Source organism: Salmo salar, chromosome ssa15 (assembly GCF_905237065.1).
Source record: "Salmo salar chromosome ssa15, Ssal_v3.1, whole genome shotgun sequence".
In the NCBI taxonomy this organism is placed as follows: Eukaryota; Metazoa; Chordata; class Actinopteri; order Salmoniformes; family Salmonidae; genus Salmo; species Salmo salar.
The window spans coordinates 75,515,950-75,588,038 of record NC_059456.1 but is presented as its reverse complement, the minus strand read 5'-3'; the positions used below and the strand labels follow the sequence as shown (position 1 = coordinate 75,588,038).

The 72,089-nt window shown below is 44.2% G+C and overlaps 1 long non-coding RNA gene across 1 annotated transcript; it reads right to left on the bottom strand.

Moving 5' to 3' along the window:
* Window positions 1-29,969: 29,969 nt before the first annotated feature.
* LOC106572124 (uncharacterized) lies at window positions 29,970-53,678 on the bottom strand. The gene is made up of 2 exons (XR_001321061.2): window positions 53,069-53,678; window positions 29,970-30,581 (listed from the first exon to the last, which is right to left on the bottom strand). It is a non-coding gene; the product is annotated as an uncharacterized lncRNA (long non-coding RNA).
* Window positions 53,679-72,089: the final 18,411 nt, after the last annotated feature.

Here is a 72,089-nt window from a genome sequence, read left to right as displayed (position 1 = left end):
TTGAGGACCTTTTTACTGAAAACCATGCTTGTTTTCTATGATTGTTTTGCTTTTAGTGCATTGATGTGTATTGATGTGAATATTGATGTGTATTGATGTGTATGCAGGGCTCATCTGAGAAAGAGACCTTGATCTCAGCATGAGAATAAAAAGAAAATAAAAAAATACCTTAAGATTACCCTAATCAAAAAGTGCAACTTGTCTTTCCTCCCAAGGCCAAGTTGTAATAGCAGCTCAGTAATACCATGAATAATAAGGTCAACTTTGAAGTCATACAAATTCTTTAGCTATAAATATTAATGGGCAGCTTGACATAAAGCAATAATCCATTGCAGACAGTGGTTAAACTGCACCAACTACAGTATGTAAGCATAGACTCCGGTCACGTGAATCTAGGCTACTGTACAAAGCCACCTGCCTCGTCGAATCTCTCAGCCATCGCTCAGCCTCATCTGAACAGTGACATCACAATTAAGTTTGATTCCACTTTGGTTATATTTGATACATTTTCCCTCACTAGTTAGCTTAGGTCTTGCATGGTGGTAAGGCTCATGGTTTATAATAGTGAACCAGGATAGCGTCCTCGTTAATCAAAGCAGGAGTCCCTGTCCATTTATCATTCATCATCGTTGCATTATGATATTCAGGTGATTCGATATGAATGAACTCACTGGGCTGAGACGGCGTGCCAAAAAGAAAGAGCTGGCTGAAAGTGAAAAGAAATCAATGTACACAGGAAAGGCTGTTCTCAGCAGTACTAGAGAGTTGGCTTTTCCTGCTATAGGCCTCAGTTCTGTTCTCCATATCACAAAGATCTAAAGACTTGGAGGACAGTAGGCGTAGCTTCGTTCATGAGGTAGGTACGCAGACACCCACATAATGCACACCTTTCCATAACAGCTGTTACAGCCTAAGCAGGGCTTTCTCAGTTTGGATTTATGCGAGCGATGATGACCACTTTGGTTATTGTTTCAGTGATGTCGAAATTAGATGGAGGGACAAGGTAAAGATTACAATGCATTTTTTTTATGAGGGCCAGGGTTTCCTATTCATACTGTACCTAGCGTGGAAAATGTCCTGCATTAAGTGAGGGATTGCTTACAGTGATGATCTAATGCTTCACAAATAAAACTCACTCTTGCATAATAATAACCAAGACCTCTGGCATACCTTTGAAGATCCGCTATGGCCTACTTGTTTGTTTAGCATGAACTCTTGTGATATGTGGTGAATGAATGAGGATTCTGAGAATTGTTATATCCTCTTTTGACCAGCAGGGGGAGTCCGGAACACATTACAGCAGGATTTACAAGACCAAGTTATTGACGAAGATTATTTAAGATTTCTCATCAATACATTTATTTTACTATGAGGTATCAAATATATTGTATTAGTTACAGAGGGGAAAACGAGTCAGAACCATCATAAATAGCCTACAACCAAAAGGGGCAACTGTAATGAAGGCCCTGCTACTGGGTGCTCCTGCTCTGACAAGCCAGCCAGCCAAACTCTGCTTTCGTATACTGGCCAATCACCTCCTTAGCACCCTGCCCTTGGGCATCAGGTGAGTTACACCCTTAGCATAGTTGCGAACAACCAGATGTATCCGGTTTTTAGGGATACAGTCTTCAACCTAGCTTCTTTTTCCGCTGAAAACTGGATGTGGGAACTCTGCTTAGGTTTTTCTTTTACTTTTACACCTGCTATGTTATGTTAGGTGAGTTAAGTTCCAAAAGAGCGCGAGAAATGGGCAGTCAAGTTGAAAGTTGGACATATTGTACAGTATTGTAGAGGTTAAACAGTATGAGAACCTGCACTAAAACCCGGTTTAGTTCAAGATTTCAGGAACTTTGTCTCTGTGCAATGAAATTAAGTCAACAGAGTAGATGGGTTCCCTGCAGACCTCTTCTTCTACTTCTTGATGCAGGTAAATGGCCTGAGGTGTCTGAAGTGGCGGTGAACAAAAATAAATAAATAAAGTGCAGCAATTCCCACCTTTACGCCATTGCATTGTGCCCATTGGACTAGAGGCATCCTCCCTCTCTGGCAGTGTTCCACTCTACGGAGAGATTGTCCCCTGCAAAGAATTAATGATTTTTGTCCTACTTTGCAATTAAAACGCCATTCTCAGAAGAGACAGCGGATGATGCAGTGTGTATTTAGGCCTACAAAGCTATTTGTTCAATTCCAAATTAAAACATGCCTCTTTAGCGTTAAACTGGGGGAAAATAAGGCTTCGACATTGATCTTGGTGGACGATAATGTCTGTTCTGCAATAATAATGAGATGAAAAAACAGTAAATTAGCTGAGGTCATTGTGCAGTTCAAATGGATACCTCCAGTAGTCCTGTCATGAAGATGAATTTACATGAACACGCTGTTTAAACTTCAGCTTCGTCATACAGTGTGGTGGTGATCAATATGCATATCAAATAATGTTGACATACAACTAGCAGCAATCTCAACACTTCACCTTGAGTTTTGATTTCTCTTTATTTCCTTTGTCCCACCCCTTTCTCTGTGCCTCTCCCTGTCCTCACTCTTTCTATCGCTCTCCTTCTCCCTCTCTCTCTCTGAGAGATGGCTGGGCTAGGCATATGGGCTCCCCCTCTGACCTTTCCCAGGCCAGACACAGAGGTCGACAGGACTGAGAGAGAAGCCATTGATCTGGAACACAACGGCAAGCAGCCTTGTATAGAGACCACCATTGGCCTCAGCTTCAGTGAGAGAGGGAGAGGGAGAGGGAGAGGGAGAGGGAGAGAGAGAGGGAGAGAGTTACTGTACAAAGTGCAGTATTCTCATGTGTGCATTTGTCCTGACATTGTAATGTACACAGTATCTTTATCTGCATCCTCTCTATTCCTGCTGTGCAGGCAGGTTGACATTTATTGGGATGAGTCTTGTCCTGGAGGCAGAGATGAGTGATTTCCTCTAGATGGGCCAGCTGCAAAGTGAAAATGGTTTATATTGTAAAAACTAAAATTTTCTTAATTAAAGGTTAGGGTTAAGCATTATGGTTAGCGGTGTGGTTATGGTTAGGATGTTATGACTTTGTGGCTGTGCCAACTAGTGCAGTGGGAAGGAAGTAAGTTATTATTAGAGCCGGTGCAGTGCATTGTAAATCCATTCAGTGTTGCTGTCACAGCGATTCTGTTCAATTGAATTAAGTGGGGTCAATCCGACAAATCAAAAGATTACACTGAGGAGTGAGCGAGGACCAATTGCACTCACACACACAAACTTGCAGCTTGCACACGCAGACACACACGCACAATCTACCTTGCGTGACAGTCCGATCGCAAGGACCTAGAGCTGGCAATGAGATGTAGTAGTGATTGTACTGAGTGGGATGCTATTGAGTCTGGGGACCTTAGCATTCGACACACATACCTTGCTGCAACCCAGGCTTCCTTTAATTATTACACGGGCCTGGCTAATCGATTGCATATGGCTAATCCTAGTTTTCCTTTGAGCCAGTGTCATATTTAAAGCAAGCACAGTGATTTCTGTGTGTGTGTGTGTGTGTGTGTGTGTGTGTGTGTGTGTGTGTGTGTGTGTGTGTGTGTGTGTGTGTGTGTGTGTGTGTGTGTGTGTGTGTGTGTGTGTCTGTGTGCGGCTTATACTCCGCAGTATGACCATGCTCTTGAGGAACAGCACACTTTTGTTTCAGAGTCCTAGAAGTTTCCTCAAGGTTTCCTTCGGTTGGTTCTCTCTGCTAGTTCAGATGGACAACATTCTTCAAAAGTTCCCCTGAGCTGTGATGTTCCATCTGCTTTCTCAGGGGACTGCAGTGCACATTGCTGCTGTTCATTCACTCACACATTTCAATTACAAGTTGAGAACTTGTTTAGACTGTGTGATCTATCATTTTAGTGCTTTTAACTTCAAACCCCATTTAGACTTTATCCAGAGCGTTCATTTCTGGGAGTTTTAATGTCGAGTTTAAATGGAGAGTAATACAGTATTGAATGTGTTTCCCTCAGCTTCCGCGTCTTGTCTCACCGTATTGTGGTTGGTGTAATGTGCTGTGTGTGTTAATAATGACCTTGTGTTTGCTCTGTTTGACTGTGTAACAGGGAGGACTCGGCAGCGGGGCATTAAGTGAGTGGTGGGGGAATAATTAGGAGACTGTGTGAGATGTAACTGAACAGTCTGCCTGGCAGAAACACTTTGGCCCACAGCCAAATGACTTCAGTACTAAGTGTTTCCAAAATTAGACTCAAGCAACTCTTACCCTCCAACTCACTCTCTTCTTGTTTTTCATCTACATCACTCGCTCTTCCTCCATACCCCCTCTATCTTTATTGCTATCTATCCACTCTGTTCTACCTGGTCTCAGAGCATTTTGTATTATTCTGTACGTAAATCCGGGGCAATCATTTTAGTATGATACGTTTCGTTTCATATGGTATGTATTAATTTGTGTATATCCATCACAAATTTCATATAATAGGTTACGAATTACAATTCGTATTGTATGTTATGAATTTGTAAAATGAACAATGTAACAAATTTGCAAACGTACGATATGTTACAAATTCTAGCTAGGTGGCTAATGTTAGATAGGTGGCTGACATTAGCTAGCTGGCTAACGTTGGCTTGGGGTTAGGGTTAAGGTTAGGGTTAAGTTTAGGAGTTAAATTCAAGGGTTAAGGTTAGGGTTAGGGGAAGGGTTTGCTAACATGCTAAGTAGTTGCAAAGTAGCAAAATAATTGTAGGTTTTGAAAAGTTGCTAAAAGGGTAAAGTTGTCTGCAAAGAGATTCGAACTTGCAACCTTTGGGTTGCTAGATGTTTGCGTTATACGCCCATCCATCCACCCCGATCAACCACCCTACTTTCGTTTTTTGCTTTAGGTAACCATCTGTCTTGTGTAACCATACCAAACATAACATATCATACTCATTTCAGTGTCCCGGATTTATGTTTACTATGTTACGTCTAGTCTATGAGACCAGGCTGCTCTGTTATTTAGAACTCAAAATTGATTATATACAAGAATGACAAAACATACTGCTCATTATGCTTAAAGATATATCAATGATTATTGTCTTCTGCATTGGTGTGGAAATCATTTGACATATTGCAAACAAATGCCTGCTGCTATGCAGTGAGTTATTGGTCTGAATAATGTAGCACGATTTATAACCACTAATACAGCCTTGGGAAAGAGTCAATTTGCCTCGATATTTTACGACACAGTACACGTAATGCCAAAACTCAGTTGTAAAACATTTGTTAGCAAAACAGAAGCCAAAGACATGGGGTTTGTGTTTATGTGTAAATGTATGTTTGTCCCTCTCACTATTGATAGTGTTGTGTTCTGTCTTTTCTATCTTGGGGTCGGTCGATAGAAGGCGTCTCACCCCGAGAGAGAAAGAGATAACGGACATGGCTGAGGGGGTGGATAGACCATGGACCTCCAATCACACACCACTCCAGAGACAGCCAGTAACCACAGCCTCGACAGAAGCAGCTCTGGTGAGTCTGCGTCATCGTGTGTGTCTCCAGAGTAACACAGAGCCTTAAGAGGCAGATAGCACTGTGACTGGCGGCGGCGATAACATCCCACCCTTTAGCCCAAGATGGAGCTTTCCCGATCAGAGCGCATCTTCTGTTACACGACATGAACCTATGACCGTACACTCAACCCCACAGTGACCGCTGACCACAGAATAGGATTCAGGAATATGTAATAAATCCTTCCGTTGGACCATAAGATGACCCATGGTTCAGCTGATGATGAGATAGCAGTTATCACATTCTTTATCTGCTGCACTGTAGCGGAGTTCTCAGAAAACACATTCGAATAATGCAATGGGTGAACGCTCCACAGCATGAAAAAGGTGATGAAGTTATAGAACGGCCTGGATTATGGATCACCACTCTTACAAGATGGGCTGAGCTTTTACTGTGAAGCTGTGGTGTACAGCGATTCATGCTGTGGCTGCAGTCTTGACGTCCCAGCCCAGGGACGAACGATGCACGTTGACTTTGAGAATAATGTGTTGGCATCATTAGCTCAGTGTTAATGCAGGGCTGAAGTCCTGGGCTATTGAGCGCTGCATAATTTATTAGATTTCATGCTGGTGATTATTTCAGATTGAAATGGATGTGATCCCGTATTGTTCCGCACTGTTAAGCTGTGCAGAGTGAGTAATGAGGCTGCAGTGGAGAGTTGAGAGGAGTGGGGTGGACAGGCCAGAGCCAGAGAGCCAGAGCCAGAGAGCCAGAGCCAGCTCACAGCCAGGCAGCCAGCATATACTATAATGCAGCCAGGAAATAGCTACTGTAGCTAGCTAACATCTCTGGCTACTGTAGGGGAATCCACAGGTGAGCACTGTGGGGCACAACGGTTCTCCTTTTACTATACAGGATAGCTGAGAGTATTGTAATTGCCAGAGCGTAGAGTATTGTGATTGTGGACCTCCTCAAAGGTTCAGAGAATGTGCTATAAACCCCTTATATTACAGTAGTTGTGAGTAATATTTCTCTATTTGCTTTGCTGTGTGGTTAGAGTGTTTATTTTTGTAGGTGGGAAAGTGTTTGAATTATTTAATGATTTGTTTTGTTTGTGTGAGTAAACAAGATAGAGGGTGTGAATGTGTGTGTGTTCGCATGTTTGCATGTTCCATCTGTCAGTGGGTGAGTGTGAATAGGACAGGCGGAGGTCTCGGTGCAGAGAAGCGATGTCACAGAAACACAGTGCAGGAATGGGAAACAGGGGAAATAATGGGCACAGATTCTTCAATTTAACTCAGTATTGATTTCTGTTCCTTCCCTTCGGGTTGTGTCTTCCCTGGTCTTCTTCTGGAACTGCCTGCCATGAGAAGTAGCTGTGTCTCTGAAACAGGGACTTAGTCCTGGGAGAGAGGGAGAGTTCCTTCACTCTGCAGCCCTGCAGCCTACACAGGTAGCTAACTAACATATATGGAGACAGTATACCAGTCTTTTCTCCTCTGTTGGGGCTGATTGAAACTACTAACCCTCATTAGATCCTACATCAGCCACTTTCAGATACATGGAGTTGCTGTCCTCTCCTCTCCCCGACTATTTCTCCTGGCTGGCGGTCTGGGGAGATATCTAAAATGTTAGTTGTCCGTGAGTTGCCTGCCAGATGCCACAGGTAGCTGGAACGCTGCCTGCTCCTGGCTTATCTTTCCCCAGTACAGTAACCCTGAGGGCTGGCAGTGGCCTGGTACAGTGAGTGCCATCAGCAGCCACACAGCCAGAACCTCTGGGGTTCCTCTCCCTCTGTCTGCTGATGGCACTGCGAGACAACACTGTTTAATTGCAAACGGCCGTGCACAACAACTTTATTTACCGGTTTAATTGTTGTGCAGAGGGGCCCATGACCGCCGCTCAAAACCTCGTTGGAGATAACTCATTTAAACACAACATATCTGCTGGGAAACACAAAGAGAGGGAGAGGCGAGGCAAAGTCAGCCAGCATCCGCCACTAAAGGGTAATATATGAATCTTCCCCTGTAGCGGATTGGCATAGAGTGTAGTTCTGTGTGTAATAGTACCCAGGGCCCCTCTGGCCCCACATAATGGAGGGAAAAGGCCTGCATTGACTCCAGTCTCATTTCAAGGTGCTTTCTCTTTCTGATGCTCATTATTCTGAGGCTCTGCCACAGTGCTGTTGGTCTTGTTCTGCTGTGCTCTGATCTGCTGTGGCCGTGTTGTTGTAAAGCTGAGACAGAGGTCTGGTCCCCAGGTCACATCGCAGGCCTCGTCATGTTTAAGTGGAATCGTAAACAGAGGTACTGTCAGGTCTGGCTGGCAGGCCTGCTACACCTGGGAGGAACACTGAGGAACACACAACACACACACACACACACACACACACACACACACACACACACACACACACACACACACACACACACACGCACTGCTGTATTCTAACTTGCTGGACTGATGCTGACAAGTGCTACTGGAAATTATGTTGCATAATAAAACAAGATGTGAAAAAACACACACACTCACTCACTCACTCACTCACTCACTCACTCACTCACTCACTCACTCACTCACTCACTCACTCACTCACTCACTCACTCACTCACTCACTCACTCACTCACTCACTCACTCACTCACTCACTCACTCACTCACTCTGCATCATAAATGTACCCTGGAGTTCCCCCTACTTTTTTCAATTTCTGTCACACATTTCTTCTCCCTCTGTGTGTCTGTCACTCTGCTATAATAAGAGGGGTGAGAGACAGAACCCCTGTTTCTCTACTAACTGATTCTCCCGTAGCTCAGCGGTGCCTCAGCCTTGCAGGTGTGGTGCAGACGGACTGATTGTGGCTAGTTACGGCCCTGCTCCCTGCCAGCTCGGTGTCTAAGTGATGGGCTGCGGTGGCATGACGTGCCCAGCGCTCTGCCCTCCTCTGTTCCTGAGTGTCCATCTCATCATCGACATGAGGGCAACACAGCTTCTCTTTCATTTCTTTTATTTCTCCTTCTTATTGTGTCCTTGCTCAATGCACTTGTCAGTGTTGTTGTTGTATTTTTTCGAGATGTTTTCCTTGGCTGTTTGACAGATATGGTGAAACCCACCTCCCCTCCCCACCTCCTCTCCTCTCCCACTCCCCCCCCTCCTCTGAACCTATCACTGAGCTGTCTGTTCCCTCCTGTCGCCTCGTTTGTTTCTGCATGAACCTCCTCAGAGAGAGATGCCATCCAGTGCCCTTGTCAGGAAAAACCAGTCCACAAAAGGTCATCTCTCTCTCTCTCTCTCGCTCTCTTCTCGTTCTCTTTTCTTCTCTCTCTCACTGTCTCTCTATTCTCTTTCTTTTTCAATCTCTATCCCCTCTATCTCTGGGGTACTCAACTCTCTCCTTGTCTCTCTCTTTGTCTCTCTTTCTCTCTGTGAGATTCAGGCAAGTACTACCCCGTTGAGGTCTATAGTCAATTCATACATGTTTAGACCATCCAGACGACAAATATAATGGCTAATTTAACGGCTAAAGGAAAATGTGCATCTACTTTGTTTTGTGTGTGCCTCGGGAGGTACACTGTAGTTTGTGTCTATGAGAGAGTGTACGTGTGTGTGTGTGTGTGTGTGTGTGTGTGTGTGTGTGTGTGTGTGTGTGTGTGTGTGTGTGTGTGTGTGTGTGTGTGTGTGTGTGTGTGTGTGTGTGTCTGTAGGTTCTCTCCCCTGAACAGAGAAGTTCATGTGTGAAGGTAGGTCGAGCCAGAGGACAGGAGAATGGGAGGGAGGCTGGCAGAGTGGAGAAGAAAGGATTTAGCGCTTCATTAACCCCACCCCCAACCCCACTCACCCCCACTTCAGTCCGCCACCCCTCCTTATTCCATCCCCCCTGCCAAATGCCCCCGCTCCCGTCCCCTGTGTTAGCCTGCCACAGCTCCATTCCACCACCCCTCTCCCCCTGTCTCCCTCAGACCCGTGGGCCTCTCATGTTCTGTCCCCATCATAACCCATAATATGGTCTCTGTAGGCTGTAAATGGGGATACATTTCTACAGGTACACTAGTCATATTTTCCCATTCCCTGCTCCCCTATATCCAGCCATGGTTGTCTGAAGGACACAGTCTTCCTCTCCCTCTCTCTCTCCCTCTCCCTCTCTCCGGCAGCAGTGTCTAGATGTATGGATCCTGAATGCGGTGCAGGAGCCAGTCAGAGGGTTCATTCATGGTGTGATATGTATGCTGAATACACATTGGAATGAGGAGGGAGGGAGGAAGGGAGGGAGGGACGGATAACTATTCCTGTGGGATGCTCTGTGGCAGGTGTCACATGGTGTTCAAAGGAGAAGTACAAGATGATCTCAGTATTTTTTTACTCGTATGGAGCAGGTGATAAGAGGGACAGAGCAGAGGAAGAGCAGAGTAGGGAGGGAGAGGGACTACTGAGTGGAATCTGAACACAATACTACGGTTACATCAGTCTCTCTGACCTATCTGTCTGTCTACCATTATTTCTCCCTGTAGAACCTGCTGAGCAGACAGCATATGTCAGTCTGGACTGTGTGTATTGTATGTGTGCTGATCGTTGGTGTGTTTAGGGGACAGATATAGACATTTGCTTTTAACTGTGAATAGTTGGGCATGTGCTTATGGGTATGTGTCTGTGTGTGCGTGCGAGGCGGCCCGTGTGTGAGAATCAGAGGGAGAGGAGAGCGGTAGAGAGAGAAAAAGGATCTATGAATAGCTGGTCTCACACTCCTCTCTGGGATAGAGGGCATTCGTTATTTCCTGGTCCGCTGGGAGTTCCCACCTCTTTAAAATGCGGCCAGTTGAGATGCCCCTGAAAGGGGGCCGGGCTTACGTTTAACCTGCGTTGCGGCAGGCCGTAACCATAGCGATTTATTTTACAATGTGATGACACAATTTAGGGATTTCCTTTGTCGCACCCTTATTGTTCACGGTCGCATTGCAGAGGTGTGCTACAGTAAATTGCTTTAGACTCTAGAAGAGTGGATCATCATTCCTGGACCGGCATCATGTTTCGTCTGTGGAGACTTGATATTTATAATTGACTCCTTATCCTTTTGTCTTTTACCCGTCATTGTGTCTTTTGTCGATTGTTTTGTAATCATCCGAATACACCACTTTGCACAAATACAAATTTGCTTTCTCAAATACAAATCAGAGCTCAAGAACACTGGTCCATTTGGATAATTTGCTAGTTTAGATGAACAGAATCCATTGATTTTCTCCCAGGGAGTATTATAGTATTATATGAAATGTGTTGTTTTTCTGACTGGTGAAGTAATGAATTATCTTAATTAGAGAGCTCAATAAAAAAAGTGAAGAGAATGTTCCACTGGAGGATACTAACACAGATGCTCTCTCTCTCGTTCTCTCTCTCGTTCTCTCTTTCTCGTTCTCTCTCTCTCGTTCTCCCTCTCTCTGCTGAATGAGACATCACAGCCATCACTCCCCCAGCACCACACCAGTCTCACTCATATTGATGTTATCTGCACATTTTATTTTTAGTTTACGCTAATGACTGATTAATTATTCCCAGCTCCAATGACCATTCAATTACCACCAACATATACAAATGTCCATGTTTGGCTAAATAACGCTTTGCAATCATGCCGTGCCACATTACTGAGCTAATTGGGGTTAATTAAGTAACTGGTAAGTAAAAACACATTAATGAGCGTAATTAAGGATATCATTGGTGTGGGTATAAGGAAGTAACGCAGTAGTTACTGGAGTCAACTCCCCATCACTCCCCCCTTTCAGAAGACAATCAGACAATCACAGACTTTCATGGGTAACGATTGAGAATTGCTGCTTTTAAGGCAAGGCAACTGTTTTGTTTAGATATGATTGTAGTACTGGGTATATGAGCATGTCTCTGCCTGTATGTATGTACTTTATGTCTTTGAGTGTGAGCGTATATCTCCTTAACTCAGACCTATCCTCTGACCAATCCTGTGTGTAGTTCTATGCGATGTGGTGGTATGACAGCCAGTGCTGTATGATGACAGATGAAGCAAGGCTTCCCTGGATCTGAATCACTGCTGAAGTGCCTGGGCCATGAGAAATGGCTCTCGGCACTCACACAGGCAGGCAAGGCAGACAGACAGGCAACAGGCAGACACACAGGCTGACAGGGAGAAACAGGCAGATAGGCAGGCTGGCAGGTAGGCAGAGACAGACAGACAGACAGACAGACAGACAGACAGACAGACAGACAGACAGACAGACAGACAGACAGACAGACAGACAGACAGACAGACAGACAGACAGACAGACAGACAGACAGACAGACAGACAGACAGACAGACAGACAGACAGACAGACAGACAGACAGACAGACAGACAGACAGACAGACAGACAGACAGACAGACAGACAGAGAGTCGAGCAGGCAAGACAAGCAGGCAAGCAAAGAGACAGACTGCAGACAGAGAGAGATAGAGGCCTAACATCACACGCCACAGATAAGACTATGCCTGTGAAGATAGGACCTTTCAGATCAGCAGGACATAGACAAGTGACAGTAGAGCAGAGGAGAGCAGAGGAGAGGAGAGGAAGAGACAATGAGAGCGAAGAGAATGAAGAGGGACAGTAATTCCTCATTCTGATCCTTCACTACCAACGAAGAAGGGACCACCCTGTAATGATCTTGTTACAGATTATGAAACTTTAATTTCAGTCTATTCCCAGGGAAAGCTCCTTTAATATAAAGGTTGCCAACATCTTAGTTCAACAGTCTGGTCTGGGAAATACTGGGATGGTCAGTAATCAGTCTCTGGTCATAAGGTTCAAATCTATGTGCTGTCTTATGATGTGAACTTGAAAAGAGACGCATCGTCCATCGCCATGGACGATGCGTCTGGTCTGAAAGCCCCAGGAGTTTTTAAGATGCTTCTTGCTCCTAAGCAACTTTGAATTATAATTTTTTTGTGTTTGTTTTTTCTTACATTATTAGCACAGACATTTGTTTGTTATTACATACAGCTGGAAATAACTTTTGGATATCAGAGCGACGGTAACTCACCAGCATTACGACCAGGAATACGACTTTCCCGAATTGGATCCTTTGTTCGTACCCCCCAGGGCAATTTAACTTATTCCAGAGGCTGCTCCAAAACACCGCCGGCGGAGAACAGGTATTCGGAGTGGAGTTCTAGTTCGACTCAGGAGGCGTGCACACCATTCACCACTTCCAAGTATATTACTCGCTAATGTTCAGTCTATGGATAATAAAGTAGACGAGCTCAGAGCGAGGATCTCCTTCCAGAGAGATATCAGGGATTGTAACATACTCTGTTTCACGGAAACATGGCTCTCTCAGGATATACTGTCCCCGTCTTGACAGCAATCAGGAATAAAGAACTCTCCGGGAAGAAGAAAGGCGGTGGTGTATGTTTTATGATTAACTACTCACTACGAATACATTTGCACGAAACTGAAAGCGCAAAACACCGCATTTAACTAATGCAAGGGGACTGGGAATATGGCTGAATACAAACAGTGTAGTTATTCCCTCCGTAAGGCAATCAAACAGGCAAAACATCAGTATAGAGACAAAGTGGAGTCGCATTTCAATGGCTCAGACACGAGACGTATGTGGCAGGGTCTACAGACAATCACGGACTACAAAGGGAAAACTAGCCTCGTCGCAGACACTGATGTCTTGCTTCCTGACAAGCTAAACACCTTTTTCACCCATTTTTAGGAAAACACAGTGCCACCAACGCGGCCCGCTACCAAGGACTGTGGGCTCTCTTTCTCCATGGTCGCCATGAGTAAGACATATAAGTGTGTTAACCCTCGCAAGGCTGCCGGCCCAGACGGCATCCCTAGCCGCGTCCTCAGAGCATGCGCAGACCAGCTGGCTGGAGTGTTTACAGACATAGTCAATCTCTCCCTATCCCAGTCTGCTGTCCCCACTTGCTTCAAGATATCCACCATTGTTCCTGTACCCAAGAAAGAAAAGGTAACTGAACAAAATGACTATCGCCTCGTAGCACACACTTCTTTCGTCATGAAGTGCTTTGAGAGGCTAGTTAAGGATCATGACACCTCTACCTTACCTGACACCCTTGACCCACTTCAATTTGCTTACCATCCCAATAGATCCACAGACAATGCAATCGCCATCGCACTCCACACTGCCCTATCCCATCTGGACAAGAGGAATACCTATGTAAGAATGCTGTTCATTGACTATAGCACAGCATTCAACACCATAGTACCTTCCAAGCTCATCATTAACTTCTCTAGAGCCAGTGGGACGAAATCGTCCCACCTACGTAACAGCCAGTGGAATCCTGTGGCGCGTTATTCAAATACCTTAGAAATGCTATTACGTCAATTTCTCAAACATATGACTATTTTACACCATTTTAAAGACAAGACTCTCGTTAATCTAACCACACTGTCCGATTTCAAAAAGGCTTTACAACGAAAGCAAAACATTAGATTATGTCAGCAGAGTTCCCAGCCAGAAATAATCAGACACCCATTTTTCAAGCTAGCATATAATGTCACAAAAACCCAGAAGACAGCTAAATGCAGCACTAACCTTTGATGATCTTCATCAGATGACACACCTAGGACATTATGTTATACAATACATGCATGTTTTGTTCAATCAAGTTCATATTTATATCAAAAACCAGCTTTTTACATTAGCATGTGACGTTCAGAACTAGAATACCCCCCGCAAACTTCCGGTGAATTTACAAAAAATTTATTAAATTACTCACGATAAACGTTCACAAAAAGCATAACAATTATTTTAAGAATTATAGATACAGAACTCCTCTATGCACTCGATATGTCCGATTTTAAAATAGCTTTTCGGTGAAAGCACATTTTGCAATATTCTCAGTAGATAGCCTGGCATCACAGGGCTAGCTATTTAGACACCCAGCAAGTTTAGCACTCACCAAAGTCAGATTTACTATAAGAAAAATGTTATTACCTTTGGTGTTCTTTGTCAGAATGCACTCCCAGGACTTCTACTTCAATAACAAATGTTGGTTTGGTCCCAAATAATCCATAGTTATATCCAAACAGCGGTGTTTTGTTCGTGCGTTCAAGACACTATCCGAAAGGGTAAAGAAGGGTGACGAGCACGGCGCATTTCGTGACAAAAAAATTCTATATATTCCATTACTGTACTTCGAAGCATGTCAACCGCTGTTTAAAATCCATTTTTATGCCATTTTTCTCGTAAAAAGCGATAATATTCTTACCGGGAATCTGCGTTTAGGTAAAAAGAGGAAAGAAAATAAAGCACGGGGTCGACTCGTGCATGCGCCTAAGCCCATTGTCCTCTGAACGGCCACTTGCCAAAAGCGTAAATGTGTTTCAGCCTGGGGCTGCCTCGATATCATTCAGCTTTTTCCCAGGCTCTGAGAGTCTATGGGAGCCGTAGGAAGTGTCACGTTACAGCAAAGATCCTCAGTCTTCAATAAACAGAGACAAGAAGAACAAGATCTTGTCAGAGAGGGCACTTCCTGTAAGGAATCTTCTCAGGTTTTTGCCTGCCATATGAGTTCTGTTATACTCACAGACACCATTCAAACAGTTTTAGAAACTTTAGGGTGTTTACTATCCAAAGCCAATAATTATATGCATATTCTAGTTACTGGGCAGGAGTAGTAACCAGATTAAATCGGGTACGTTTTTTATCCAGCCGTGTCAATACTGCCCCCTACCCCCAACAGGTTAAGCTCGAGGGCCCTGGGTCTGAACCCCGCCCTGTGCAACTGGATCCTGGACTTCCTGATGGGGCGCCTCCAGGTGGTGAAGGTAGGCAATAACACCTCCACTTCGCTGATCCTCTACACAGGGGCCCCCTCCTGTACTCCCTGTTCACCCATGGCTGCATGGCCACGCACGCCTCCAACTCAATCATCAAGTTTTCAGACAACACAACAGTAGTAGGCCTGATTACAAACAATGACGAAACAGCCTACAGGGAGGAGCTGAGGGCCCTGGGAGAATGGTGCCAGGAAAATAACCTCTCATTCAACACCAACAAAACAAAGAAGCTTATCGTGGACTTCAGGAAACAGCAGAGGGGGCACGCCCCTGTCCACCTCGACGGGACAGCAGTGGAGAAAGTGGTAAGCTTCAAGTTCCTCTGAGTACATATCACTGACGATCTGAAATGGTCCACCCAAACAGACAGTGTGGTGAAGAAGGCGCAACAGCGCCTCTTTAACCTCAGGAGGCTGAATACATTTGGCTTGGCCCCTAAAATCCTCACAAACTTTTACAGGTGCACACTGCCTGGTACGACAACTGCACCCCCCGCAACCGCAGAGCTCTCCAGAGGATGGTGCGGTCTCCCCAACGCATCACCGGGGGCAAACTACTTGCCCTCCAGGACCCCTACAGCAGCCGATGTCACAGGAAGGCCAAAAAGATCATCAATGACATCAACCACCCGAGCCACTGCCTGTTCACCCCGCTATCATAAAGAAGGCAAGGTCGGTATATTTGCGTCAAAGCTGGGACCGAGAGACTGAAAAACAGCTTCTATCTCAAGGCCATCAGAATGTTAAATAGCCATCACTAGCCGGCTTCCACCCGGTTACACAACCCTGCACCTTAGAGGCTGCTGCCCTATATACATAGACTTGGAATCACTGGACACTTTAATAATGGAACACTTGTCACTTTAATAATGTTTAAATAATTTTTACATACTGCCTTACTCATCTCATAAGTATATACTGTATTCTATTCTACTGTATTTTAGTCAATGCCACTCCGACATTGCTCGATCAAATATTTATATATTTCTTAATTCCATTATTTTACTTTTAGATTTGTGTGTATTGTTGTGAATAGTTTTTAGATACTACTGCACTGTTAGATAATACTGCACTGTTGGAGCTAGGAATACAAGCATTTCACTACACCCACAATAACATCTGCTAAGTATGTGTATGTGACCAATAAGATTTGATTTGTTTTGGATGTTGGGCCAGTGGAGCTGATCAGATACATTGACCACAATGTTCCTCTGCTTTAGGCCCCGGTATCTTTCCCTGGCTAGGCTGACCTGAGCTTACTGAGCCGAATCGTATGAGCGTGTTTAGCAATTCGATCATTTTGATTTGTTTCCTGTTTGTGGCTGCAGGAGGGAAAGACGTTCACTTATTGATTCATATATAACTACCAGAGACCTTTGTGTCCCAGTAATGATGTGGTTTTCCGGGTGTTTTCACTGCTTACTATACTGTACTGCCCAAAATTACGAAGAAGTAGACAATTGATTGATATCAAATCAAATCAAATTGGATTAGTCACATGCGCTGAATACAACAGGTGTAGACCTTACAGTGAAATGCTTACTTACGAGCCCCTAACCAACAATGCAGTTTCAAAAAATATGGAAAAGATTAGAAACTGTTTACAAAAAGAGTAGAAAAAGAGTAGAAGCTGTTTAGAAGCTTCTTGGACGTAGACTTGGCGCTCCGGTACCGCTTGCCGTGTGGTAGCAGAGAGAACAGTCTATGACTAGGGTGGCTGCAGTCTTTGACAATTTTTAGGGCCTTCCTCTGACACCGCCTGGTATAGAGGTCCTAGATGACAGGTAGCTTGGCCCCAGTGATGTACTGGGCCGTGAAATAGCCTATCATCCACGTTTTCCAACCCCTAGATTAGTTTATAGCGTTCCTTTCCACTTTCCCCTTTTCCCAAATAAGGTGAACAATATGTACTACATTACATCTGCAGAAAAATACAAGATCTATTTTTTTATCCTGAACAGAGTGAGAGTCAGAGACAGCCAACACAGACTGTCTGAGGGACATCCTAGTTTTGTCTGCTGTTTTAAACCTGTCAATCCCACAGCATTTCCCTTTCCTCAGTCCTCACTGTATCAGATGTATCTGCTGTCCCCCAGGTCCTGCTGGTCCCACTGGGTCTGGGCTGCTTTCGACTTAGGAATGCAACAGCCTCTATCCACTCTGCCTTGCTCTCAGTCCCAGGTGGTCTCACACTCACAAATATAGAACCATGCTGGAAGCATAATAGTGTGTGCGTGTGTCTAGATGGGTTTCAGGTGTGTGTGTGTGTGTGTGTTTGCCTGTGTGTGTGTATCTCGATGTGTTTCATGTGTGTGTGTTGTGGAGACTATGTTTGTGTGTGTATTGCTGTGACTGTGTATGTACTTGTGATGTGTGTGAGCCAGATATAGAGACCTCCCGGCTGCTCTCCCATTGACTTTCACTCTGCCTGATACAGGATGTCAGTTTAGCAGTCCATTGAATATCTACCAGGCCTTTATTTATGACACTCAGGATGAAGTGTTGCTCTCTCTCTTTTTTTCTCCTTTGAAGAAGAAGTATTGAGAGAAAGAGGGAGGGGGCAGGGAGGGTGGGGTGGGGGGGGAGAGAGAGAGAGATAAATCAATAACATTTTTACAGAAAGCCCTTGTGTAGAAGTAGTGGAATGGAAAAGGGGGGATGGAGGGGTGGGTGAGGCAGGGTTCCCCTCAGCCCAGCCTGTCTCTCAGTCGTCTCACGCAGGCCTCCCACTTTGTCATTCCCCTAGCCACACTAGATTCTGACCTTCCCTCGTTAAGTACACCTTTCCCTGTAAGGTTGGACAGGGCTTCTGTTTTGATTAAGACACGGTGGAGCCGGTGCGAGAAAACATACCTGAATCCAGGAATAGTCCATGGCACTGTACTCCAGATGTTCCCATTATCCAAAAAGCTACATCGAGAAGATTGAAATACTGCTCGTTTTCTAAAATTAAACTGCCTTTTTCATCCTCACACTAGGTAGCATAAGCCACAGCAGCCATTTTGGAATGCACGTCACATTGAACAACAAGGTGCCTGATTGGCTGACTATCCTTTGTTGTTCAATGCAATGTGCATTCCAAAATGGATGCTGTGGCTTCTGCTACCTAGCATGAAGACGCAAAAGGCAGTAAAATATTTTTTAAGTACAGTATTTCAATCTTCACGTGTTGCTTTATGGATAATGAGAAATGTACAGTGCCATGGACTGTTCCTGGATTGAGGTACGTTTTCCGAGACATATTTTATGCCAGCTCCGACATATTCGAACAAAAACAATAGCCCGGACCGACCTAACTGGGTAAGGTGTAGGCCTATTTACAAGCGTTTACAAGCGGTCAAAATCTAGTCTGGCTATTATTCCCCATGCACCCGCCACCATCAGTAATGTCTCTAAAACCGTGTGTGTAATTCCCTATGTGCCCGCCACCATCAGTAATGCCTCTAATATCATCAGCGGGGTTCAGGGATGAAGACGGCTAGCTGGGTGTGGACCTGCTGCTGCTGCTGCTCCACTATCTCGCTGTCTGTCATCTCTCCTTTTATAAGCAGAGTAATGCAATATATTGAATTCCTTTCTGTTGAATTGGATAATACTTTATTGCTGTCATTTTTCATTTACTTGTGGATACAATGTGAAAGCACAGGTTTGTGTCCCATCCATTGTTCTAATAAAATTCACAGCTCAATGTTCCCTTGAGAATGTTCATGTAGAGGCACACTCCCCCCCCCACACGATGCAAGCTAGACATACTCAGCTTCACATTCCAGCTCAGGCTTCATCTGTACTACAACAGTGGATTTTGCTCGTCCGCCTGCTGCTAACTAACTGCTCGTATATGTCGCATGTGGCTAGTCGAACGACAAACTCTTCATTGAGACAATGCTGAAACATCAGTGTGTGCCTAAATCAAAAGGAAAGAAAAGTTATTTTGCAAATTCAGCAGGCTATGGTGTAAAATAGGCTTTTTGATGTTATTACTTATGCTGTCTTTGGTGTGCTTTGGTTTGCTTATCAATGCACAAGCAGCTTTTTTTCCCACTCTTATCTATAAAATGATTGTATTAAAGGCTATTTTTATATCAATACTAAATCATTTCTGGGTAACAATTAAGTACTTTACTGTAAGCCTCATGAATTTACTGTGTTAAATGAGGCCTCTCCTCCTGGTTACACTATTGACCATAACCCCCTACGAATCCTGCAAAGGCGGAGTTGTTGCTAACATTTATGAGTCAATTAAAATTTATGACAAAAAAAAACCTGTGTTTTCGTCTTTTGAGGTTTTAGTCATGAAATGTATGCAGCCTACTCAATCACTTTTTATAGCTACTGTTTACAGCCCTCCTGGGCTGTATACAGCATTCCTAACTGAGTTCCTTCAATTCCTATTGGACCTTGAAGAAATAGCAAATAACATTCACATTTTTGGTGACTTCAATATCCACATGGAGAAGTCCACAAACTGTCTCCAAAAGGCTTTTGGACCCATCATCTACTCAGTGGGTTTTGTCCACTGCTGCTCTATCGGCCTACTTTTCCAACCCGATTGAGGACAATAAAAACTATCCAGAATATATTTTTCATATTGTCGCAACGCTATCTAAAAAGCAGCATTCCCCAAGTAAGGATGGCCTTCAATTCAACAGGGATGAATTCATGAACTTCTTCAACAAAACTGCACAGAACTACCAGGACCTTGGAACAATGGAGACACTCATTTTTGTTATTCTTTATCTCTTGAAACATTAAAGAAAATAGTAATGGCCTTTAAACCTTCCAGCTGTCTTCTGGACCTTATTCCAACTAAACTACTGAAAGAGCTACTTCCTGTGCTTACCCCTCCTATTTTGAACATAATAAACAGCTCCCTATCCTCTGGATGTGTACCAAACTCACTAAAAGTGGCAGTAATAATTCCTGAAAAAGCCAAACCTTGACCCCCAAAAATATATATAAAATATCGGCCTATATTGAAACTCCCATTCCTCCCAACCATTTTAGAAAAAGCTGTTGCTCAGCAAATAATAGACAAATAATATAAATGAAACTCTCTAGTCTGGTTTTAGTCCCAAACATAGTACTGAGACCGCCCTCGTGAAGCTGTCAAATTACCTTTTAATGGCGTCAGACCAAGGCTACAGTATGTGTCTATCCTTGTGCTCCTAGACCTTGGTTCCGCTTTCGACACCATCGTTCACCACATTCTTTTGGAGAGATTGGAAACCCGAATTGGTCTACGCGGACAAATTCTTGCCTGGGGATCTTATCTGTCAGAAAGATATCAGTTATTCTTTGTGGATGGTTTGTCCTTAGACAAATAAATGGTAAGTTTTGGTTTTCCTCAAAAGTTCCGTTCTAGGACCACTATTGTTTTCATTATATATGCTACCTCTTGATTATGTCATTCGGAAACACAATGTCAACTTTCACTGCTATGCAGACAACACACAGTTGTACATTTTGATGAAACATGGCGAAGCCCTAAAATTGCCTACCCTGGAAGCCTGTGTTTAAATGTTTAACTTTTAAACTCGGACAAAACAGAGAAGATATTTCTAGGTCCCAAGAAACAAAGAGATCTGCTGTCGGATCTGACAATTACTCTCGATGGTTGTACAGTCGTCTCAAATAAAACTGTGAAGGACCTTGGCGTTACTCTGGACACTGATCTCTCTTTTGACGAACATATCAAAAATATTTCAAGAGCAGCCTTTTTACATCTTTGTAGCATTGTAACAATCTGAAACTTTTTGCCCCAAAATTATGCAGAAAAGATAATCTGTGCTTTTGTCACTTCAAGACTAGACTACTGCAATGCTCTACATGGCTGCTAAAACCTTGACTAGAACAAAAGAAGTTAGTCATATTACTCCAGTGCTAGCCTCTTTACACTGGCTTCTTATTAAGGCTAGGGCTGATTTCAAGATTTTACTGCTAATCTACAAAGCATTACATGGACTTGCTCCTACCTATCTGCCGTACATACCCACACGTGCGCTACGGTCACAAGATGCAGGCCTCCTTGTTGTTCCTATAATTTCTAAGAAAACAGTTTGAGGCAGGGCTTTGTCCTATAGAGCTACATTTTTATTGAATGGTCTGCTAATCCATGTCTCAACTTGTAAGTCGTGACGAAACACCCTTACTGTCTCTGCCAGGTTGCCCCCCCCCCCGCGTCTCAGTCTCCAGTATATATGCTGCAAAATAGTCTATGTGCCGGGGGGCTAGGGTCAGTCTGTCATAGCTGGTGAAATTCTCCTGTCTTGTCTGGTGTCCTGTGTGATCTTAGGTATGCTCCCTCTAATTCTTCCATCTCTTTCTCTCTCTCCTTTACTGCAGGACCTGAGCCCTAGGACTAGCTGGAGGACTACCTGGCCTGACTTCTGGCTTACCCCGTACCAAGTCCAGCTAGTAGTGCTGCTGTTCCAGTTTCTGCTGTTCTGCCTGCGGCTATGCAACCATGACCTGTTAACTATTTCGTTTCTTTCACTCACTCACTCACTCACTCACTCACTCACTCACTCACTCACTCACTCACTCACTCACTCACTCACTCACTCACTCACTCACTCACTCACTCACTCACTCACTCACTCACTCACTCACTCACTCACTCACTCACTCACTCACTCACTCACTCACTCACTCACTGGGTCTACAGTCAATCACGGACCAGGATGTCTTGCTCCCAGACAGACTAAACAACTTCTTTGCTCGCTTTGAAGACAATACAGTGCCACTGACACGGCCCGCTACCAAAACCTTCACTGCAGCCGACGTGAGCAAAACATTTAAACGTGTCAACCCTCGCAAGGCTGCAGGCCCAGACGGCATCCCCAGCCGTGTCCTCAGAGCATGCACAGACCAGCTGGCTGGTGTGTTTACGGACATATTCAATCAATCCTTATCCCAGTCTGCTTCAAGAGGGCCACCACTGTTCCTGTTCCCAAGAAAGCTAAGGTAACTGAGCTAAATGACTACCGCCCCATAGCACTCACTTCCGTCATCATGAAATGCTTTGAGAGACTAGTCAAGGACCATATCACCTCCACTCTACCTGACACCCTAGACCCACTCCAATTTGCTTACCGCCCCAATAGGTCCACAGACGATGCAATCGCAATCACACTGCACACTGCCCTAACCCATCTGGACAAGAGGAATACCTATGTGAGAATGCTGTTCATCGACTACAGCTCAGCATTTAACACCATAGTACCCTCCAAACTCGTCATCAAGCTCGAGACCCTGGGTCTCGACCCCGCCCTGTGCAACTGGGTCCTGGACTTCCTGACGGGCCGCCCCCAGGTGGTGAGGGTAGGTAACAACATCTCCACCCCGCTAATCCTCAACACTGGGGCCCCACAAGGGTGCATTCTCAGCCCTCTCCTGTATTCCCTGTTCACCCACGACTGCGTGGCCATGCACGCCTCCAACTCAATCATCAAGTTTGCAGACGACACTACAGTGGTAGGCTTGATTACCAACAATGACGAGACGGCCTACAGGGAGTAGGTGAGGGCCCTCGGAGTGTGGTGTCAGGAAAATAACCTCACACTCAATGTCAACAAAACAAAGGAGAAGATCGTGGACTTCAGGAAACAGCAGAGGGAGCACCCCCCTATCCACATCGACGGTACAATAGTGGAGAGGGTAGAAAGTTTTAAGTTCCTCGGCGTACACATCACGGACAAACTGAAATGGTCCAACCACACAGACAGCGGGGTGAAGAAGGCGCAGCAGCACCTCTTCAACCTCAGGAGGCTGAAGAAATTTGGCTTGTCACCAAAAACACTCACAAACTTTTACAGATTTACAATCGAGAGCATCCTGTCGGGCTGTATCACCGCCTGGTACGGCAATTGCTCCGCCCATAACCGTAAAGCTCTCCAGAGGGTAGTGAGGTCTGCACAACGCATCACCGGGGGCAAACTACCTGCCCTCCAGGACACCTACACCACCCGATGTCACAGGAGGGCCAAAAAGATCATCAAGGACAACAACCATCCGAGCCACTGCCTGTTCACCCCGCTATCATCCAGAAGGCGAGGTCAGTACAGGTGCATCAAAGCGGGGACCGAGAGACTGAAAAACAGCTTCTATCTCAAGGCCATCAGACTGTTAAATAGCCATCACTAACATTGAGTGGCTGCTGCCAACATACTGACTCAACTCCAGCCACTTTAATAATGGAAAAATGTATGTAATAAATGTATCACTAGCCACTTTAAACAATGCCACTTCATATAATGTTTACATACCCTACATTACTCATCTCATATGTATATACTGTACTCTACAGGATCTACTGCATCTTGCCATCTTGATGTAATGTATCACTAGCCACTATAAACAATGCCACTTTTATATGTTTCATACCCTACATTACTCATCTCATATGTATATACTGTACTCTTTACCATCTACTGCATCTTGCCATCTTGATGTAGTGTATCACTAGCCACTTTAAACAATGCCACTTTTATATGTTTACATATCCTACATTACTCATCTCATATGTATATACTGTACTTTATACCATCTACTGCATCTTGCCATCTTGATGTAATGTATCACTAGCCACTTTAAACAATGCCACTTGTATATGTTTACATATCCTACATTACTCATCTCATATGTATATACTGTACTCTATACCATCCACTGCATATTGCCTATGCCGTTCTATACCATCACTCATTCATATATTTTTTTATGTACATATTCTCATTCATTCCTTTACACTTGTGTGTATAAGGTAATTGTTGTGAAATTGTTAGGTTAGGTTACTCGTTGGAAATTACTGCATTGTCGGAACTAGAAGCACAAGCATTTCGCTACACTCGCATTAACGTCTGCTAACCATGTGTATGTGACAAATAAATTTGATTTGATTTGACTCACTCACTCACACACACACACACACACACACACACACACACACACACACACACACACACACACACACACACACACACACACACTCACACAGTATGTGTATGTATATATTGACGGTCTACCAGAAGGAAAAAGTCCTCCTGCGGGGACGGGGGCTGGGATTTAAAATAAAAAATAAAATAAAAATATACGCAGGGAAAAACACACCAGCTAACAGAAGTCTTGAACACTAAACAAAGAACAAACACGCACAAAACCATGTGGGAACCAGAGGGTTAAATAGGGAATAAATTATAATGTAATGGGAACCAGGTGTGTACAATCAAGACAAAACAAATGGAAAAAGAAACGTAGATCGGTGGCAGCCCGAAAACCGGTGACGTCGACCGCCGAACGCCGCCCGAACAAGGAGAGGCATCAACTTCGGCGGAAGACATGACAATTTGGCTTTTTAACACCGACAGTGTCATCCATTTTAGTCAATTATTTTCGGGACATTGCGACATTTACCGTTAACCCAGTTTAAAATAAAAACTTTGGCTAGAACTGAACGAGAATAGAACATGCCAGACTAAAAAATGTGTTGATTGTACACATTTTGAAAAGTCATCAGAATTACCTCACGATAATCAGGTAAGCTATAAGCTTGGCTTCAATTAAACTCTTGTTTGATGTGACTGTTCATTGTTTTATGCTCTGTTTACACACTAGCACCGTACACACACACTTTTCACCTATGTTCTATAATCACTTTATTAATCCCATATAATTACTCATCTCTCCTCCATCAGCTCTCTCATTTGTCCACACACACACACACACACACACACACACACACACACACAAAGCCATGCTATCACTGTCAACACTGATGCTGATGGATGAGCTGTAAGGAGAATATTGTGTATTGTTGGGTGCTCAGTACCCCCACACACAAGCTGAAGGAAGGAAGTCATGCTTTTGTGTATTTCTGTGAATTCCTCTGGTCTTTCCTGGTAATGTTGGAGCTCAAATAGCCTCCTATTGACATTGAAATGGATTGAGGAGTGTATTCTGGCTTCCCTGTGGCTCAGTTGGTAGAGCATGGTGTTTGCAACGCCAGCCTGGTGTGTGCAACGCCAGGGTTGTGGGTTCGATTCCCATGGGGGGCCAGTACAAAATATATATTTTTTAAATGTATGCATTCACTACTGTAAGTCGCTCTGGATAAGAGCGTCTGCTAAATGACTAAAATGTAAATGTAAAATGTATATATACAGTGCCTTCGGAAAGTATTCAGACCCCTTCACTTTTTCCACATTTTGTTACTTTACAGCCTTATTCTAAAATGTATTAAATAGTTTTTGTCCCTCATCAATCTACACACAATACCCCATAATGACAAAGAAAAATCAGGATTTTAGAAATATTTGCAAATGTATAAAAAATTTAAACTGATATATCACATTTACATATATATTCAGACCCTTTGCTATGAGACTCGAAATTGAGCTCAGGTTCATCCTGTTTCCATTGATGATCCTTGAGATGTTTCTACAACTTGGAGTCCACCTGTGGTAAATTCAATTGATTGGACATGATTTGGAAAGGCACACACCTGTCTATATAAGGTCGCACAGTTGACAGTGCATGTCAGAGAAAAAACGAAGACATCAGGTAGAAGGAATTCTCCGTAGAGCTCCGAGACAGGATTCTGTCGAAGCACAGATCTGGGGAAGGGCACGAAAACATTTCTGCAGCATTGAAGGTCCCCAAGAACACAGTGGGCTCCATCATTCTTAAATGGAAGAAGTTTGGAACCACTAAGCCTCTTCCTAGAGCTGGCTGCCCGGCCAAACTGAGCAATCTGGGGAGAATGGTCACTCTGACAGAGCTCCAAATCAAATCAAATTGTATTTGTCACATGCGCCGAATACAACAGGTGTAGACCTTACCATGAAATGCTTACTTACAAGCCTTAACCATCAACGCAGGTCGAGAAATAGAGCTAAGAAAAGATTTACTAAATAAACTAAAGTAAAAAAATTTAATAAGATCAAGAAGTAACACAAGAAAATTGCATAACAATAACGTGGCTATCTTTCAGGGTGTAACGGTACGGAGTCAATGTGCGAGGGTACAGGTTAGTCAAGGTAATTTGTAAAGTGACTATGCATAGATAATAAACAGTGAGTAAAAGCACTTCATGGCTACTGACGTGAGTGCTACGGGGTGGTAATAATTTAGGTAGGTTACCTTGGCGTTCTTGGGCACAGGGACTATGGTGGTCTGTTTGAAACATGTAGGTATTACAGACTCGGTCAGGGAGAGGTTCAAATTGTCGGTGAAGACACTTGTCAGTTGGTCCATGCATGCTTTGCTTACACGTCCTGGAAATCCCTCTTGCCCAGCGGCTTTGTGAATGTTGACCTGTTTAAAGGTCTTGCTCACATCAGCTACTGAGAACGTGATCACTCAGCACAGTTGGTTAGGAGCCTGTAAAACGGCAGCCATCCTTTTCGGCGCCATTATCCTATCGTCCTCTGTAGAGATGGGAGAACCTTCCAGAAGGACAACCATCTCTGCAGCACTCCACCAATCAGGCCTTTGTGGTAAAGTTGCCAGACTGAAGCCACTCCTCAGTAAAAGGCACATGACAGCCTGCTTGGAGTTTGCCGAAAGGCAACTAAAAGACTTAGACCATGAGAAACAAGATTCTCTGGTCTGATGAAACCAATGTTGAACTCCATGTAGACTTATTCCATGCAAACATGCTAATTAAAAGGTCCTGTGTAGATTATATTTTCAACCAGCAACTATCAGGAAATAACACTGATACATTTTTTGGGCCACTTTAACAGTGTTAGTTTCATCAGCTGTTCTACAGTATGATACAAAACCATTTTGACTGCACTGGGCCTGTAAGTAATACAACATGTTACTGTGCATGACGTTTAAAATGCATTCTGTCATTATTAAACGTGTAGTGTGATCTATTTAACATGATTATTTTCTAACAGACAAAACATTTTTGATTAATAAAATATTTAATCAGTCTTCTTCCTCAAATGGGCATGATGATGCAATCTTTGCGAGAGGGAGGGAATAGGATTTAATTGGTCCTTAACTCGCGGCTCAGACACTTAAAGCTGCAATATGTCACTTTCTGGGAGACACGACCAAATTCAAATACAAATATGAGTTATAGATCTGTAATCTTCATTGAATGCAAGTCTAAGAAGCGATAGATATGTGTGCATGTGCACTATTTCTATGCTTCCCTTGCTTCATTTTCCTTCTTTTACTTTTGGATTTGTACATCCACTTCAAACAGCTGAAAATCCAATCTTTTTGGTTATTGAAAATATATTGCATAGTGGTTTACAAGGTACAATGATTCTCTACACCAGGGGTATTCAACTCTTACCCTACGAGGTCCGAGGCCTGCTTGTTTTCTGTTCTACCTGATAATTAATTGCACCCACCTGGTGTCCCAGGTCTAAATCAGTCCCTGATTAGAGGACAACAACGAAAAGTGGAACTGGCTTCAAGGTCCAGAGTTGAGTTAATAATCAGTGATATCCTGTAATTCCCCAGACAAGCAGGCAGCACCATGTCACTGTAGTGTTTGAGTCTGTCCACTAGGGGGCATCCCCTCAGGGACCATGAAGTAGCAGCTCAGTTATAGTCATGAGTTCCATCCCTCCCTCCACCTGTCCTTTCAATATATGACCCGTTTACACTTGACTAAAATACTGGTTTGTTGTGGACAGAGATTGAGCAAGGAGAAGTAAGGGAGGAGGACAAAAAGGGGAAAAGAAAGAAAGAGAGGGAGGGAGCAAGGAGAGAAAGTGTCCTCATTGCTCACAGAGCCGTGTCACATGGTGGGTGATGAATGTGGTCAAACATCAATACAGTGTGAATAATGGGGCTTGGTGCTCCATGTTGTTGTTTTTGCACCCATTTAAACACACACACACGCGCGCGCACATATATACACACACACACACATCTAACACTCTGCAATACTCAATTATCCTCACCCTCATTTCAATATTAAAATGTGCTCCATTGTTTTATGTGACTTGGCACATTGCACCCTGCTCTCCAATGTCACCCGGCCACTAAATCGATGAACAGTAAAGGGCAGCTAGCGTCATCATATTATATGATGGTGTGTTGCATTGCAGGGTCTTCGGGAGTTGCAGGATCGTACAGGACAGAAGTGGTTCAACGTTGGCGCTTCTGGTCTGTGTTTGGTGGTTGCCTATTCACTTAGTGCTAGTCTACTGCAGGTGTATTATGAAGTAGGTGTACAGTAAAAATTCATTGGCATTCTTACTTCATTCGATGTATGTTTTTATAAACTGTTTACATCACCCGATAGAACCGTATCAATGCCCTCTGTGACATTGGTTTTGAGTTATCCCATTAATTTAGATGGATTAGGTTCTGAAACCAGAACATGTACTTGTTCTGTGTGTGTTCTGTTTGATGCCTTTGTAGTTGCTTCAATAACAGCTGTTAAATCTCTTATAATTGCCTACATTTTCCTTCAACTACCTTACCACACCCAAAACATGAAAAAATAAATGATCACATCTACCATTTACCCAGGCTGTGTCAACTTTGTTCCTCTTCCCCTGAAAAGGCTTCTTTGGTTAACATACTGCTCTGTTCAAGGCATTCAACACCATCTATCACGGGGACGACGGCAATTTGAGCTTTCAGCTGGAGGGTGATAAGGAATCGCAGGCACATTAAAACATCTGTCACACCTCCACAGATCCAGAGATATGGAGAGAGACACAGAGGAGAGGACACATCCACAGGTCCAGAGATATAGAGACACAGAGGAGAGGACACATCCACAGGTCCAGAGATATAGAGACACAGAGGAGAGGACACCTCCACAGGTCCAGAGATATAGAGAGACAGAGAGAGGATGCATCCACAGGTCCAGAGATATAGAGAGACAGAGAGAGGACGCATCCACAGGTCCAGAGATATAGAGACAGAGGAGAAGACGCATCCACAGGTCCAGAGATATAGAGAGACAGAGAGAGGACGCATCCACAGGTCCAGAGATATAGAGACAGAGGAGAGAACACATCCACAGGTCCAGAGATATAGAGAGACAGAGAGAGGACGCATCCACAGGTCCAGAGATATAGAGACACAGAGGAGAGGACACATCCACAGGTCCAGAGAAATATAGAGACACAGAGGAGAGGACAGCTCCACATGCCCAGAGATATAGAGACCCGGAGAGAGGATATCTCCACAGGCCCAGAGATATGGAGACACAGAGGACACCTCCAGGCCCAGAGATATAGAGGAGAGGAGCGGGGAGAAGAGGAGATGAAGTGGGTGGGTGGGTGTGGTTTTAACCAGGGGCAACAGGTTAACATACCACGGTAACAGACAGCGACACAGAGAGACATACTGATGGACTCTATGGAGGCAGATTATGTGAATAATTATAGAGGAATGTTTGTAGCGAGTCTGATAGGTACTGTAGATGTGGACATGTGGTAACCACGTTCCTTTCCCTTTCCAAGGTCAAGTCTTGTGGTCGTGCTCCTGTGTTTAATTGGGGAAGCAACATTTAACCTCTCAGCATGTTTCTATGGTGTGTTTGACTCCTATTTCTATTAGTGTAATCAACCATCTAGTTCATTCTTCTAATCCTCTCCCCTCTTTTCTTTCATACCCATCCTTCCCCACCACCAGTGTATCCTTTCCCCCACTATCTCCCTCCTCTTTCTCCTCCCCCCACACTCCTCAGTAAGATCACACTTAAAAGTAAAGACCACTTCAGCAGTTTATGGACTTCAGGATGGGTTTTTATTGATCAGACGTCTGCATTAAGAGTCAAAGAGAGAGAGACAACCGTTTGCTTCACTTATTTACCAACCCCACATCCCCCTTCTCCTTTCCCTTCCAGTACAGTCAGTTACAAAGGATAGCAACAATATCGACTGTAAAACATTACAATACATAGTTATGGCAAAAACGCTGACTCACTAAATAAGTAATTACCTGGACTATTTTTTATTGCAAAAAAATCTATATCCCTTCTGGTGTACAAAATATTCATTCCTACTTGCAGCCTACCCAGTTGTGGTCTGAAGGTTCAGTTGGGCTTTTCTGCTCCTGGATCAGTGTGTCCATTCCTGACACAGTGTCTCTGCCAGATTCCCTCTGGTGAGCCCTGTTCTCAGGTCAGTGAGTCAGATGGAGTCTTGGTGTGTCTGTCAACCATTCTTGGTCCCACTCTTCAGTGATCCGGAGTGATCAATGCACAGCTACAGCTGGTTGAAGGGGACCAAATCCATTGAACAGTTGATTTGGTTCCATTTTACCAGCTTTAGCAAAGCATTTTTGGTGTGAAGTCCTACAGTATGGTCTGAGGAGGTGGGACAGCTTCAGAGTCCTGGATGAGAGGTAACAGAAAGGAGGAAAGGATGAGCTCATTGACAGACACATGTTGTTGTGGAATTGTTACGATCAAATGCACATCCACATAGAAAGCACTCAGACAAAGAACTGATATTGGAGAAAACGATGCCATTGTATGAATTCCTAGGCCTGCATGGAGTAACAAGAGGGTAGGAGGGAACAGAGAAAATAATTATGGCAGTTACAGAGCAGAGAAAAGGAGAGGAGGAGGAGGTGAAGAGGAGAAAGAGAACAAAGGAGATTGGAGTGGGGCCCTACACACAAAAAACAAATGGTACTATAAAGTGCCAAATAAGGGTTGTGTGGCTTGTAATCATAGCAGAACCCTTTTCGGTGCTATATGGAAACTTTTTTTGAAGGTTCTATAAGAACCATGCTAATAAGGTTCTAAATGGAACCTCTATGGTGCTATAAAGATCCCCTTCCAAAGGATCTATAAAGAACCATTAAAAAAGTTGGTCCTGGGGCCCCCCTTGGTGCACATTTTGGTTTTTGCTCTAGCACTACTCAGCTGATGAAAATAATCAAAGCTTGATGATGAGTTGGTTATTTGAATCAGCTGTGTAGTGCTAGGGCAAAAACCAAAACATGTGCCCAGGGGTATAGCATCAAAAAGGGTTGCGCTACGGTTAAATCCCATTTTTAATGTTTTTTATGATTTTTTAAATCCCATTTTTTTATTTCTAGAACCTTTATGGAGAATGGTTCCATAAAGAACCTTTCTCAATCTCAAAGGTTCTTTGTAGAACCATACTGTTTTTTTCTGGTTTAATAGCTATATTATATTGTTACAATTCTATAGGTTTTATTATAGTTGAATCAGGTGTGCTAGCTCTGGAACAGCTTGGGGACCCTGAGGAGAGAATTGAAAACTACTGACTTAGTCAACCTTTCTCAATTGACACAAGACCATACGTGAGTCTTCACAAGACAACGTCACCGGCCATGGTCATTTGTACTATTATAACATTACAGATTAGATCAACTGGAATGACACACTCACGGTTGCACAAAAAGAGCTGTGCGCAAACCACGCACCAAAATATTCTAATAATTATCACCAAAAGAGGAAAGAACCCTTTTTTAAACTGCAAAGAACAATTGAAGGGCTCAAATAGTTATTTTGGTCAGTATGGTTCCACATAGAACCTTTGAGGAACCCTCACTTTTTTTGCATGTAAGAGAAAACAGGAGGTGAGTGCATATAAACTGCAGACAAACTTGAGAGAACAATTAATTTATCACAGGCTTGTCAATACTGCTAATGAACCTCCAGGATTCGACACCTCAGGAATTAACTCCCATTGACCTCTACAGAGCATCTCTCTCAATCCCCCTCCCTCTTTCTTTCTCTCTGTTTCCCTCTCCCCTCTTTCTCTCCACAACTTTCTCCCCTTCTCTTCCTCACTCTCTCCTCCCTCTCTCTCCCCATATCCCCGCTCTCTCTCTCTCCCTCTTCTATCTCTCTCTTGCTCTCTCACATTTACTCCTTCTCCCTCCATCTCCATCCTTTCTTGTGTCTACTTTCTTGATCTCTATGTCTACCTCTCCCTCCCTAACTACCACATCTTTTGTACCTTCATTTCTTTATTGTGTCTATCATTTCTCTATCATTTCTCCTTCAGGGCGATGTTGTCCCTCAGTGTATAACCTGCCCCAGTGTACTCAGCCACCCGCTAACTGTGTGCTGCTTGCCTTTGGTGCAACTCACTCATATTCTTGTTCAATTAGCTTTAGCTGATCATTTAGCTATTAGGAAGTAAACCACTTCACACCCGCAACAGACTCCTGCCTCCACAAAATGAGCCATTGATAGTAAAAGTGTTTTTAATGCCAAGTTTCGGAGGATAACATTATCATGATATTTAGTCCCGTACTATCATTCCTCTTGACATCTTTCCTCCTTATACCTTGACAACTTCACCAATCCCTAGTCTATCTCTCATCCCATCAGAAAGCCAATGTAGCTACAAATGCAGCATACTGCTCAGCATACTGCTCAGTCTCTCCAATGTGTGTTTCTAAGGCTACATCTAGACAGGCAGCCCAGTTCTGATCTTGTTTTCACTAATTGGTCTTTTGACCAATCAGATCAGCTCTGAAAAAGATCTGCTGTGAAAAGATCTGATGTGATTGGTCAAAAGACCAAGTAGTGGAACAAATATCAGAACTGGGCTCCCTGTCTAAATGCAGCCTTTATATCTTCCCACTCCTTCTCTTCTCTTTCTCTCGGATGCTTGTCCACAGGGAGATATGTAGGTACAGTATCTTGCGGACATAGTATGGGATGCACACTCATATCTAAGTATTAACATACATGCATGCATGAATACACAAAGTCACACTCAGACTCACACATACACACAGCTGGGTTCCTATCCCAGTATCACCAACATCAGTAGTTACTCTACATTCTCAGATATGACCTCTAACATTCAAAACCAGGTCACGTTCAAAACCAGGTCACGTTCAAAACCAGAAAGTAACATCTAAATCATTTCAGGATAAACGCTGAACAAAGTGGTACACCTTGTCGCACTGTAACTCACTGACACCTCAAAGTGCTAACCTGAATGTGAATGTGACTACAACGTGTACTGCACCTATTGCTACCAGGGCTTGGTTAGGCTTCTACAGAACAGGACTTTAACAGGTCGATTAAGATGTCAACGCTGTTCCCCAGCTGTCCCCACGTGAAGATAACAACAGCGACACGAACTGCAACACAAATCAAATGTAAAAAAAATGAATGATTAAAGAACAGGCGGACGAGCTAAAGAGCAACACAAACTTGTCACCTGAGAGCCCGGTGAATTGATGAGGGAGACACTTCCTTGGCTGGGAGAGGAGATGAGAAGAGAGGAGGAGAGAGGATAAGAGGAGAGGAGCAGAAGTTCCCACTACATAGCACAAACACAAAGTCAAAAGTGTCTATATGGTAAAAATGAATTAAAACAAAAATGTGATTTTTGGTCTGAATTTAAGGTTAGGGTTAGACATAAGGTTTGCAGTGTGGTTAAGGTTAGGGTTAGGGTTCGGTTTAAAATCACATTTTAAGAAGATAAATTGTTTAAATAGGCATGTTTATGACTTTGTGGCTGTAGTAACTAGTGACAACCGAGGAGAGGAGAGTAGCACACTTAGAAGGACACTGAGGTATGGCCTGAATTCTACCTGTCCCCGAGCTGCTTTTGTTATATCTCTACTGCACCGTACAGCACTGCAGAATGTGGCCACATAAAAAAAATACTATAGTATACTATGGTATAAATACTATAGTATTCACTGTACTGTTTTTGCTGACTTTACTATAGTATTCACTGTACTGTTTTTGCGGACCAAATTAGTTTTTACTGTAGTATAATGTAGTTTACTGTTGTATTTACAGTTCAATACTGTAGTAAAATAACTATGGTTAAATACTATAGTATTCACTGTAGTGGTTTTGCTGACTTTACTATACTAATTAACGTAGTGTTTTTAGGGGACTGTACTATACTGTGGTATTTACTGTAGTGTTTTTGAAGACATTACTGTAATATTTACTATAGTGTTTTTGTTTGATTATCTTTGACATAGAAATGGAGGCTTTCTCCTTCAGGAAACCTACTGGAGAAATACTAAAATAGCATATTTTCCATAATCTGTAGTTAGGTAGCACTTCTGCTCTTTAGGGAACACAATATGGTCTACACTTGGCATGTAGATTTGTCACTTATGTGTGGCACAAATTGAGATAGGGGGTGGGGAAATGTTAAAAAAAGTGTAATATTATTGGCAACTGGAGTGTTTTTCCAGATATTACTGTAGTATTTACTACAGTGTTTTTTTTCTTCAGGTAATACTGTAGTATTTACTGTAGTATTCTACAGTATTCAACATTCTATAGTAAGTACTAAACATGATCGAGGGAAACTAGCAGTGCTTAATTTGAGCGGTATCCCAGCAACTCTGTTTTGGAGTGCTTCTTTACGGAATCCATGTTCCAGGATCCGGTACCTCTCGTGGCATGAAAAATAATTGTCACTGTTTGTGATGTAAAAATTATAATAAAAGCAATCAGAGTTAGGCTAATTCAAGTTGACTCCTCTGTAATTCTCCTGGCTGCCCTCTAAACAACGTAAAGTGGAAACGTGCCTGATAATTGACTGGTGTTGGGCAGGCCCGGGTTTATGATTTGCGCGACATTGTAGCCTATATAGACTAATGCGTGGCCATTGCTGTGGTGAGAGGGAGAAGCGCGCCAGTATATCGCACAGAACTAGAATGAGATTCACTTTCTGTGATATCTCTCTCTCTCTCTACTCTGATCGACATGAGCTTGCAGCTCTCAACTCTCCAGCGTTGCACTTCATCATTTATTTCCTTATAGAATCATACCCGCGCGAAGGAGTCTGGAGGTGCCGCCCCAGCTAGCAATGAGGAATCGGCCCAGAAGCGGCCCTCTTCCGGGGGGCCGGAACTGATTCAATCGGATCTGAATCGGGTGTCGGACTCGGACCGGAATCGAAATGAATGACTGCCCTGAATCGCAGCACCCCTGATAAATTGAAATACATTTGCCAGAGTTATAGAATTACTGCTGTCTTTTTTGTTGTTGTTGAAATAAATGAAATAATTCCGAATACTACACTAGGAGTAGGCCTATAATTTAGCCACAGATGATCAATATTATTATATTATTTATTTTTTTGCTGTGTGTAGCCTAATCACGAGGCATGCCTAGGTGCGGAAAATCTGTCAATGAACAGCAAGCAGCCAAAACAGGCCTTTCGCAATATTTCAAATACAATCGCGGGAAAAAAATACAGGTTGGCAATCAAATGGATCCTGCTGAAAATAGAAGACTAATCTGTCTGTAGGCTAACAAGTTATCAACTTCCAAATAGGCCTAATGAGCGAACAGTGTTGTTTTACCAAATAAAACAAGAGAGAGAAAAGCTTCGCGGGTGAGTGAGCTGAGCATCATGGGGTGGTGAGTCAGTGAAACTGGAATGCTTTTTAGGACTATATTTTCCGACTCATATTGTATAATTTGTGTCTCCACACACCTAGGTCTAGGCTATTGATGGACTGAAGACAAGGTCGTTTTTATTGATCTCAGATACTCAGTTTGTCAGTGTCAAAGTAGCCTGTCATTTGTGAGGTATGTGGAGGTATGTGTGTGTGTGTGTGTGTGTGTGTGTGTGTGTGTGTGTGTGTGTGTGTGTGTGTGTGTGTGTGTGTGTGCGTGCGTGCGTGCGTGCGTGCGTGCGTGCGTGCGTGCGTGCGTGTGATTTAGACCAAGGGAGTGTATTCTGGGTGTACTTGAGTTAAGAGGAGAAAATTGCTTTGCATGAAATCCTTTTCACACAAGGGCTTTCTATAGATTAGAGACAGAATCCCTCTGGTACACTTTCCTGCTTCTCATTAAAATCTTTCCCTCCATATGTTTTCCCCCTTAAAAACACACATCCGTTTAGCTCATATAGACAGGTATTTATAAAGTCATCTGTACTTCTCCAGGTAAAGGTGATGAGATTGATTAATTGTGTGGCAGCCGGGTGATGTCCTTTGGCTGTTCCTTAGAAAGTACACAGTAAAGTGATGATATTCGAGGTGTCATATTCTCCAGGCATAAATTGTAATTAGTAGTCGAGCCAAATGCTCACCTCTCAACACCTCCTCTACTCAAATGCAAATTGTAACACGCAAATAGACAGGCTTAGAAGGCGCGCTTGTCTTGAGACGTATGGGTGTGTGTGTAGGCAACTGTACTGTACGTGTGTGTATGCAGCGCCTATATGCATACTTTTGTGAGGAATCAGGAGGAGAGTGTGTGTTTGTGTGTGTGTGTGTGTGTGTGTGTGTGTGTGTGTGTGTGTGTGTGTGTGTGTGTGTGTGTGTGTGTGTGTGTGCGCGCGCGTGTGTGCGGTGTGCCCTCTATCAGTCTGGCTGCTTTTAGTCGGACTGGATGCTTGTGTCTATTCTGGGAACCTGCTCGGCCCTGCATTCCTGCCCTTATATTGGAGATGGGAAGGAGGGATCAGGGTTTGGGACAGCTGGACCCTGGAGGGAGGGGTAGGGAGGGGTAGGGAGGGGTTGGAGGGAACTGTGTACAGGTGGTGTAAGGGGCAACTGCTGATGAGACTATGTATAGCCCTAAAGAGGGTCTGACACTGAACCCTGTCCCACTGCACAGCCTGTCACTTTGCTTCAATATTATCTTTATTTTTATTTTAGATGCACAGAATGGTCTGTCCGTCACTCTCTCTTGCTCTCTTGCTCTCTTGCTCTCTCTTTATCACTCCCCTCTCTGTCACAATTCTCTCTCTCTCTCTTGCTCTCTCTCTCGCTCTCTCTTGCTCTTTCTCTCTCTCTCTCTTGCTCCCTCTCTCTCTCTCTTGCTCTCTCTCTCTCTCTCTCTCTCTCTCTCTCTCTCTCTCTCTCTCTGCCCCTCTGTTCCTGTCAACCATTTCACTCGGCTCTCTCTCTCTCTCCTTATCTGGACAAGTGAGCTCTGAGTGGTTCTCAGGCAGCTGGCCTGTTGAATGACACTACACCTCTCCCTTCCCTCCCCTCTGGTCTGGAGAGCTGGTGGGCCAAAGGGCTGGGGTCCATCAAAATGCATCACTTCCTGTCACATCCACATTGTGCAAGGCCGCGTGCTGCTCTTACTCTCTGCCCTCTAGTGCCACCACAGATTCAGTGACCAATTGTCATTTTTTGTAAACATTTTTTTTTTTAAATGTATCCTTTATTTAACTAGGCAAGTCAGTTAAGAACAAATTCTTATTTACAATGACGGCTTACTTGAGTAATAGAAAATGAAGTGAAAGTCACCCATTAAAATATTACTTGAGTAAATGTCTAAAAGTATTTGGTTTTAAATATACTTAAGTATCAGATCAGAGGAAGTAGGCATGACCACGGATGTTCTCTTGATAAGTGTGTGAATTGGACCATTTTCCTGTCCTGCTATGAGGTCAAACTGTAATTAGTACTTTTGGGTGTCAGGGAAAATATATTGTGGAAAAAGTACATATTTTCTTTATGAATGTAGTGGAATAAAAGGGTTAGGGTTAGGGTTAGGGTTGTCAACAATATATATAGTAAAGTATAGATACCCCCAAAAACTACTTAAGTAGTAGTTTAAAGTATTTTTTACTTTAGTACTTTACACCACTGCCATTGAACATAGCGGAGCCCTGGGAATGCCGGTCTGGACCAGCCAAACACAAGTAACTCAAACTGACAGAGATGTACAGCAGTATAAAATACTACCTTGTGACAGAAAAAAAATCACTCATGTAAAATCATGGCAATCATCCATTCATGACTCCAAAAAAAGGTGTGAGTTCACTACCCTAGAGGTAGAGACTGTGGGAGACAGCTCAGCAGAAACGCGGGATTTGAGTGTGACCGTGTTTTTTCCCGCTGATCTATGTCAGTGTTGTACACTGTGGTACACTGTGCTGTGCCCCAGTCATTGTTAATGGAAGGCCCGTGACAGCAGGTTCTGGGGAAGATGTCAATCAGTCCTCTGGTTAATGAGGCTAATTCACTCCCAGTAATGAAACCACTTGACCTCTGCTCAGACCGTAAACTTTATCTACACAGCCTTTATTTACTTCTACTAATTATCTACTTAAACGGAAGAATTGGGGATGTGTTGTGTTGTGTGTGAGCAACAATTGTGCTTTCTAGAACCAAAAAGGGTTCTTCGGCTGTCCCCATAGGGGAACCCTTGTAATAACCTATTTTGGTTCCAGGTAGAACCCTTTTGGGTTCCATGTAGAACCCTTTACACAGAGGGTTCTACATTGAACCCAAAAGAGTTCTACCTGGAACCAAAAACGGTTCTACATGGAACCAAAAAGGGTTCTCCTATGGGGACAGTTGCAGAACCCTTTTGGAACCCTTTTTTTCTAAGAGTGTACACTGGAGGATAGGGACAATTGGAAGGACCAGATGTGGTCACAGTTCCCTGTTCTTAGAGCAAGGGTCGAGCCCAAGGCCTTCCCAGCCATTGAAGCCTGGCGTTGGTAGTTTGGTGGTCTCCCCAGCTGAGGCCCCCTGGTGTCAGGGGAGAGAGAGGTGGGAGTGCTGCTGCAGTGCAGTGCGGTGGTGTGCTGGCTCCTCTCCCCTGCATTCGGACGTGAGCAGAGCAACACCCAGGCCCTGACTCAGCACTATTCCCTTTCCTGATTGGTTGATCAGGGAAGGAATCGGTATTGTAACAGGATCCTTTATCCTCTCAGGTCGGCCGGCTTCTCTTCCCTCACAAAGATAAAAAATGACAGAAAACCTGACTGACCTTGCGTCTGTACTGTATAGTTTACACTCCATAGGCCTAGTTTACACAACAGACATGTTCTATATTGTTCCATAGTTTGTTGATACGCAGTATCCTTTCCTGACTGTGTCTAACGACTTTATATGACATAATTAAAGCTCTACTCGGTGAGAGGGATACTCTGTGATTATTGCCTTGTTTAATTCCTCAGTCTTGATTTTACTTCGGAATGATTTAATCCTCAAAGCGGTTTTATTTCTTAACCTTTTAATCTAACGGCAACACCCTTTAAAGAATCAATAGCAATTTAGATTATATATTTAATTATTTCCTTGCCCTCCCGCCCTCTTTATCTCTATCTGTGTGTCTTTGCATAGAGCCACCAGATGTAAATTGGGTTTGATTATTTCTCTTCTCCTGCGCATCCTGTGTGTGACTGGGTTGGGACTTAAAAAGCCTCTCAGTTCTGGGTCAATGTTAGCCTCTGCCGAGTCCCCAACAACCGAAATGGAAAGAAAGCCTTCGAGGTGACTACTGCTTTTGGACGTTAACAAGATGACACTCCATCTTAACTCCTCCTCCACATTTACTGGATTGGTTGAAGAGTGCAGAAGAGAACCTCCCCCTCCAGTTGTTTTCTTTCTCGTCAAAACCAGTGTGTAGGGGATCTAGTTTCAGGCATTTATTTTAAGCCTGCTACGTTGTGTTAGGGTTAATGTAATGTTGCTTAAAAAAGAAATAAAAAAATATTTATTTTACTTAGAGCTTTTCATCATACGGTGAATCTCAAAGACGCTTAAAAACAACAAAAATAAAGTACATGTAGTTATTGGGCTATATATTTGCTTTAAAGCAGTTTACTCTTGGACACGCCATTTGTCTTGTTGGCCTTGACAGTCTGAGATGAGAGCGCTGAGCCTCTCTTTTGCGGCGCGGCTGATTTTAACCTGCACCTTCCTGCAGTAAAATTATTTACGGCTCAGGGAGAGGGACAGACGGTGCCGTTAAAGGCAAATCTCGGGCTGCGTCGTCACCGCTGTTCTGAGGCCGGGACGATAGCCGGGTCTGGGACTCGCCCTGGTTAACCTCAGCGGAAGGCTGCCTTTCCCCTTGCCACTCAGACACAGCAGAGCAGAGGAAGTAATGGATCCACTCAACTCCTAATAACCATGATAACAGTACCCGGGTCAGGCTCTTAACTCACCAGCACAAAGAGCGAAAGCCAGAGAGAGGCAGACAGGGCAGTGACATAAAAAAAAATGAATGTGGAGGTGAAGGACTACTGGAATTCCATAAAAGCATCAGACATCTGTACTCTACATTTAACAGAAAACCACCTTTGATTTGATGACGTTCCCGCACTTTGTCAGAGAATGATGTCATACATACGCATTACAACTGGCTGCCAAACTGCAGCAGAGCAGACCCATCTTCACATCTCTCTCTCTCTCTCCCTCTCCCTCTCTCCCTATGCTTACCTTATGCAGACTGATTCTTACCACATGCACGATCCTACTGCCCCCTCCAGCCCCCCCCTCACCTCTCCCACCATCGCTCCCACCCCTCCCTTAACGAAGTACGACCACTTAGATATTTTAGCCATGCTTTCATCACCATCACCGGCAGGCTCACAAAGCATCGCTTGATATACACTCAGCCGCCAAACAAAATTCCAATGCAGTTAAACTCAGAAAGGAGCTCAGGCGGAAGAATATGCTGGCTGACACGCTCTCTGTTGTGAGTGTCGGACAGCCCTTTGTCAGCCCAACAGTCCCCTGCACGTCTCTCTAAAGAGAAAGAGGTTGTATTAAATGTGCTGTGTTTAACTGGTGTCACCCAGAAACAAAAGGCAATAGAGGATGAACCCAGTAAGGCCATCGAATAGATTTGAATCCATTGCATTTAATCTCCCCTTGTCTTCTAAAGCTGTACATGAGAGGGAGGAGAGGCAAGGTGATTCAAATCAGCAATTCTGGATTGCCTTGAGACAGAGTACTGTATGATAAGGCGAAGAAAGAAGTCAGCCACTTGAGACTAGTTCTTATCAAGGTAAGGTATACGTATAAATGAGACTAGTTCTTATCAAGGTAAGGTATACGTATAAATGAGACTAGTTCTTATCAAGGTAAGGTATACGTATAAATGAGACTAGTTCTTATCAAGGTAAGGTATACGTATAAATGAGACTAGTTCTTATCAAGGTAAGGTATACGTATAAATGAGACTAGTTCTTATCAAGGTAAGGTATACGTATAAATGAGACTAGTTCTTATCAAGGTAAGGTATACGTATAAATGAGACTAGTTCTTATCAAGGTAAGGTATACGTATAAATGAGACTAGTTCTTATCAAGGTAAGGTATACGTATAAATGAGGGGAGAAGATCAAGTCCGATGTTGCGTTAGCTACCTATTGACAGAGCAATTCCAACAGCTTTCAATCTGTTTGAGTGTAACTGAAAAATATTTGATTGAATTATAGGTTTGGTTCTGGTTCTTTGGTTCTTTATAAACCTTCTCCCACAATATACATAATTGAAGCAAACACAAATACACATTATCCCAAGAATTCTATTGGCACATGCACCACTGCAGTACTCTCGAGTGGTCTCTAATTTAACCCATCCTGTGTGAGTTCATGTTTTCCCCTCTATTCCTCCTAGCTCTGCTCTCTGGTTTCTCTCCTACCCTACAGTCCTTCCCCTTACCTTCAAGTGTCCTTCAGGGACCTTGGGCACTTGGCTTGCTGCTCGGCTCTGCTCCAGACCGGTGTTTCCTATTGCTCCCATTACATAGCCACACAATCTCTGTATTTCCCCACTAATGAGCCCCTCAGCCTGGCTGTCTGTCTATCTGGCTGGCCAGCAGGCCACAGGCAGATCAGTAGGGTCCGGACAGTAATCATGCAAATAACTCAAACTGCTCTCCTTCCCACTCAAGTTAATACTACTCCCACTGTTACTACTGCTGCTGCTGCTAATAACACTGAGCCCATGCACATTCTACCACTTTACATTCCTACCATTACAGATAATAATCTGACCATGACATTGTAATAGTTTTCCCGCGAAAAGAGGAGCAATTATTTCAAACCACCCAGCGGCTGCTGAAACAGCTCAGAAGACATAACTCTTTATGTGTTTTAGGGACTCATTTTTAGTCCGCTGGCTCTCTCTCTCTCACACACACACTCCCCTGGCTTCTTTCCAACTCCCTCTCCTCTCTCGTTCGCTCGTTTCCTCCTTCTCTCTCATCCCCATCTTTTCCATTTTCACCCGTCCCTCTCCAATTTCCTCTCTTCCTCTCCTCTCCCTGCTCTCTTTCTACCTTCTTTCTCCTGTTTCTCTCTTTCATTGTTTCTCCCCAGCAGTCCCAGTTCTTAGCTGTTCCAGCTTGCTGTGTCAGTGTATTGCTAACTCTCCCTGGTGTCGCACTCCTCTCACCCTGAGATGTATGTTCACTTAAAGCATTGTTTAATCAGGGATAGTTTCTTCTCCGGTCCTCCTCTGTGCCTGCCGTGTCTCCTCCTCTCACCTGCCACTCCTCCTCTCCTCTCCTCCTCTTCTCTTGCTCCACAGCTGGCCTGACACCCTGTCTGCAGCGCTACACACACTGCTGCTGCTCCCAATTACACCCCGCTTATAGGGGACCAGCAGGACGATACGCTAGGCCACACACACACAGAGAAAACCCACACACATCATGCATGCACAAGCATGGGCGCGTACACACGCGTGCACACACACATCCTGAAACAGACAATCACAAGAACAAGCAAACACTAAGTTAAAGTGTACATACACTCAGACACAACTGTGCTAGGCTCCACTTGAAGTAGGTTAGGTTGCCCTTGTCCTGCTTTTGCCATTCATTTATATTCTTACGTTTTATTCTGGCAATGTTTTGGCTATATTCTGGCTATGTTCTGGCTATGTCCTGGCTATGTTCTGGCTATATTCTGGCTATATTCTGGCTATGTTCTGGCTATGTTCTGGCTATATTCTGGCTATATTCTGGCTATGTCCTGGCTATGTCCTGGCTATGTCCTGGCTATATTCTGGCTATATTCTGGCTATGTTCTGGCTATGTTCTGGCTATATTCTGGCTATGTTCTGGCTATGTTCTGGCTATGTTGTGGCTATATTCTGGCTATATTCTGGCTATGTCCTGGCTATGTTCTGGCTATATTCTGGCTATATTCTGGCTATGTTCTAGCTGTATTCTCGCTCTATTCTGGCTCTATTTTGTTACAACCATAGACAGTATAACAAAGGTGTCCAGGCACATTGCTGAATCTCATATTGCCTCTGAGAAATACTATTCCCCCTTTGGCAGTGTTATTTTACATAGTCCTATGTTGCAGAGGATGGTGAGGTTTATGAATGAGAAAAAGATCTAGCATATGACCGTGTCATAATTTTTTTGACAGTTCTTAATAACAAAACATTGTTTGAAGTTAAAATGTCAAGTAAAGTCAGTTCTGGAACATAATCACTTTTGGGAAACATTTAATTTGCAATTGTATAATCCTAGTTACCTTGGTTAATATGATAAAATATAGTCATTCTTTTCCATCAATAATTACCATATTATTACAGCATAAGCTATAAATGTTATGACCTTATAAACAGAGGATCTGTGTAACGATAATATTACGACAACTATAAACCTCTGCAATGTAGTAATTGTTCTGGCGCACAAATGTGTGTGCGTGCGTGTGTGCGCACGCATGTGTGTGTGTGCTTGCGTGCATACACTTGTGTGCGCATATGTGGGTGTGTGTGTTTGCGCGCTTGTGTGTGTGTGTGTGTGTGTGTGTGTGTGTGTGTGTGTGTGTGTGTGTGTGTGTGTGTGTGTGTGTGTGTGTGTGGCGAGGAAACAGTAGAGCAGTAGACATTTCCCGGCCGACATTGACAAGAGGATGCTTCCATCAGAGTGCCCTTGTTCCTTTAATTACTTCCTCCTGCTTTACAGCTCCGCTGAATTTTAATTAGCCCACGTGTTAATTTCCAGTAAGCATGGCCAGTTCATATTGTGAACTAATGGCCAGGGTCTGGACTGAACTTCAGTACAAGCAGCTGGCAGTTCTGGGGACTTGGACTATACGCTACTATGATAATGCTGTGTAGGCCCTCTTCACATAAACATGCAAAACTATAGACTATGGCAATTATAATCAGTTAAACTGTTTTCTATCCACATTGTTCCATTTGATTTGTTCCATGTTGCATTAATTATTACAAAAACACAACAACAAAAAAATGTATGATCTAAAATAATTTCCGGGGGGGAGTCCAGCTGTGATTTTAGCGATGCAGTTATTCATTATATATCTATGTAAAATGGAGAGCGCCTTGACTATTCTACAGTTCCTGTGTTTCTGCAGACAGAGAGAGTTGTCAGGGTTCGGATTGGGCTATTGGAAATTAATGCAGGCACTTGTCTGTTTAATTGATTGAAACAAACCTCCTCAGCATTGATCCCTGTTCTAGTGTTCAGGCCGATGGGCACGGCCCGGGGAATAGGGAGGGGAAACGAGGGGCTAGTCTGGAGCAACAGAGAGGCCTGAGCCCCTGACCCTGCCAGGATACAACTGGATGGTATGGATGTCCCACATAAGAGGATACACGTTGGGTGTTTTAATAGAGCTTCGTTTGAGTAATATTGTAATTGCACCTGTATGAAAAATCTTCATATTCATTTTCTTAGATGCAGCCTGTGTCTTCTTCTCTGCTGATCAATACTTTGATTGTGCTTAGATCAGATCAGACGTCCCACAGTCTCTCGTCAACAGACGTTTAATGGCCGATTGACTAATTGACTTTTCAACGTTGTAAATAAATTATGGAGAGGTCACAAGGTTCAGCACTATGGTAATTGAGTAATTCATGAAGCATCTTTTTTTTCAGGACTGTTTGAAGTACTGTATGTCTTTCGCCATTACTCTTTTGATACTTTGTTGTCAGAAGGTAGCCACATTTCGGGTTGTTCGTATATTCAGAGACAATGTGTAGTCTTTCTCCGAGGCATGCTGGAATACTCTGTTTTAGTTTTATCGCCCAGGATATCTTATCAGTTACCATTTTATTGACTGATTGAGGGTCGTTAGTGGCAATGCGTTTTGGGATAGGTCGTGGCCTCTCCCTCTTAAATCTGCCACATAGACAAGACTGCACTAGTGCTAGGAGCAATAGAATATCAATGTCCATGATCTCACTATAGAAAGTCCAGCCCCAGATAATGTGTACATTACGGAAAAATATACACTGAGAACGATATAACAAATAACAACCGAATCGATAGGGTGTTTGTTTGTGATGTCAATAGTAGGCATTCCCCTGCAACCTGAGGACTTGGAGTTGTTTTCCAGCCTACAGATAGATAGATGTTCTGTTTGAGCTATAGTTCTGGAGGTTCACCAGAACTATAGAGTAATATACAGTACAATAGTGTAATATACAGTACAATAGAGTAATATACAATACAATAGAGTAATATACAGTACAATAGAGTAATGTAGAGTACAATAGAGTAATGTAGAGTACAATAGAGTTGTCCCGTCTGTGTCTTTGTGTTGAGGCGAGGAGACACATACAGTCAAGTTCCAAATGATTGGCACCCTTGAAAAAGATGAGCGAAAGAGACTGTGTAAAATAAATAGTACAAATACTAAGTATTGAAAACAGAAGTGCCAGTAGTCTTGACACATTGTTAAACAAAATATATATCTGAGCAATTGTTTCAATCATATTATATATATATAGATAGATATAGATATAAAATCATACTATGTATATATATATATATATATATATATATAGCTCTGTATTTGTATTATTTATTTTATCAAAGGTGCCAACAATTTTTGACCTGACTGTACATTACCCAGTACACTGCTAGGCTTGCACTAACTATTACATGATATCACACACAATGTACTGTAGTGTACTATAGTGTACTGAACTGTAGTGTACTGTAGTGTAGTGTACACCCTTGCACAGCACAGCACAGGACACTGCTACGAACAGATTAAAGCTCCCACACAATAACCCCCCCCCCAAGGCCCCTCTGCCTGACACCCAGATACACCACTTTACTTATCATACCGCGCCATACTGATTTACACCATAACACCACACTGACATATTGGGCCATATTGGTATGTAACAGAATTACACCACATAACATTACACCTTTGGCCTGTATTATACCAGCTCACATTCTTCAGTCAGTACTGTATTTCCGGTCATCATTTTCAATGTTACACTTAACTGTATCCTATTGCCCTCCCCTTTGTGGAGCCCCAGACAGGGTTGTCCAGTCGGACAGCCAGCCAGGCAGGCAGGTTGACGGGAGGCTGTGGTGTGTGGGTCAGGCGGGCGGCGCTGGTTTAGTGGGCCCCCCAGTCAGCTGGCTTTGGCTGTCTCAGCACGGTGCCGCAGTCAGCATTGTTGAATATTTAATGTCCTGATGAGCGCTTCCACCTGCTGACACAGGCAAATGACAGAACAATATACCCCCCCAACCCCCCTGCCCAGAACACCATCATCAATCCAGCCCTGCCTCGCCTGTTCACCGCTATTCCCACCGCCGCACCTCCCCCCCTCCAGCGCTCTCTATCTCTCCCTCGCTGCCATTCTCTCGCTCTCTCCCAGCCCCCACTCAGTCTGTCCCTCACCTCTCTGTCTCTGACCATACTACCGCTGACCATACAGACACTTCCCTCGAATCATTCTCTATCTGTAGGGCAACCTTTCCCTCTGTTCCTTACAAATCCACCTTCAGCAGGCCATAATAAAGACACTATGCCCACCCCATCATCACACCACACATCCTCTACACTCACTGACCTCTCAGAGAGCGTGCAGTCAGGTCACCTCTGATGTGTCGTTTCATGCATTTCAGATCCAGATTGTCTCTGCAGGCTAGGTAGACGTATCTCTCCGTACAGACCAGTGAACAATCAGTGACCTCTCTGGTTCCTAACACTTTGGGGCACCAATGGTTACTGTCCTTTTAGAAGTTGAAAGATCTCTGACCAACTCGGATCTGTAGCTTTGTCCAAGAGAGTTCAGCAGCTAAAGGATTAGAACTACACCCAGATAAGGTTCTGCACGGTAACTGTACCCAAAACAGGCTTAAAGAACAGACCCGGCTCAGAACACAGGTAACAGTATTCAAAGAAAGCAGAGGTTGTTTCCGTCCATCCAAACCAGGCCAAGTGACTACAGTATGCCCAAACCCGTGTAATTACTTACAGCCAAACTCAGACGGACATTATGACCATGCGCAGTCATCAGACAGACAGTCAATCATCTGGTGTTAGAGCTACAGCGTCTTAGTCCCAGTCTTAGCTCCTTCCTCTCTCTGGCCTGCTGCTGAAGCCCATGGTATCCATTAGTAAGCATTTGTTCACTGCACCATTTACTGTAAACTGCTGTCTGTGTGAGTTGTCATCGCCCAACACACAAACCAGTTCTGATTCCCGTTTTTTTAAAACGTCTTTTAAAAATCAAAGGGCCCAAAAAAGTATTCTGTGACCACTGAAGTATGAAATACAGCTGTTTCTTTTTAGAAAGGTAGAAATAAATGGGATGAATAATATCCTAAAATCTATTCAGAGCAGGTGAAAAGTGCTGACTGATTCGCTGCACCTCCTGTACTCTTCTCTGCAGTACATGTCGGATTGGACTCAACCGAACCAGAACGGAGCGGAAAACTGCGTATGCCTTCTCTTTAAATACTCCCACAGATACACACATCCACAGGTACACACACACACAGGAACACACAAGAACACACGCACATAAAAACATAAAACAAGAGCACACACACGGACAGAATGTACACACACAGGTGAAATATAGACAGTGTTCAGGCTCTTTCTAAGGTCAGGGGTCTCTGTAATAAATGATCGTGGTTCTGTTGAGTCAATTATGTCAAATCTTGGTCAATTAGTTAGTTCTACGTATTTAAACCTTTTCTTGTTCGACTGGTTTGTCTGTGTCCAAATGCGCTGCGTTTGTCCCCTACCTGGGATACATACTTCTTTACATTCCATAGTTGCTCTTGTTCATATGGGCATATAAAGAAGTATGTTCCCCAAGCAGGTAATGGTCCTTTTTGCGCATTGGTTTCGCTCCACCTTCTCTCCTCTCTCGCCCGAGGAGCAAAAATGTTGAATCAGGGTCCCAGGCCGACCCCACCTGCAACGACGGCCCCCCTTCCCCACCACAAGGGTCCCAGTAGGAGAGAAGAATAGCCTCCCCTCTCCACCACCCCTACACTGAAATCCCAAAGTCATTGATTCGTGTGAATCTGACAGTCTGTGGTGTACATGAACAAATCTACTTGTTTCAGTTCAATCAATAAATGAGCAGTGTTAGAGATATTGGAAAGGCACTCATACAACACAGCCACCACCGTTTTGTCCCGTTATGAGGTTCTATTACTTATCTGGTCACACCATTAAGACTTTCGCCTTGTGCTATTTTACACCTCATTTCTCACGGATAAACCTCTCAAATTGTCCCATCGCAAGGAAAAAGAATCAACTACATTCTGTCTTATCATCCCCCACTTCCACACGGCTATATTGTATTTTTAATGTTAATAAGGAAATAATTCATATTTACATTACCATGATTTTCAATTTCATTTTCTCACACAAAAAACCTGCATTGCCATAAATAAATGTTGCATGGTCTGCAGAGTACAACATGTGCTAGTTTGACATAAGGAGCAGTTTCTTACACCGGCTACGCAGAACGGCACACGATTCACCTTGAGTGTCACGCTTAGAGGTGCAGCTGCAGCGGAGGAGAAAGAGAGAGAGGGAGAGAGAAGGGGAGAGAGGGGGAGGAAGAGAGAGGGAGATCTAGCGCTTACCTAGCGGATAGCTGTCAGGTAGTCTCCCCGGGTTCAGACGGGCCAATGCACCAAAGAGGAGTAAAGCAATAAAAGGAGAGAAAGAATGAAGATGAGGAGGAAGTGCATCCCCTGTTTTTCTTCCCTCTTAGTCAGTGTCCCAGGTGCTGCCTCTGCAGTCTCTCTTGCTCGCTCTCTCACACACAGCCACACACACACTCTCGCCCTCACTCTCTCTAACAACCCCCTCGATTTCCCCTCACTCTTCCCCTCCCCTCCCTTTCTCTCTCTCTCTCGCTCTCTCTCTCTCTCCAACAACAAACTTTTAGTCCAATGCAGTGCTCCTCTTGTCCCACTAGTCTACACCTTTTCAGGTACTGCTCTCTCACGCCCCCCCCCTCTCTCTCTCTCTCTCTCTCATTGCCACACGTCCATTACTTTCTCTCTCTCTCTATGATATAGAGCCTATACTTAACACTACCCACTCCTGTCCTTTGTATCTGTGTATCTGTGCTCCCCCTTCTCTCTCTTTCCCTCTGCCTCTCCCCTCCTCTCTCTTTCCCTCTGTCTCTCCCCTCCTCTCTCTTTCCCTCTGTCTCTCCCCTCCTCTCTCTTTCCCTCTGCCTCTCCCCTCTCTCTTTCCCTCTGCCTCTCCCCTCCTCTCTCTTTCCCTCTGCCTCTCCCCTCTCTCTTTCCCTCTGTCTCTCCCCTCCTCTCTCTTTCCCTCTGCCTTTTCCCTCCTCTCTCCTTCCCTCTGTCTCTCCCCTCCTCTCATTTTCCCTCTGCCTCTCCCCTCCTCTCTCTTTCCCTTGGCCTTTCCCCTCCTCTCTCTTTCCCTCGGGCCTCTCCCCTCCTCTCTCTTTCCCTCGGGCCTCTCCCTGCCTGTCTCTCTTTCTGATCTCTAAAGCTCCGGTAACAATGTGGTCCCGGCAGGATGAGCAGACAGTGATGAGATTGAATGGCAGGCTATTATGGTCAGGTTTGGGGTGAGCAGACTCAGGGATTTCTAGGAAACTCTACCGAATATATGTACATTACTGTAAAGGTATGTGGTTTTTCCGCATTTGTGTAAATGTGTGCTTTTTCTGTGTCTATCTCAGTGCAATGTGTGTGTGTGTGCATTTGCGTGTGCATGCATGTACGCATGTGTGTGTGGGTGTGTGAGAGAGTGCCCTTCACCTGAGAACCCCATTCACCTGAGTCCCCCTGCCCCCTCCCATTAGCTTCTCTCCCTGATCGAAAAGCCCTCCACCCCCCTGTACCTTTAGATCAATACCCATCTATAGGCAAATGCACAAAGGCTGACTTGTTCTTTTAATACATTGAACCGTTGCTAACGTCAGTCTTCTAATGAAGGCTCTGAGAGGGGTGTTAAGTAATCCTATTGGCGGGGAGCCTGTAGGTGAAGGAGTGTGTGCACGTTTGCGTGTGTGTGTTTATGAACCCGTGTGTGAGCAGTGTGTGTGTGTGTGTGTGTGTGTGTGTGTGTGTGTGAGCATGTGTGTGTGTGTGTGTGTGTGTGTGTGTGTGTGTGTGTGACTACACACACACACACACACACACACACACACACACACACACACACACACACACACACACACACAGATACAGTAAACAGCCAGTGCTCTGCCTGAATTTCCCTACAGACCAGTTTGGCCTCTGTGCTGACTGTTTGAAAACACCCTGATTCAGTGACAGACATGAGAAGACAAGGGGGTAGAGAGAAACAGACAGAAGGCGTGAGAAAGAGGGAGAGAGAGAAGGAAGGAAGTCCCTGTGCTGTTTCTGGTGGAAACGAGGTGCCATAACAAGCAGCAGCCGCCACCGCGGGTGACTTACGACCCCGACATGCAATGCTCTCCTTCACCACGGCAGGGGCCAAACTGCCAGCGTTTTTACTTGTGAGCGGCGGCCATTAGCCATGACAAATAATTACAGCCCCCACCTAGAGGTCGCTCAGAGGAGGAGCATCGCGGGGCTCGGAGAACAAGACATTATCTATTCACCTAACAGGACATGGATGACTGAAGCCTGGGATGGTAGGAAGCTATAGGCAATGTTTTAGGGGATTTGAATGCGCTGTCTAATTCAGCAGATTATTTTACCTGAATTAATGAAAGGCAAATGTTGTAATGAAATATGTGTACAACTTCATCAACTCTTCCACCCTAGGTGGCTAAACAGGAACTATCTGGAGAGCGAAACGTACTGACAGAAGAAAATAGGAAGCGATAGTGAATGGGTTAACTCACCATCTACAATGTTCTTAGAGGTAAGTGGATATGCGACACAAATGCGACAATGGGTGTGAGAGTGAGGAGGAGGAGCAGGAGGAGAAGGAGGAGGAGGAGCAGGAGGAGGAGCAGGTGGAGGAGAAAAGAGACAGGGGCAGCCTACATTGACATTGTGTTACACACACACATGCATAATGTATCCACTGTACTTCACCTCATAAGCATAGAATTCCCCAGAGACAAATACTGTGTGCATGTGCATTTGTATACAGTTATCTGCTGTGTGTATGAAAGTGCTGGTTGCGCAGTATTGTCAGAGTCTCCGCGCTCCTGTCTCTCCATGGCAGGACCTGTGCTTCTACAGGACTGCTGCATACATCAGCCAAGCCCTCCCAGTAATTAAACTAAAAGTCTCCATCATAAATCACAGTGCTTCTTTCCCCTTCTCTCTCTTCCTCCCCTGTTCCCACTACCATCCCTCTCTTCCTCCCCTGTTCCCCGCACCATCCACCATGGAAGGCAGGTTTGTGTAAATCACTATCGCCTGGGACTGGGATAGTAACAGAGGGAAGGCAGCTTCTACATCCCCACACCATCCACACACCCTGTCCTGTATTCACTCCATTACCAGCCATTAAACACAGTCTCAACCCTTCCCACTACACCTCTCGCCAGGGTTGAAGAGGGCTCACAAGTCAAAACACAGATTAATGGAAGAGCGTTGTGTATTCAAGCCCCTGAACACCTGGACAAGGACAGACAGAAGCAGGTTTATCTGTCCAAGTATTCAAATGAATCCTGAAACCAACCTCATTGGATATTTGTTGGACAGCTGCGTCTTGTTCTACAAGGCAAGGTAGAGATTCAAACCCAACCCGTTTAGAGCGTGTCAGCGGGTCAGATTCCTTTCAAACAGCTGCTTGTATATGTATCACAACCAGCAACAGCCTGTCTCTCCAGCAGCACCTGGGTCACCCAATCTCCCTCAGTACTAGACCAGGAGTCACTGTGAACCTCTCACACTCTGGTGCTTGACAGACAGCTGACCACCACTGATTCCCCTGCTGGTATCTGGTGTCTGATATCTGGTGTCTGACACCATGGTATTAGAGTAAAATCAGCCGAGTCAAACACACGTCTGCCTAGATTGGAACCTTGCTCCCATCTTCGCCGCCTTCTCCTCCTCTCTCTCTCTATCTCTCCCTACTCTCACTCCTCTCCTGAGAGTGACACATGCGTCTGTCCCGTCTATAGATAGTCCATTAGGGCCTGCTGTGATATTCCGGTCCCATGACTCCCCTCGCTCACATTCACTTGGTGTCATTTAACCCCGCAGTGCCAGGATCAGCCCACTTTCAACCGCTAAAACCTCACACCTGTCTCCTTCAAACCACAGACATAGTCACAAGTAGTCCATCAAGCAGTCGTATCCATGACAGTGTAAAGAAATTACTCCTGATGAGCTGTGATGCGGGAAAAGTGACGTTATTGCAGTGGAAGTGTGAATGCTAGGATGTTAGATAAAACAAGAACAAGTAAAGCCATTGAAAGTAATTACGTGAATAAGTTTAATTTGATTTATAAAATCAATTCTAAACTGCACGGTTGTCCTTCAGAATAAGAAAAAAAACAGCAATAATGATAGCTAATTTGAACAAATTCACCCACAGTGAAGTAAATGAATCCACTATAAGTGAACTAAAGGCAAAAAATGAACCATGCTGGTTTATATATAATGTTTCTGATAACCGTCGACCTTGTAGAGATATAAAATACTCCCTCTTCACCACTCTCTTAAGAATATATGGCAGTCATCCACTGGGGTTCACACATTACAGCTATACCCTTTTTGCTATAACACTAAAGCAACTTTGACAAGAGGAGGACGATGGAATGGACAGCAGCTCAGCGCTCCGTGCCCTGTCGGAGCAACTGTCAGAAACAACTGCACTGAGAAGACAGCCGAGCTGTCAGACTGACACAGAATGCACCCACACATGCATACACACTACGCATGTACAGACAGAGACACTATAGACATACGCATACAGTATGTTGAATGCACCCACACACATAGAGCACGTACCGGTATCAGGGTGATCTGGCGGGGCGGCGGCCCGTGCGGTGTGGCTGCTGCAGGCAGAGTGTCTGTCTGTTCCCTGGGAGCTGAATCAGCGACGGAGAGTTTAGGGATGCAGAGAGGAGAGGAGGGTCATGGGAGATGTTGCTTTTCTCACACCGGATGGGAGGAAGAGGATGAGAGGAGGAAAAAAAGACCAAAAAGAACCAATGGCAAGTACAAAGAAAAAGCCCTATATAAAATCAAAAGACTTGAACCTTTCTTATAAGAGGATTTTTTATAACCTGATGATGTGGCGTTCAAATGCGTCAAACTCACGGCTGCCCATCCCTCCCCACCTAACCATGCAAAGTTTGACTGAGGAAGCTTAATGAAACTGCAATAGAGGGATCAGAGAATGTGGACTGTGCGCTGACAGAGCTGAAGGACAAATTGAGAAGAGGGACGGAGGGAGGGAGAGGGAGAGAGAAAGAGAAAGACTGACTGAGTGAGAGAGCGCCAGAGAGTGAGTGAGGAAAGCAGAGGAGACACAATAGATGACAGGATAAGTGCAAGAAAGAAAGAAAGAAAGAAAGAAAGAAAGAAAGAAAGAAAGAAAGAAAGAAAGAAAGAAAGAAAGAAAGAAAGAAAGAAAGAGGCTATGTTTTGCCTCAACGGCGCATTGAAGAGATTACATTTTCCTTTCTAACCTCTCAGCTGTCCATCATTTCCCCACATCTCCTTCTCGACACTGACCCCCTATATTCCACAGCGCCACACATCCTGAGGTCACCGCAACGCAGGGCCTGTATCAACCTCCAAAGTACGGATACAAAAAAATGAATGTGTCGATCCCATCACAGGGAGACTTCAGAGGCAAAAGGGTTGAGAAGAGAAAAAGTAAGCAAAACATTTCTAAAACAATACCCTGTCAGCTGACGATGCTCTGGAGGAGTGGATGAAGACATAAGCATTGATTTTGAAATGAAAAGTGGAAAGGTGGACTTCAGAACGCGACGGACCATCTCTGGGAGAGAATGGAAGGGCAGCGTGATCGGAGTAACCCCCCACCGTCCAGGGGCTTATATACCCAGGTAGGAACGGCAGACATGCGCCCCCCTGACCGGCCCGCCTGCACCCCGACGCTGCCTGGCCTTATTTAGTGAAGCGTGGCAAAAAATAGCCTGTCAAGTGCTGAGCGTCCCGACAAAAGGGGGTGGGTGAGTGGGATGTACAGGGTGGAGTGGCTGGGGGGCGGTTGTTCCAATCCGCCTCTCTGTCGATTGACTACTCTACCCTGTCCTCCTCCACTCCCCCTCCTCTTTTCCTTTTCTGTTCTCTTCCTGTCATCACCCTTGACTCCTCACTCTGGCGTTCCAGAGCCATCCTACCCCAGCCCATCCCAGTCCACCGTACACCACACCAGACCTTTCCAGCCCCACCTTTCCCAAGCCCCTGCACCCTGCCCCTTGTATACTGCCCAATCTCCCTGGGTATTTTTAGCGGGCCCAAATAAAGAGGTGTGTGGCCGTCCACCCACTGCCCTGTCCCCCCCAGTCCCACCCCTGTAGCCCTGGCCCACTGCAGATTGGGTGGCACTATGGGCCTCTGCTAGGTATGGACAGGAGTGGCTACGCTTAGGGAGAGAGAGAGAGAGAGAGAGAGGAGGAGCTGGGGGATAAGACCCTGACATTATATGAGCAGTGTGCGTGTGTCTGTGTGTATAGGTGCATGATTTTTTTGATCAAACCTGTTTATGTTAGTGTGTATATGGCATTGCAATCTGTTCATAGTTTCTATGATCACAAGAGTGTTTCTGAGCGGATGCAGTGTGTTCTCTTTCAGACCTTGGCTTGGTGTGTGTTGTTCAGTTTATGTGTGTGTTTCTCTGTGTGTGTGCCAGCCCCAGTGCTGATGAAGAGTCTCTTGTGGGGTAGATGTGTCTTTGGAGAAAGAGGAAGAAAGATACAGAGAGATGGAGGGAGAGGGTCAGGGAATTGAAAGGACAGGAGGAGGAGAAGGAGGAGGAGGAGAGGGAGGGGAGAGATGGGAAAAGAAAGGATATTGATTTCCACCTTAAATAGGCAATCTCCGTTTCTCCAGAGCTCCTGGGAGAAGTGTGTGTGTGTGTGTGTGTGTGTGTGTGTGTGTGTGTGTGTGTGTGTGTGTGTGTGTGTGTGTGTGTGTGTGTGTGTGTGTGTGTGTGTGTGTGTGTGTGTGTGTGTGTGTGTGTCATGGTGGGCTGTCACAGGAACACAGTACGGTTGGGCACTAGTTCTGTGATGTGTCCATCATTAAGAATCCATTTCAACACACTGCTATCTCTACGCTGTGTGAGCTGAGCTGAATCTGATTACACAGCATTCAGAGGTCCTGGCACAAAACACTTCTCATTTACGTTCTGATATATACTGAACAAAAATATAAACGCAACATGTAAAGTGTCAGTCCCATGTTTCATGAGCTGAAATAAAAGATCCCAGAAACCTTCCATACACACAAAAAGTGTATTTCTTGTTGTGCACAAATTTGTTAACATCCCTGTTTGTGAGAATTTCTCCTTTGCCAAGATAATCGATCCAACTGACAGGTGTGGCATATCAAGAAGCTGATATGCATGATCATTACACAGGTGCACCTTGTGCTGGGGACAACAAAAGGCCACTCTAAAATGTGCAGTTTTGTCACACAACATAAAGCCACAGATGTCTCAAGTTTTGCGGGAGAGTGGCATGCTGACTGCAGGAATGTCCCCCAGAGCTGTTGCCAGGGAATTGAATGTTCATTTCTCTACTTTAAGCTGCCTCCAATGTCGTTTTAGAGAATTTGGCAGTACGTCCAACCGGCCACACAGCTGCAGACCACGTGTAATCACACCAGCCCAGGACCTCCACATCCTGGTTCTTCACTTGTGGGATCGTCGGAGACAAGTCACCCTGACAGCTGATGAAACTGAGGAGTATTTCTGTCTGTAGTAAAGCCCTTTTGTGGGGAAAAACTCATTTGGATTGGCTGGGCCTGGCTCCCCAGTGGGTGGGCCCTCCCAGGCCCACCCATGGTAGCGCCCCTGCCCAGTTATATGAAATCCATAGTTTAGGGCTTAATTTATTTATTTCAATTGACTGAGTTCCTTATATGACTGTAACTCAGTAAAATCGTTGAAATTATTTATATTTCTGTTCAGTATACATTTGTTCTCTAGTCTGCTCTCTGGTATACATTTGTTCTCTAATTGTGTCATGTTGTCCCACCTTGTCTCATCCCCCATTTTTGAAGTTTTTCCCCAAACTGTGTGTGCTGTTCCCATTGAGAAAGAATTGTTAGATTAACTCAAAGACGACAAGGGCTTTTTGAACTGAACTTTTAATATTTGCAATCTGAGAGCTCTTCTACTGCAAATGTTTACCTTTGTGACTAGGTTCATTTGAAAGACTGAATTGAGTTTGATTCCATCTATAATGTCTGAGTACACAAACTCTCTATAAGAGTGTATGCGTGGGTGGGTGGATGGGCGTGTGGCTGTGTATTCGGTGAAGGGTTTGGATGTATTTGTTGATTGCTGGCTGCATTTTTAGACTCTGTGCTCATGACAACAAGCTCGGAGAGCAGCAAGAATAATAAGGTTATACCGTAGGACGAAAAGCCAATAAACCATCTCTAAAGGACAGTCACAGTCATAGTCAGTGACCATGGAGACAAACTGCAGAGTGGAGAGCAGACACAAAAATGTTTCCTCTGTTTTTCCTCTTTTTCTCTCCTCCCTTAGATGCTGTGAAGCTGTTCCGGTGGAACATTACTTTAGCTGGCGTCTGAAATGGCCTAAGAGATGAATGCTTTTTCTGCGTTACCAGGTGGCAGGAGAAAAGCAATGGATACAGTCTACAGATCCTCACACACTCAACACTCACTCCACTCCAGCCACTTTTTAATCTGGGAGAGAAAGCTCTCTCATCACAGCCAAAGTCTGGTGATGAAAAAAGAGAGGGAAAAGAGATGTCTCAATAGAGGTGGAAGCTTAAATGGAGGAGTATGACTATTAGTTTTGGTAATGGTACTGGACAGCATACTGCACGGCCTTGAATGCCCTGGGGGACGAAGTCAAAGACATGGCAGAGGCTGTGTACGGAATGGCACCCTATCCCCCTTCTTTTGACCAGGGTCCATAGGGAATAGGGTGCCGTTTCAGATGCAGCCAAACAATACTGTATGTATATGTGTCAAGGTGGAGAAGCCTTGGGAAGCAGCTGGTGCCTGTCGTGCAGAGGTAAATTAGCCTGGACCACAGAGGTAACGTAGCCTGAACACAAAATGGACCCTCAGCTATGTGCTGTTGGCAGGCCGTTCAGTTTCCCCTCTTAACTGGGGGTGTTGTCCGGCCATTCTGTTCCCCCTCAAAAAATCTTTGTTTAAATATTCCTTATGCTATAGTTATATTGTACATATATATATTTTTTTTTGGATTGAATTATTTTATCAACTTTTGTATTGTTTTCGATAACTGTAATATCTGCTGGTGACCCATGGAATTGCAGGACTGATTATGGCAAGTCAGTTTAAATTTGGCTTGGCTAGCAAGTTAGCTAGCTTGCTTATATGATTTGAAGGATGCAGCATCACCAGATCAACAGCATCGGCTTTTTGGTCCCCTGCCCCAGTCTCTAGAGGCAAGTGGGGCTTTTCTGGACCACTGCTGAGGTGTGGTGGTCTTACTGGCGTTTTTACCATCGCCGAAGCGTCACCCAGGTGGGTGCTACATTTCAGTAGTGGACGATCCAGCCTGATCTACGGAGGAGGAGCTGTGACTATCGAAGACAAGGAGGCTCCCGATGAAGAGCTCCTTGGCCTGTCTGTCGGATATCTCTACCTCCCTGCCTGGCTGTACCATCTATGCTCCCTCCTCTTAAGATACTTTCATTCTGAACTGTCTTCACCTAAAGCTGTGGAAGACCCTCGTGCAAGAACTGCCAGATCCCTACATTTGCTTTGTTCAATTGTTTTGTTTTTAATGAGACTTTGAGATTCTACTTGGAATGAAAAGCACTAGATAAAATACATCTATTAGTATTATAATTTTTAAACATTGCAGCAGAGGACAGAACAGGCCACAGAGACGGAAAGTTGTTAGTGTTGCCAGACAGGGAGGCCCATATACTCATTCTGGACCAGATTTGACCCCTTCTGTAATACTGTAAGGATAACAATCCATTTGGTCTCGGATCAGTTTTAATGGTTATGGGGCACTTAGTTTGGTGGAACCACTAAAAGCGGGTGATGGTGCCATTAAGTTCAGGGCCAGCCTAAATGGCTATCGCCATGTAGCACTCACATCTATAGCCATGAAATGCTTTGAAAGACTTTTCATGGCTCACATCAACACCATCATCCCAGACACCCTAGACCCACTCCAATTTGCATACCGCCCCAACAGATCCACAGATGACGCAATCTCTATTGCACTCCACACTGCCCTTTCTCACCTGGACAAAAGGAATACCTATGTGAGAATGCTGTTCATTGACTACAGCTCAGCATTCAACACCATTGTCCACGCCAAGCTCATCCCCAAGCTCAGGACCCTGGGAACACCTCCCCCTGCAACTGTATCCTGGACTTCCTGACGGGCTGCCCCCAGGCGGTGAGGGTAGGTAACAACACATCCTTCATGCTGAACATCAACACGGGGACCCTCAGGGGTGTGTGCTTAGTCCCCTCCTGTACTCCCTGTTCATCCACAACTGTGTGGTCGCGCACAACTCCAACACCATCATTAAGTTTGCTGATGACATGACGGTGGTAAGCTTGATCACCGGCGACAATGAGCCTACAGGGAGGAAGTCAGTGACCTGGCAGTGTGGTGTCAGGACAACAACTTCTCCCTCAATGACAAGCAAGACAAAGGAGCTGACCGTGGGCTACAGGAAACGGAGTGGCGAGCACACCTCATCCACATCATTAGGGCTGTAGTGAAGTGGGTCAAGAGCTTCAAGTTCCTCAGTGTCCACATCACTAAGGAATTAACATGGTCCACACATACCCACACAGTTTGGAAGAGGACACGACAGGGCCTCTTCCCCCTCAGGAGACTGAAAAGATTTGGCATGGGCCCTCAGATCCTCCAAAAGTTCTACAGCTGCACCATTGAGAGCATCTTGACTGGCTGCATCAACATTTGGTATGGCACTTGCAAGGCACCCGACCGCAAGGCGCTACAGGGCGTGGTGAAAAAAGACCAGGTGGTGTCAGAAGAAGGCCCAAAAAATTGTCAAAGACTCTGGCCACCCAAGCCCAAGCCATAGACGGTTCTCTCTGCTATCACACAGCAAGCGGTACCAGTGCATCAAGTCTATAACCAACAGGACCCTAAACAGCTTCTAAGACTGCTTAACAAGACTGCTAAATAGCTAATCAAATGGCTACCTGGGCTACCTGCATTGACCCTTTTTTGCTCTGACTCTATGCATCCACACGCTCACAACCATAACATGCCCCCCCCTTAACAGCATTGTTTTGATTTGATTTGATTAGGCTACTGGAAATACTGTATAACACTGACAGGGAGTATGCCATGAACCGTGTTAGAGAAACACACACATGCACACACACACACACACACACACACACACACACACACACACACACACACACACACACACACACACACAGTGTTAGAGCACCATAGAGATCCATCTGTGCCCTCATCATAAAGCCTGTCTGTATCACCATGCGATTGCCAGCCCCTCTGCTGGTCCTCGTCCAATGATTTAGTGACAGGGGGACTTAGCCAATCTCCATGACTGAATCTGAATTATGGGGCCTAGACAGGGCTAGTGTAGTGTGTCAGATCAGAATCGATAAACACATCTAAATATAAACTTGCCTCATGTAACAGTGACAAAATCACCTTCTATTTTTCAATAAACATCCAGTGTGTTTAACGGCCCCTGGTGGGGGTTTTCTCTGGCCTGGGTAAATGTAAATGGTAAGGTGGGTATTCAACAGAGCTGTATGTGTCACGCAACCTGCAGAAAACGTGTGTGTCGTGTATGTGTGTGTTTGAGAGAAGACAGACAGCGGTCATGTACTGTAAGTGTGGAATTGTGTTTTGACAACACCACCATTCACAGACACAGAAGGAGGTGTGGGTCGAGAGTTTCAAGTTCCTTGGTGTCCACATCACCAACGAACTATCATTGTCCAAACATGCCAAGACAGTCGTGAAGAGGGCACAACAAAACCTTTTCCCGCTCAGGAGACTGAAAAGATTTGGCATGGGTCCCCAGATCCTCATAAGGTTCTACAGCTGTACCATCGAGAGCATCCTGACCTAGTTGCATCACCGCCTGGTATAGCAACTGCTCGGCATCTGACCGTAAGGCAGAGGGTAGTGCAAACAGCCCAGTACATCACTGGGGCCAAGCTTCCTGCCATCCAGGACCTATACAATAGGTGCGTCAGAGGAAAGCCCATAAAATTGTCAGAGTCTCCAGTCACCCAAGTTATAGACTGTTTTCTCTGCTACCGCACGGCAAGCGGTACCAGAGCGCCAAGTCTAGGACCAAAAGGCTCCTCAACAGCTTCTACCCCCAAGCCATAAGACTGCTGAACAATTAATAAAATCGCCACCGGACAATTTACATTGACCCCCCTCTCTTTTTGAACACTGCTGCTACTCGCTGTTTATTATCTATGCATAGACACTTCACCCCCACCTACATGTACAAATGAAACTAACCTGTACCCCTGCACACTGACTCGGTACCGGTGCCCCCTGTATATAGCCTCGTAATTGTTATTCTTATTGTGTTACTTTTTATTATGACTTTTTATTTTAGCCTACTTGGTAAATATTTTCTTCTTCTTGAACTGCACTGTTGGTTAAGGGCTGGTAAGTAAGCATTTCACGGTAAAGTCTACACTTGTTGTGTTCGGCGCATGTGACAAATAAAGTTTGATTTGATTTGAGATAAAGGAAAACTCCCTCACCATGTCCGCACACCTTCAGCAATATGACTTAGGTAGCGTAACGCAGGGACATGGTAAGGTGGGAAAGAAACTCTAAAGGGAGAGATGGGGCAGGTGGGAGGAGGGTTGGCGGCTGGCCTAATATTTTTCAAAATGACGGTTTCTTTAGGCAGAGTACAGAATCCGCCCGCCCTCTTTATGTTGCTATATGATAGTCCTAACGACAAGGTCGCATGACAATCCTGTAGCGCCTCTCTCCCTCTTTGAGTAACACCCTCCCTCTCTCCACCTTTCTACCATAGGCGTTGCGTCACTGCAGTTGAAATTCCCCTTAGGTTGGCAAATAACAATAATGTTAAATCAAGGGGCGAGTTTCCATTATTATTGTCATATAGTGTGTTTGGCGTCTTCCTCCTTTTCTTCTCATGCTAATGTGTAGCTGCAGTCAGGGAGGGGGCTGGTCCTCAGAGGGGACTGAGGAACAAGCACATGACAAATTGATGGATCTCACTCCCGCCTCGCATAATCATTCTCCTGGCCACTCGAGAAAAGGAGGGAGGGAAGGAGGGAGAGAAGGAGGGAGGCAGGGTAGAGACAGAGGAGGAACAGGGGACCAGAGGGGCTTGTGAGATCAGAGCTGCAGCTGGAGCTCGTGATAGTGCACAGTGTTAACACGCTACCTTCCCTCCCCTCTTACAGCTGTTCATTCACTCCACTGCACTGACTTTAGCTTAGTGAGGTGATCATTTCCCCTTTGAATTAAAACTCCCAAAAGATTGCACTCTGTTATGCTGAACCGCTGTATCAGTTTCTCCAACAATAAATAGGCATACTTGAACAAGCCTCTCTGCAACACAGCTAGGCTAAGTACACTCATAGACTTCAGTGATTAGTGGTTCATGATGACTCTCTACCTATGATGTAGAATGATATATCTTATATCATACACCTTGAACCTCAGCTATGGGGCCAGGAGTTTTTCATGGTCAAGCCCCTTGATCAGGAATATCTCCTGCTCCTACTCCTTGTAACGGGCGTCGTATAAAGGGGACCAAGGCGCGGCGTGTTGAGTGCTCATGATTATTCTTTAATGAAAACTAAACACTTTTACAAAGAAACAAAACGACAGCAAACAGTTCCATCAGGCAACAGACAACAAAACGGAAAACAACTAACTACCCACAAACACAATAGAAAAAAAACCACCTTAAATATGATCTCCAATTAGAGACAACGCGAACCAGCTGCCTCTAATTGGAGGTCCTCCCAAAATTTCTACCTAGAAATAGAAAAACAAGAACTAAACATAGAAATAGAAAACATAGACAAACCACCCAAAAACACCCCCTGTCACGCCCTGACCAACTCTACTATATAAAATGACATCTTACTAGGGTCAGGACGTGACAGTCCTGTATACCAGCTGCATCGCTCCAAGTGATGTCTGCATGTGTGAGTGTTCCTAGTCCAGGTGGGAGAAAGGAGTGTGTTTTTATTTAGAGGTAGATGAAGTAGACAAAGATAGAGGAAGTGGTAGGGAGAGAGCTAGAATGAGCTAGAGAGAGGAGTAATACAAGTAGAGCGCTAATATGTTGATGAATCTGTGTGTATTTTAGTCGTGGCAGCTTTGATTTATCACCAACCGTTTATTCAAGGTCCTGAAATTAGTAAGACACTCCGCAGGATGGAAACGCAGGCCTAGAGATGGACAGAAAGTGTGTGTGTGTGTGTGTGTGTGTGTGTGTGTGTGTGTGTGTGTGTGTGTGTGTGTGTGTGTGTGTGTGTGTGTGTGTGTGTGTACATGCGTTGTCTTTGCTGACTTTTTAGCTAATTATGTTTCGTCTGAACTATATCTGTCCACCTCAGGTGTGATGCCTTTGTAATCGTTTAGAATTAGAACACTAGGCAGACGGATTTTAAAGAAGGATCAGAGATTTTCAAACTGTCCGGATCAAAGTTCCATTGAGGAGTAGGCCGACATTGTAGAAACATTTGCAAAATGTTAGGGCAGTTACAGAGGGAGGCAGACTGCAACTAATCAAAATGAAGAAGAAAGAGGGATGAGGGAAAACCCAGAGGAAGTTATGAGATGGTATGGCTCAAAAGACTGCAGTAGAGTGTCTGGAAAGTCAACGTTGGGTGATATCCTGGAGGAGGTTGTGAGCTGTGACCTGGAGCTGGCTGAGGCAGGAAGATAATAAAAAGCACCTCTTTCCTCCTACAAGGTTTCGGCAAGCAGCATCTTGTTGTTCCCAAGCAGAGCTCCTAGATTGCAGTCCCAGCAGGAGATGGATGGGCCCTGGCCGGGCCAGGTATGTCTGCTATCTGTCCTGATCGGTGAGGGAACGAATGGCAGAAACTGGATATAAGAGAGGGAGGGAGGAGAGGGAGAAGACGGGCTGGAAGATGGAGGATGGTTGGGTTAGCAGTGAAAGGGGAGAAAGGGAGAAAAATGGTTAAAACTCCCTAGCGAAGTGAGTTTCAGTATCCTCCATGGAACCCTCTTTCAGAAAGATTTATTGCCACAAACCCTCCAAACCACTCCCAGACACGGTCTCCCACTGCACTGTTGATGATGCAGGTATTTATATACACAATCTGGCTTTTTTTCTGCATGTAGTGCAAGTATGTGTGTGTTAGTGTGTGTGTCTGTGTGTACCGTGCATTGTCTTCACTTAACCCAATTTCTTCCAGTTGTCCTCAAAATGACACTGATGGCATCCCACTCATCAGCTGTAAATTCTGCATCAGTTTCATACTGTACATACTCACATATGCACACATACACACACATATATACACACACACACACCCCAGTGCTGTGGGGGATTACAGTGTGAGTGGTGTGTCTATCACTGGTCATAATTGCTGGTCGGTCACAGAGTGGTCATCCAGCATGTAGAAGGTCTCTAAGGGGACAGCACAGGACAGGATCATTGTGAGACGAGACCAATATCCATTTATAACATTCCCAGCAAACAGGGGACGTCTTAAGGACATTCGGCGATTTATCCATAATGTCCCTTAAAGGGTTTTGGCAAGACGTTATCCCACTGATGTTCTGAGAACGTTCTAGTAACATTAAAACGTGAAGTTAACCACAGGTTCATAAGTTGACATTCAGTACCGGTCCCGCTTTGGTTGTGGTATAATGTTATAATAATGTATTTTGATGTCGATTAGGAAATGTTACAAAAAGTTTCCTATTTTTTATTTTAAAGAAATAAGTTGCACTTCAAATTGGTTCAGATAGAACATTATCCATTTGACATTCAATGACCACAAAGGGACATTTTATGATGGTCAAGGAGACTTCACATGATGGTCCCAAGGGAACGTTCTCTGGGCGAACTTTGTGTAGTTTTCTGTATGTTTCCAGGACGTCACTGATGACAATGTCAGGACCTTTTTAGGATGTTCTCAGGACTTTTATTTTAATAGTCATGCTGTGATGGTCCCAGGTGTCCCAAACCATTATAAGTAAAGTATTAAAATGGTATGGGGGTTTTAAGGTAAGAAGTAGACTGTTTAGTGTGTAGAAATCAGTGCAATCAAAAACTTGATTTTTGGGGGGGTTTTATATACAGTATTTCCACACAATGAGGTTGGAAAATTGTCAAAGACTCCAGCCACCCTTGTCATAGACTGTTCTCTCTGCTGCCGCACGGTAAGCGGTGCCAGAGAGCCCAGTCTAGGTCCAAGAGGCTTCTAAACAGCTTGCACCCCCCCCCCCCACGCTGCTGCTACTCTCTGTTATCATCTATGCATAGCCACTTTAATAACCCTACCTGCATGTACATAATTACCTCAACTACCTCGACACCGGTGCCCCCACACATTGACACATTGACTCTGTACCGGTACCCCCCTGTACATAGCCCCGCTATTGTTATTTACTGCTGCTCTTTAATTATTCGTTTTTCTTATCTCTTTTTTCTTATTTTTTTTTTATTGCTATTTTCTTAAAACTGCATTGTTGGAGAAGGGCTTGTAAGTAAGCATTTCACTGTAAGGTCTACACCTGTTGTATTTGATTCGATTTTTAATAATACTGTGAAATTGTGAAAATGATGATAATGCCATTTTAGTGTAAGATCGTTTGACATTTCTGCCTTTTTTGGTGGGATGGAGTTTTGGCCTGCCTGGTGACAACACTAGGTGATAAATTAGTTAACAGACCAATAAGAAAGAGATTTCCAAACCTATCTGACAATAACAGTTAGTTTTCAGTTTCCCCCTCCCCACTCAGACCAATCCCAGACAGTCTTAGCAAAATTCTTGCTTGAAAAATTGTTCTTTGCTAAGAAACAATGATTATTATTATACTTTCTTTTTATTTACCATTTTAATTTAAAACATTCACAGTAAGGAACTTAATTGTTACTCAGAAATGTGATATTGAAATAAAAATGGCTGCATTGGACCTACAATATGATCAAATTTGACATGATCCCTTAGTACTGACTTCTCAATATGACCCCACCTGGGATTTGAATTGGATTTGGGGTACACTGATCTTTCCGCTGCGCCACAAAGTCTGTATCATCCTCTGAAGACCCCTACACATTCATTACCTATAATATATATCTGCACTTAGCAAAAGAGTAGCATCTGTACTGCTAATTTAGTTATAAGTTAATCTTACTAATCTCTCATCATTGATTTCATTTACTTATTTCAGCAATTTGAGGGTTTTCTGTATAGTTGTATAGTATTCTGTTTTAATGTTACAACTCAATCATTATGATGAATAAAATATATTTTATTAGTGTATTTTGAACAGAGCTGAGAGTTACTTTGAAGCGGAAAGTGTAGAAATACAGGTGAAATATGTCATTGTCAGAGATGGTAGCGTAGCAGAAAGATCGGAATGTCATAAACCAAGAGGAATTCCAATCCCAGGTGAGGACATGTGGAATAATAATTACTGTATAAATAAACATACACAATGTAATCATGTGTCAAATAAGTAAGTTAAACACAGAGTGTGTGTGTGTGTGTGTGTGTGTGTGTGTGTGTGTGTGTGTGTGTGTGTGTGTGTGTGTGTGTGTGTGTGTGTGTGTGTGTGTGTGTGTGTGCGTGTGTGTGTGTGTGTCTAGCCTCGTTGCGAGCCAGGCTTCCAAAAAACAAAAAGCATGGAGAAGTTTATGGCAGAAAAATAGGGGTGGGAACTCCTCGCAACATGTCAAACCAATCAAATGTCTTGCTTTGGCGGAGCTCCAATAGTGCTCGATAGATTAGTGTCGTAGGTGCAACAGTGCGTGAGATTGGCCGGAAAATCGCTGACTAAACTCCCATCAAAATATGTTGATTTTGTGCATAGAGCACACTTCTGGCTAAACAGAATTCAGTTTTTCCTCCAGGTTTTCTTCTATTTCCAGCAATATTACAAACTAGCACGGAACAACACTCCACAAAATGTGTCCTTCCCGGTCTGAAAACAGTGACGAACATAACACACAGCACCAACAGTCCATGCTATCCGGGATCTTTGGAACATCCCAACTCTGACCTTACCCCATTGAAGTTGAAATTGAAAATGCTTATGGTAAGGGTTAAGGTTAGGGTTAGGTAAGGTTTAAGGTTAGGGTAAGGGTAGGGGTATTGTCTCTGGCTCTGTTGTTGGCTAGTTGATATCCTGTTTTCCCTTGCACGAGTCCACTGCACCAGACATTCATATAAATTACACATACACATGCAACCACGTCAAAGGAGAACATATTGCAGTGTGAATTTCTCCTAACGCCGCTGCTCTCTAAGCTCACAGTAAATAAGCAACCACAGAGAGAGAACGCGTGTGGCTCTAGTACTCATCATATATTATTGATAACCCTAATCAGCAGGGTGAGTGGATAGGAGGAAACAGTGGAGAACAGCTAGTGCTCGGGAATGCACTGACCCTCCCATCAGGACCCTGGGTCTCTGCAAGAATGCTCAGTCAAATGAAATGAAACCTGCAGAATGAGACCAATAGCAATGACGATCGGTCGGGAAAGAAATAGCATATGATCAATAATATTGGTGGAATTTTTATTTTATTTAGATTTTTTACTTTTGGTTTGACACCTACATTAGTGTCAACATACCACACAAGGCAATAGCCTACATGTCAACAGTATGTTTATGTTATATACACTACCGTTCAGAAGAAATGATAGACCAGACATTACATGGTAAACAGCATTAGACCTCAGTGTAATAATGGACATGAGGATCCATACGTGTAGCGACAGCAGACTTGCTGCTGAGTATGATAAAGGAAGGATCTGGAACATTACAGACCCTTATAATCAGCAGCATTTTGAACTTGAAGGGCCACAGGACAGTATGGAGCCTTAAAGAGTTTAGGGAGGCGACAGAAGACTTGTATGAGAGGCCCTAAAGGGTCCTGACAAGAGGTTAAAGTCAGACAGAGGGTTGGGTTCTGGCCTGGTGCCATTAGGACAACTTCATAGTTATTCAATAACATATGACAATAATAACACACTGACTCATGTTAAGTCGTTTCTGTTTTATACACATCAATGGAATTTTATATCAGTACCACGAAACAATGTAGGCTGATTAAACTAGTTTCATTTAACAGTTGTATTCATTGGACGTGTTTAATCAGACCATTGACCTAATCATGATTGGATATTTAATCCCCAGAACCCGCTCTCATTCTCTCTCTCTCTCTCTCTCTCTCTCTCTCTCTCTTTTTCTCTCTCTCCCTCCCTCCCTCCCTCCATCCCTCTCTTTCGCTCTCTCTCTCTCTCTTTGTTTTGCTAGCTGAAATGTGATCCTGTTAGACATGTAACCGAAGCTCTGTCACCCAAGCTTGTTGCGGCCGTATGGTGACTATTTTAGCTTGGCCTCTAACGGTTATGCCTGTCACACTTCATGGGGAGCGTGGTGCTCTGTGGTGGCAGACGGGCGCAAGGACCAGCTACCAGTTTGTTCATTCCCAGCTCTGCACACCGAGCCCTGCGCCAAGGTCGCTGCGCAGTGATTACTGACAACGCTGAACACACACTTCTCTCCCTCTATCCCTCTCTCTCTCCTTCCCTATCTCTCTCCCTTTCACTCTTATTGTCTCTCCCCTTGTATTTCCTTCTCTCTCTCTCTTTCTTTGTCCCTCTCTCTTTTTCTATTTTAAGCTCTCCTTTATGTTCTGTTTCCCTCCATTCATTCATTTATTTCCTCATTCATCAATTCAGTAATTCACTCTTTATGACTCTTGCCTGTTTTGTCCCCTCTCTCTCCCTGAGAGGGTGACATAACAATCATTTTTTCTTGCTCTGTCATTTAAACAAGAGTTGCTTATGCTTACCCATCATCACAGAGAGGAGCTGTGGTGTGTTGATTAACTCTGCTATAGTTCCACAGAGACTGTTGTAGTGTAGTGTAGTATAATGTACTGTAGTGTACTGTAGTGTAGTATAGTGCACGGTACTGTAATATAGTGCAGTGTAGTATAGTGTACTGTTCTGTAATGTAGTATAGTGTAGTGTACAGTAGTATAGTATAGTGCAATGTAGTGTAGTGTACTGCAGTGTACTGTAGTGTACTGCAGTGTAGTATAGTGTACTGTACTGTAGTATAGTGCAGTGAAGTATAGTGTACTGTAGTATAGTGTAGCGAAGTATAGTGTACTGTAGTGTAATGTACTGTAGTGTACTGTAGTGTAGTGTACTGTAATGTACTGTATTGTAGTGCAGTGTATTGTAGTGTAGTATAGTGCACTGAGGTGTAGTGTGCTGTAGCGTAGTGTACTGTAATGTAATGTTGTATAGTGTATTGTAGGGTTAGTGTACTGTAGTGTATTGTACTGTAGTGTATTGCACTGTAGTGCAGTGTACTGTAGTTTAGTGTAGTGTAGTGCAGTGCAGTGTACTGTAGTGTACTGTAATGTAATGTAATGTAATATAGTTTACTGTACTGTACTGTACTGTACTGTAGTGTACTGTAGTGTAGTGTACTGTAGTGTAATGTATTGTAATGTAGTGTAGTGCAGTGTAGTGTACTGTAGTATACTGTAGTGTACTATAGTGTAATGTCGTGTAGTGTAGTGCAATGTAGTATACTGTAGTGTAGTGTAATGTTGTGCACTGTAGTGTAGTATACTGTAGAGTAGTGTAATGTAGTGTACTGTAGTTTACTGTAGTGTAGTATACTGTAGCGTACTGTAGTGTAGTGTAATGTATTGTAATGTAGTTTACTGTAGTGTAGTATACTGTAGCGTACTGTAGTGTAGTGTAATGTATTGTAATGTAGTGTAGTGCAGTGTAGTGTACTGTAGTATATTGTAGTGTACTATAGTGTAATGTCGTGTAGTGTAGTGCAATGTAGTATACTGTAGTGTAGTGTAATGTTGTGCACTGTAGTCAAGTATACTGTAGTGTAGTGTAATGTAGTGTACTGTAGTTTACTGTAGTGTAGTATACTGTAGCGTACTGTAGTGTAGTGTAGTGTATATAGCTGCAGTGGTAACCTTTGAAGCTCCTCATGTACATTCATGGCAGGGTTGATGGGGTGGTGGTGGGGGTAACTAGGGACTAGAGGGGTGGGGTAGTCATTGTCACTGGAGTCTCCAGACAGTGCCACTCATACGGCTGGATTGTATTCCTGTCCATGATCCTGATCCAGGATCCAGTCCAATGATTAATTCTGCTTTATTTCATTTTATGCATTAAAGTCAATTTCGGAAAGGTCAGAACAGGGGTGGTACTGTTGGAATTATTTGAGTTTCTAAAAAGCTCTTTGTTGACTCAAGGCAACTTTTCTCTGCAAGAGCTGTTCATAATCAGTTCTATGGATTCTTTCTTTCTTAACTTAAGAAAAATTATGCAAGGTAATATTATACATTCAATTACGGCTAAGCCCTACTTAGCCCAGCTAAGAGAAAAAAATGATTGTAATTCATTATGGTGGATTAAATGACAATTTAAAAGGCGTTTTGGTGAGAGCATGGGCTGTGTTGAGGGTCTGTGAGGAAAGGGTAGTGGTGCATTGAGCGGTTTAATATGAGCCCTCCATTTAGATCAGAAAATAGCTTCGTTTTACATTTCACGCCTGTTGGTCTGTCTCGACGGTGTCGTTTTAAAAGGCATCTTCGCGGCTGAGCGTTACACCAGACATACACTACATTACCAAAAGTATGTGGACACCTGCTCGTCGAACATCTCATTCCAGAATCATGGGCATTAATATGGAGTTGGTCCCCCCTTTGCTGCTATAACAGCCTACACTCTTCTGGGAAGGCTTTCCACTAGATAATGGAACATTGCTGCGGGGACTTGCTTTCATTCAGGCACAAGATCATTGGTGAGGTCGGGCACTGATTAGGCCTGGCTCACAGTTGGCATTCCAATTCATCCCAAAGGCGGTCGATGGGGTTGAGGTAAGGGCTCTGTGCAAGTTCTTCCACACCGATCTTGACAAACCATTTCTGTATGGACTTTGCTTTGTGCATGGGGGCATTGTCATGCTGAAACAGGAAAGGGCCTTCCCTAAACTGTTGCTACAAAGTTTGAAGCACAGAATTGTCTAGAATGTCATTGTATGCTGAAGCATTAAGACTTCCCTTCACTGGAACTGAGGGGCCTAATCTGAACCATGAAAAACAGCCCCAGACCATTATTCCTCCTCCATCAAACTTACCACTTCGCGGCTGAGCCATTGTTACTCCTACGCATTTCCACTTCACAATAACAGCGCTTACAGTGGGCAGCTCTAGCACGGCAGAAATGAGACAAACTGACTTGTCGGAAAGATGGCATTCTAGGATGGTGCCACATTGAAAGTCACTAAGCTCTTCAATAAGGCCATTCTACTGACAATGTTTGTCTATGGAGATTGCACAGCTGTGTGCTTCATTTTATACACCTGTCAGCAACGGGTGTATAGCCGAAACCACTCATTTGAAGCGGTGTCCACATCCTTTTGTATATATAGTGTAGAAGATGGAAGCAGAATGTGGTACTTGTGTTTTAGGGTGGTTACTTCCTTCAACATGGAAAATGTCTTATTTTTGTTCTTGAGACCTGCCATTCTATTTCCAGCCATTGTAATGATGAAGGTAAATCAATGCTTTACTTCACTGTGTCAGCCAGCGGGTACTTACTATTAAATCAATCATTTATTCACACTGGATTAAGGTAACGATGGCTGGGAAGATGAGTAGCTGCTGGTTTGCTTACATAGTGTCGTCAACAGAGAGCCATAATGATGGGAGAAGATCAAAGATAAACAGTTATTTGATGTAGCTGTTGTTCATCCCAGGTTAGTGGATCAGTGGAGTAAAGCGCATGTGGTACTAAAGGGTCAGGGAGAGAGCGCTGAGCGGAGCGGAAGGGAGGTTACGGGGGTGGGTCTGAGACCTTCTTTGAGGTTCAGCCCCTCTGAATGTCGCTTTTGGGTCATGTTTCTCTCTATCGCTCTCTCTCTCTCTCAGTATCTCTCTCCCTCTCTCTCCCCCTGCATTGTCATCCACTGGGCTTATGTAAATCCTCCCCCTCTCACACCCACCTGATAGATAGATGGATCAATCCCACAGTCTGAACAGAGCCGTGCTAATAAACTCTAATAAACAGCCCGTCCACTGCTTTTTCAACTTTGACTCATTTCTTTCAATTAACCTTTAAGCTCTCCCTCCTTTCACAGAGACACAAATAATGTGGTGAGAGAAGTGGTTGGGGAGGTGGATATAAAAGGAAAGATAGAGAGAGCGAGGGGGAGAGAGAGGGAGATAGAGGGGGAGAGAGAGAGGGAGAAAGAGAGAGCGAGAGAGGGAGAGAGAGAGAGAGAGAGAGAGAGCGCGCTCCAATTCCCCAGCTGGATCAATCGATAGCCTATGAATATTCTTATCAGTGTCCTCGGCCCTGAGAAAAATGTCAACGCTTAGCTAGGCTGAGAGGAGGAAAAGAGAGGAGAAACATCGGAGTAGTAGGGATTGTGGAGTGGTGGATGGAGGAACGAGTATGAAATGTTGAGTTGATTGGGTTACTGGTATTAGCAGTGTGGAAACAAGTTACTCAGGCTTCTCCAGTGGAATACATGGGAACCCAAGGGACCCTAGAAGGTTGTTTCATACAAAATGGCGGAA